This window comes from Delphinapterus leucas, chromosome 5 (assembly GCF_059928025.1).
Source record: "Delphinapterus leucas isolate spDelLeu-1000000601 "Yukka" chromosome 5, BTC_Dleu_Yukka2, whole genome shotgun sequence".
Classification (NCBI taxonomy): domain Eukaryota; kingdom Metazoa; phylum Chordata; class Mammalia; order Artiodactyla; family Monodontidae; genus Delphinapterus; species Delphinapterus leucas.
In genome coordinates this window covers 134,905,204-134,977,292 of record NC_143133.1, presented here as the reverse complement: position 1 = coordinate 134,977,292, position 72,089 = coordinate 134,905,204, and the positions used below count along the sequence as shown (strand labels likewise).

The following is a 72,089-nucleotide window of genomic DNA, read 5'->3' as shown; positions in this document are numbered from 1 at the left end:
CCTATTTTATACAGAGTAGTGTGTATATGTCAATCCCAGACTCACAATTTATTCTTCCCTCCTCCTTTCCCCTTTGGTAACCATAAGTTTGTTTTCTATGTTTGTGAGTCTATTTCTGTTTTGTAAATAAATCCACTTGTATCATATTTTAGATTCCACATATAAGCGATATCATATGGTATTTGTCTTGCTCTGCCTGAGCTACTTCACTTAGTATGATCATCTCCAGGTCCATCCATGTCGCTGCAAATGGCATTATTTCATTCTTTTTATGGCTGAGTAATATTCCATTGTATAAATATACCACATCTTCTTTATCCATTCATCTGTCAATGGACATTTAGGTTGCTTCCATGTCTTGCCTATTGTAAATGGTGCTGGTTTCAATTCACTACTACCCCACGATGCCTGTATAACTCACAAGAATACATGTGGGGTAGTGTTGTCCCAATTTTTGCTCTCCTTTGCTCTCCATCCCTGATTACAGACAGTGTGGAGGAGAGGGCTCCTGATTTTGTCTCCAGGAGAGGAATTCTCCCCTCTGCGTTTCACTCTGAGGACCTAGAGTACATTATGATATGTGAATATGGCAAGCCCTTGCTATTATCACTCTTTACCTAATAAATAATCTGGTAGGAAAAGCCGAAACCTCATTCAGACTCTATACAGCTACTTAAACCATCTCAAAGTCGTCTTTCTTCCCCAAACTCTCCTGATTCTCAGCATTTCAATTCGCTCAGAAGAGCAGGGAAGGGTTTGCCTGGGCAGCTGCTAATGCTGGATCAGCTCTGGATAGAAAAAAGACAGTTACACAAGCAACAATCACATCCTTCATCAAGGGCGTGATTTACGCCCTTGAAACTGGGCAATAAAAATTCAGACTGATTTTTTGTAAGTTATGCCTTCCTGCCTGCAATTCACTCATCCTTTCTCCAAGTTTCATTTTCTATACAATCCGAAATCTCAAGCACCATTGTGGCTTTGCACTTGCAGAAATAAATTTTAAAAGGAAGCGTGATTGATTTTGCCTTGATCCCTTTTTAAAGCCAAAGAGTAAATACGAATTTCAGTGTGCAAGTGTCTTTGCAGCACTAAACGTATTCACTGATTAAGTAAGGTAACCACAGTCCAGAAAAAAGAAAAAAAAAACAAAAACAAAAAGAGAAAAGGGAAGGATTGAGAACCTACAGGGGAGGAAGGAAAAGTCAGTCAAAATTAAAGGTAATTCAGTTAGTTACTGAGCCAAATATCCCTTAAAGTTATTGCCAACCATAATTTTGATAAGAAAAATTAGGCCAATAAATTTGAACAATATAATCAATCTACAAAATTAGCTTGGAGCCCATTACTTGTATCTTTAACAGAGAAACATGGTAAAATTTTTTTCTGGCAATAGTCAGATAATTTTATTTTCAATCTACATAAATTCCACCAAAAGCAACTTTGTAGAGACACAATATAGCATAACATTTAAATCAAGAGCTCTAAAGTTAGGCGCTTCCTTGAGTTGAGGCCAGACATAGCAATTTACTAGCCGTATGACCTGGACAAATTAATTAACCTTCATAAGCCTTCCTCAATTTTCTTTTGTCTGTGAAACAGAGGTAATAAATAGTCCCTGCCTCACAGGAATGTTGTATAGACGTAACGGGATAATGTATGTAAAGTACTTGTAGTAAGTTCTCCATAGATAATTCAGTATTATCTGCCCGAAAAAGCTGTGTCAAATAAGGAATTTGGAGCATAAAATATGGAAAATGACAAATAATGGGTAAACTGCAGCAAGATGTTAACAGTGGTTAACATCAGAGCAGTGCAGCTATGACTGATTTTTTCTTTTTCCACTTCCCCAAAGTTTAAATGCAATTATATTATATTTAAAACGGAATATGATTTTATAAAAGTCATTAGGGCAAATATGTTACAATGGAAAACTTTAAGTTATTCTTTTTTTTTTTTTTTTTTTTTTTTGCCATACACGGGCCTCTCACTGTTGTGGCCTCTCCCGTTGCGGAGCACAGGCTCCGGACGCGCAGGCTCAGTGGCCATGGCTCACGGGCCCAGCCGCTCCGCGGCATCTGGGATCTTCCCGGACCGGGGCATGAACCTGCGTCCCCTGCATCGGCAGGCAGACTCTCAACCACTGCGCCGCCAGGGAAGCCCTAAGTTATTCTTAATATTTTTTCTATGGAAACTTTCAGTCTCTAGAAACCAGAATCTTCCTTACCCCCAAGCCCGTGCAACACACACTTCTCACCCCAAGATGAGGCTTTACCAAAGTCTACACCCCACAGGGCACATGCAGAGAACTCACAGCATGGCATTGATTCAGCAGCCCTTTACCACTGAGTTCAGCTTTAAAACATCTCTAGAATTAGAAACTCATGTTCTTCAGAACTCAAGAAAAATAGAACTGATTCATTTGTATAAAATACATATTGATGTTATCATATCAAAATTCTAGATTTACATCAACCATTTCCTTGCAATATATTGTCCAAATGTGATTTTACTAAAATTAACTGCTATTGATTGAATATTGCATTAAGGAATTGAGAAAATAAATATTTAAGTTGGGGTTAGCTTTTTCAGTGTCAAGATTATTCATGTCAAGTTCAATATTTTGAAGTCTAACTAAAGAATACGTGGTTTTAGGTGGAGAGAAAGGGGGGAAACGTGCTCGTTTATTTTTTAGCAATAAGTAATTCAGAAATAATGTATGGCAGCTTGTAGAAATACATTTAGTACAGCAACTATGTCCACTTAAGAGAAACTTGTTTGGAAAGTCAATTTATAACTTACAGTTAGTGGATTTATGAATAGTTCATTTTAAAAGTACGTAAAAGCCATACATCTTTAATATGTCAAAGCTAGTCATTTGATTTCTTATCCTTTATGAATTTTGAAGCAATATTTTGTTAAAAAGGGGGAAAAGTTATACATAAAAGTGGCTAAGAGGCTTTTCATAAAATTTCCTAATAAAGTTACAAAAGATGAGAATTTGGCCATGACTGGTGAAATTTAATTTGGGTTTATTTTCTATTTTTTTTCTCCTGGTAGCATTCTAAGAAAGGGGCTTATTTGCTCCCCTGGAATTTAAAATCATGAAACATCAGCATGTTGTTTGCATAAGCTTCTCTGGAGATGGGTAAACAGAGAAGACACAGAGGATGCTAGCAAGCATTCAGTGTGTCCCCTGGCAACATTCTCTAGAGGTGAAACGAGGTAAACATAAGCATCCACAATGTCATGAAGCGACAAATAAGACATAAAAGAAATCGAACAACCTGCTGGGACTTTGCTCCAAGCCTCTTCAATCTTTCACAATCTGTGAGAAGAAGGCTTGGCCATAGACACCTCTTGAAAATGTAAGCGGAGTTTTAAGCATTGGCTGCACATGACGTCCTTTTTTTTTCACCTACAAACAGGAGCCACCTCCTTATCTATCTTCCTGAAACTCCCAACAGGACCACATGAGTACAAAGTGTGAGTAACCCTGAAGGCATGTGTACTCAAGAGGTGCATTAGTCATACAGAGTGAAGTAAGTCAGAAAGAGAAAAACAAATACCGTACGCTAACACATATATATGAAATCTAAGAGAAAAAAAAAGGTCATGGAGAACCTAGGGGCAGGACAGGAATAAAGACGCAGACCTACTAGAGAATGGACTTGAGGACACGGGGAGGGGGAAGGGTAAGCTGGGACTAAGTGAGAGAGTGGCATGGACATATATACACTACCAAACGTAAAATAGATAGCTAGTGGGAAGCAGCCACATAGCACAGGGAGATCAGCTCGGTGGTTTGTGACCACCTAGAGGGGTGGGATAGGGAGGGTGGGAGGGAGAAGCAAGAGGGAGGGGATACGGGGATATATGTATATGTATAACTGATTCACTTTGTTATAAAGCAGAAACTAACACACTATTGTAAAGCAATTATACTACAATAAAGATGTTAAAAATAAAATAAAATTAAAATTAAAAAAAATTTAAAAAAAATAAAGTGCTCTTCACTTCCTGCAGAGATTGGTGATAGCAAACTAAATGAAAAAGCATTCTTGAACTGTTATTGTTTTGGCCATCATTCTGAAATTTTTACGAGATCTAATGCAGATACCTCTGAGTAGGGAAGGTGAGACAGTCAGAGATTTATGCCCATCCAAGAAGCAAATGTATGATTTATGAATATTTTTCACCTCCAAAAATACTGAACAAGTTTTCCATTAATTTTTTAAGGGATACTTTCTTTTTTTATTGAAGTATAGTTGGTTTACAAAGTTGTGTTAGTTTTAGGTGTACAGCCAAGTGATCCAATTTTATATGTTTACACACACACATATATATTCTTTTTAAGATTCTTTCCCATTATAGTTATTACAAGATACTGAATATAGTTCCCTGTGCTATACTGCAGGTCCTTGTTGTTTATCTATTTTATACATAGTTGTCTGTATCTGTTAATCCCAAATTCTCAATTTATCCCTCCTCCCCCCTTTCCCCTTTGGTAACCATAAGATTGTTTTCTATGTCTATGAGTCTAAGCCTGTTTTGTAAATAAGTTCATTTGTATCATTTTTTAAGATTCCACATATAAGTGATATCATATGGTATTTAACTGCAAAATATTCTCATTCCCATGAAACCCTTTTCTTTTTTAAGGATTTATTTGCAAAATGTTGAGAAACCTGTCTTCTGTTCTTGGCAAATAACTTTGACGTTAGCAACTGCAGAAGCAGCTGCCTGTCCACCCTGCTGTCCAAAAAGAATAAAAAAGCACGCCAAGGTCAGAGCTATCTGAAAAAATCCAGTCATGACAGATGAAGAAAATTACAGAAAATGGGAGACATACAAGAACGGCAGGAACCAATGATTCTGTTTCTGGGTTACATTGACCTCAGTGGAGAAGGAAAGGCAGCCCACAGTGTTTATTAGGGTTCGTTTTACCATGAGTTCCTCACCTGGAATTGTAAAATTCTAGCAAGCTGATCTCTAATTAGCGCAAAATCACCCCACTTAATTCCAGCTTCGTGAAATGTTGCAGAAGTTTTCCCACTATTCGTTGAGATAAAATATTTTTTTTAACATGAGTAGATCCAAACTCTAATCTGCAAAACAGACTGTTCACCTTGAGTAACAAAAGCAACAGTAGAAATTCATCCAATATCAAACGGCTGGAATTAAATGAGAGACCTTTGCTAACAGACTGTTCACCTTGAGTAACAAGCAACAGTAGAAATTCATCCAATATCAAATGGCTGGAATTAAATGAGAGACCTTTGCTGTTACAAAAGGTATCCCTGAAAGGAAAGGTGACTTGTGTTTCTTCTGGCCACACACATCAAAGGAAATGCCACACAAAGGCTGCTTTTTTGCAAGTTTGTTTAGGTATGTCTTCAAAGGACTTGGATTCAGGCAGTGGGTTAATCCTTAGCAAAAGGAAAAACATGAACATGTGTCAAAGTTACGGAGGATCAAAGCTAAAATTACCAAGTGATTAATTTGTTCTAATGAAAAGTAATTCTGCAGAAGCATTTGGAAATCCAGTGGTCTATAAAAGTGGTAAATAAAATGGGATTTAACTGTGATTTTAGCACTTTACTAATGATCCCTTATGCTGATCTGATATTGCTCATGTCAGGCTGTGAAGTTCCAGGTTGCAGACCCAGCCTCTGTGTTTGGAGATGGGGGAGAGAAAAGCCCACACTGAGACAAGTGAACATGTGGATGAGCCACGACAGAAGCACAACTTGTATTTCCTGCTAGTAAGCTCAGACAGGCAAATATCCTGACCCAGATTTAAGGGTTCTAGGAGGTGGCTGTCACCACTGGTCCCCCAGGCAAGGAGAAGTTCTAGTTTGCACAGGTGGTCTTGTCCCTTCACCTCTGCTCCAGGGTGTGGGGATTGAGGCCGCTGTGAGCACATGCCCAGCAGCAGAGGCGGGAGGGGTGATTGCTTTACTTCTTCATACCCCTACCTCCTCCTCCCTGGACTGAAGGGGAACCTCATTTTCTCCAGTTTGGCTGAGAAATGACTGGAGATATTCCTAAAAACTTAAAGAAAATAAAATATTTAACAAGGAGGCATTTCATAAAGTAAAATTTTGACCCAAATGTAGCTAATATTTTGGCTCGTATGTAATACCTAGTCCCTAATTATGTTTATTAGGGAGTCACTTGATATTTTAGCTCTAGTTTTTAGAGAGACCACCTAGCACTAGATCCTAGACTTCTCAGTGGTGGAGACTTGACTTTATCCATTGCTGTAATCTCTGCAGTGTCCATCCAGAACAGGGCCATAAACAAGGCCTGTTCCTGTCCTCAGCTCTCAGCACCATACTACACTGACATTTCCTCACCTCTTATAATATGGAAAGCAGATCCCATATACATCAAGAGGACATAGTCTATTCCAAGGCTCCCTGTGCAGGATTTACTTATTTTCTTTTAGTCCCCACCTCCATCCATCTTCTCCAGCCCAATTCTTTTCCGGTTATGTTTTTTGTGGTTTTTGTCAATTCTACTGCCATTGAGTGATTAGGTGGGTAACAGAGAAGATGCAGGCATGAAGGGCAGCAATAAATACGTGTCTTTGGGTTGATTGAAAGTCATCAGAGGTGGCAGAACAAGAAAAGTCAAGGAAGGTATGGCATATAGAACATAAACCAAAGTGGTGCCTCAGGGATGTTTGATCATCCACTAAACACAGAACAAGAACCCCTAATATGAAACACAAAAATCTAAAACTTACTGTACAGTTTGGTCTTTATTTTTCTGAGGGCCAGAAACCTACCATCATGTGAGATATTTACAGGCACTAGTTAGAGAGCAGAGCACAGCCTGAGGCTTTCTGCTGGGAACTTCTCTAAAATATCCCCACTAACGTTAAAGGAGCTTTCTCATTAAAACCCCAGGAGTTTCTGTTTTTAAGGCCAGAAATAAAAAAGAAAATTATTTTTCAAGTTTGACTCTTCTCTTTGCCAAATAAGGATATTCTTTCATAGAATACACTGGAAGATTGGTATGTGAGGCTCTGAGGTTCATGAAATCTTCAGTCAAATTCCAGCTAGGAAGGGTCATTAGGAAAATTGCAAATCAATATTGTTTATATTTGAGTTGTTAAATACAACTTCACAGCATTAAAATCTGTACCATGGTGATAGGTATCATCTGAAAATGCATAACTTACCTAATGGATCATTCCATTAACTACGATAGGAGAAGAATTCAAGGCACTCTTGACTTTCCTATTGGTTTGGTCATATACTGCTCAAACAAGTCCAAACGTATTAGTTATTCTTCCTCGTCATGTATAGATCTTACCCCAGGGCTGGGGTGGGGAGAAAAAGAGGGAAAAAAAATCCAAAAGATAAGGTAAGAAAATTAGATTTTCTAGGTAAATTTCAAAATGAATTCATTATGTTAGACCATGTTTCAGTATATACTTGCCATCTCTAAGTTATCTCCACACATTTTTTTAAAACCACTCCAATTGGACTTTTACCCCCACTACTCCAGTGACACTTTGCTTGAAGGTCATTAATAAGTGGTCATTTCTCAGTTCTCAGACACAATTTCTCACCCATTTGCAATGTCTTGTTTTTTTATATTTTTTAATTAAAAATTTTTTTTAATTTTCATTTTTTAACATCTTTATTAGAGTATAATTGCTTTAAAATGGTATGTTAGTTTCTGCTTTCTAACAAAGTGAATCAGCTACACGTATACATATATCCTCATATCCCCTCCCTCTTGTGTCTCCCTCCCACCCTCCCTATCCCACCCCTTAAGGTGGTCACAAAGCACCGAGCTGATCTCCCTGTGCTATGCAGCTGCTTCCCACTAGCTATCCATTTTACAATTGGTAGTGTATATACGTCCATGCCACTCTCTCAGTTCATCCCAGCTTACCCTTCCCCCTCCCCATGTCCTCAAGTCCATTTTCTACATCTGCGCCTTTACTCCTGTCCCATCCATAGGTTCTTCAGAACCAATTTTTTTTTTGATTCCATATATATGTATTAGCATACGGTATTTGTTTTTCTCTTTCTGACTTACTTCACTCTGTATGACAGTCTCTAAGTCTATCCACCTCACTACAAATAACTCAATTTCATTTCTTATCATGGCTGAGTAATATTCCATTGTATATATGTGCTACATCTTCTCTATCCATTCATGTGTCAAAGGACACTTAGGTTGCTTCCATGTCCTGGCTATTGGAAATAGTGCTGCAATGAACATTGTGGTACATGACTCTTTTTGAATTATGGTTTTCTCAGGGTATATGCCCAGTAGTGGGATTGCCGGGTCATATGCCAGTTCTATTTTTAATTTTTTAAGGAACCTCCATGCTGTTCTCCATACTGACTGTATCAATTTACATTCCCACCAAGAGTGCAGGAGGGTTCCCTTTTCTCCACACCCTCTCCAGCATTTATTGTTTGTAGATTTTTTGACAATAGCCATTCTGACTGGTGTGAGGTGATATCTCATTGTAGTTTTGATTTGCACTTCTCTAATGATTAGTGATGCTGAGCACCTTTTAATGTGTTTGTTAGCAATCTGTATACTTTCTTAGGAGAAATGTCGATTTAGATCTCATTTTTGGATCGGGTTGTTTGTATTTTTGATATTGAGCTGCATGAGTTGCTTGTATATTTTGGAGATTAATCCTTTGTCAGTTGCTTCATTTGCAAATATTTTCTCCCATTCTGAGGGTTTCCTTTTCGTCTTGTTTATAGTTTCCTTTGCTGTGCAAGAGCTTTTAAGTTTCATTACGTCCCATTTGTTTATTTTTATTTTATTTCCATTTCTCTAGGAGGTGGGTCAAAAAGTATCTTCCTGTGATGTATGTCATAGAGTGTTGTGCCTATGTTTTCCTCTAAGAGTTTTATAGGGTCTGGCCTTACATTTATTTCTCTAATCCATTTTGAGGTTATTGTTGTGTATGGTGTTAGGGAGTGTTCTAATTTCATTCTTTTACATGTAGCTGTCCACTTGTCCCAGCACCACTTATTGAAGAGGTTGTCTTTTCTCCATTGTATATTCTTGCCTCCTTTATCAAAGATAAGGTGACCATATTTGCATGGGTTTACCTCTCGGCTTTCTATCCTGTTCCATTGACCTATCTTTCTGTTTTTGTGCCAGTACCATACTGTCTTGATTAATGTAGCTTTGTAGTATAGTCTGAAGTCAGGGAGCCTGATTCCTCCAGCTCCATTTTTCTTTCTCAAGATTGCTTTGGCTATTTGGGGTCTTTTGTGATTCCATACAAATTGTGAAATTTTTTGTTCTAGCTCTGTGAAAAATGCCATTGGAAGTTTGATAGAGATTGCATTGAATCTGTAGATTGCTTTGGGTAGTAGAGTCATTTTCACAATGTTGATTCTTCCAATCCAAGAACATGGTATGTCTCTCCATCTGTTTGTATCATCTTTAATTTATTTCATCAATGTCTTATATTTTTCTGCATACAGGTCTTTTGTCTCCTTAGGTAGGTTTACTCCTAGGTATTTTATTCTTTTTGTTGCAATGGTGAATGGGAGTGTTTCCTTAATTTCTCTTTCAGATTTTTCATCATTAGTGTATCAGAATGCAAGAGATTTCTGTGCATTAATTTTGTATCCTGCTACTTTACCAAATTTATTGATTAGCTCTAGTAGTTTCTGGTAGCATCTTTAGGATTCTCTATTTATAGTATCATGTCATCTGCAAACAGTGACAGCCTTACTTCTCTTTTCCAATTTGCATTCCTTTTATTTCTTTTTCTTCTCTGATTGCTGTGGCTAAAACTTCCAAAACTATGTTGAATAATAGTGGTGAGAGTGGACATCCTTGTCTTGTTCCTGATCTTAGTGGAAATGGTTTCAGTTTTTCAGCATTGAGAATGATGTTGGCTGTGGATTTGTTATATATGGCCTTTATTAAGTGTGGGTGGGGTTTGGGCCCAGCACATTGAAGGGTGTCTCCGAGCAGGTCTCTGAGTGTAGAGGTGGGGCCCTTGGTAGGGTGTAGGGGCAGAGCTTGGGCTCTGTGCAGCAGGAGGGAGGCTCCAAGAGCAGAGGATTAGGCTGGGAGCCCAACAGGCTCACCAGTGCCTAAGTGGACAGGGAAAGTGCTGGCCCTGTTCCCTTCCATTTCTTTGAAACCCTCCCCCACCGTCTCCCCCATCTCCCCTGTCCCCACTGGACCCCTAACAGTGGGTGGGTCCCTCTGGGTGTAAGAACTTCTCTTCTCCCCCAGCCGCCCCTCAGGGATGCCAGTCCCATCCCGCCTCCCCTTCTCCTGCCCCCCACTTCCCACCACGCCCCACGCCCCACATCCTACCCGGTTGCTGGGGGTTCCTCCCGTCCCCTTAGGAGTCTGTGGTCACCCACCAGTGCCTGGTTGGTGCCCTAGTTGTGTAGAGGCACAAATTCTGTGTCATCCTAGTCCCCCATCTTGACTCCACCCCTCAAGAGCAGTGATCTTGACAATAAAATTAAATGACCTACATCGGCTTACTTGAAAATAAAGGTTCTCAAACTGAATTATAAAACCATAGTTATTTGCTACTTAGAAAGATTCATCTAAAGTCATATAATATAGAAATGTTAAAAATAAGTATATAGTAAAATAGAACAATGATATTTATGTTACAAACACCAGGGCATAATAAAAAGTACACAAAATAAAGTCTTTGTGAGACTAAAAGAAAAATCAATAATAATATGAAGAGGAAATTTCTAACAAAACACTATTAGCTGATGGTGGGAAACAAAACAAAATTCTGAAAGTCTTTGGTTTTTTTAACTTTAAAAGGTGACATTAAGAGACACATATGAAATTTTCTAGGATTCAGAGAATATACCCATTTCAACTACTCATGCAATATTTACCAAATATTTTGGGATACAAAGAACATTTCAAATAAAAAATAAATGTAAAGGTTATGTTCGATTGTCATAATTTGATAAAATCTGAAAAAAAAATGTTTTCATGCAACAGAGTTGATGCCTTATCAATAAAATAAAAGGGAACTTAAAAAGTCAGACAAGTTACATGTCTTAACACCAAGTGAAAGATTTTGGGTGGAGGCTGAGGATCTTTGATTTGATTTGATTTGAAATAGAGAGAAGGCCCCAAGATCAAATTATATATACGGAAGCAGAAGAGCTTTAGTCCTGGTGTTAGGTGCTCTATGCGCCCAGAAGAAAAATGTTATATTTAGGTGGGTTGCTTTTCCTCTCTTTCCACTTGCAGGTGGTAAATAGCAAAACCACACAGGAACAAATTTATTCAGATATTAATCTCCAAAATATTCTTTTTTATTGAAGTATAGTTGATTTACAATATTGTGCTAGTTTCAGGGGGTACATCCTAGTGATTCGGTTTTTTGCAGATTATATTTCATTAAACGTTATTACAAGATATTGGGTATAATTCCCTGTGCTCTACAGTAAATCTTTGTTGCTTATCTATTTTATGGACTGCAGTTTGAATCTGTTAATCCCAAACTCCTAATTTGTACCTCCCCCTCCCTCTCCCCTTTGGTAGCCATAAATTTGTTTTCTGTGTCTGTGAGTCTGTTTTGCTATATACATTAATTTGTGCCATATTTTAGATTCCACATATCAGTGATATCATATGGAATTTGTCTTTCTCTGTCTGAATTACTTCGCTTAGTATGATAATCTCTAGGTCCATCCATGTTGCTGCAAATGGCATTATTTCACTCTTCTTTATGGCTGAGTAGTATTCCATTGTGCTTGTATATCTCACACCTTCTGAAGCCCATTTTCTGTTACTGGGCACTGGGGTGCTCCCGTGCCTTGGCTGTTCTGATGCCCTTGATCCGCCTTCTCTCACTGTTGGCGCTCACCCAGGATGGGTCTTACTGCCTCTTGCCATCTGTCCCTCTTCCCTTTACTAGATGATATCTCTTTTTAAGATACTTTGTTCATTTCAGCGTTCTGCAGTTTCCCTGCAGAACGCTGTGTGCCTGTGCTGAATGTATTATTTATCTTGCTTGAGATTTATGTTTCGGTTTTTCCCCACTTTGAGAATTTGTGTCTTGAATCGATTTTGGAAATTTGTGAGCATTGCTTCTTCAGTTATTGCCACTTCTCTCTTCTCTCTGTCCTGTCTTTTCGGAATGCCTCACGGATACGTGTGGGTCCTTTCTGTGCTATCTTCCATAAAGATGTCATCTTTCAGCTGTAATCTGTGATATTTCCTCAGCTGTATCTTCCAGTTTCTTCAGTTTCTGTAGAGCAAGAGCCTACTGTCTGATTTCCATTGCGTTTGCAGTCACTTATTATAACTGTCATTTCAAGAATTCCACCCTGTCCTTTTTTTTCCCTGGCCTCTTGTTCTTCTTACATACATGTATGTATATATTTAATATTTTTAATCATTTTCCACATTATTAATTGGCTTCAGGTTATTTATTGTTTCAACTGATTAAAGCAATGATTCTCCTATTTGTTATTCCTGTAAACTTTTCTTTCATGGTAAATAAGTTCTTCATATTTTAATTTAAAATTTTGCACTTCTTTGAGAGGGGCTTGGTTTTGCCCAGGGTCTCATGTGCTGACTTGTTCTGAGAATGACCCTCCAAGGAAGTTTTGCATTACTTCTTCTGTACATCTTAAGAGTACCCCAAGGACCACCTTTTATATTAATTTCTCAGCCCGGCAATTCTGGCCTTCTCCGATGCTGCAAAGTTAGCCTCCATACCAGAAGGGGACGTAGGTTCAAGCTTCAGATTGCTAAAGGGAGACTTTTTCCTGACACCAGACATTAAGAGCTTCCTTGTCAAATGCTGGATGATGGGTAGATATTTCATGTCCACCTTTCACTAAAACTTCAGGTTTCTACAGCCCAGACTTTATGAAAGAATGTTTTTCAAGCAGAATTCTGAATCTTTTCCTTGTACAGCACCTACATATTTGTTAAAATTCAAGTTCCATGTTCTCTTCATGTAGTAACTAACCCCTCCACCTCCAGGGTCAAGGCCATGGCATCAGCAGCTCCATGTTTATTAAGTTCCATCCCTTCTTATTTTCATTATCATATAATAGTCCTATTATATCCTAATAATATAATGAATTATATTATTATAATACTGTTGCCTGGGCATTTTCTTTTTATGTTCTCAGTGACACATTTTGATAGTTAGATCTTATCAAGCATTTCAAACATAGTGGGAGAGTTTCTGCATTTTTTTGATAATTAAAGAAATTTTTTTTCAATTTGCAGGAACTGAAAGCCCCTAGGTGATTTCTTCTGCTTTCTTTGATTTTGAATTTCATCTACACTTCAACAATTCCTGAATTAAATTTCTAAGCCTGTTGTTCTCAATCGGTGGCGGTTTTACCCCCGAGGACATTTGGCAATGTCTGGAGACAGGTTGATTGTCACAGCAAGAAAGAGTGCCACTGGCATCTGGTGGGAAGAGGCCAAAGATGCTGCTAGACATTCTACAGCCTCCAGGACATTACCTTGGTCCAAAATGTCAACGGCACCAGTGTTGAAGGACCTTGCCCATCTCACACCTCTCACCTGTGTTTGATGTCTCCACCTGAATGCACAGTGACTTCTGTCAAACAGAATATTCTTTTTGTCTTCATTCATCAAAGTTGTTTCTCACTTTATCTTTCCCATTTGAGTTAAGGGCACCATAATTAGCCTGATGGCTCAACTTAGAAACCCTGTGGTCATGCCTGAAATCTTTACAGTCAATTAGGTGTATTTCACCCTCTAAATACACTTGAATTGCCATATCCACTCACCGCATCACATCCGTCACCTCTCACTGGAGCTACTTGGTGGCCTTCTGTCCTATCCCCCTCCCTCCAAACTGCCTGTCTCCTGCTTGTATTCCACAGGGACCCCAGGGCGACCTCACTGCATGTGTGATGAAATCCAAACTCCCTAGCAGGCCTTAGGTCCGGTGTGGTGGTCTCACCAATCACCTTCTGTACCTCCCCCTCATTCACTACCTTCTAGACAAATTAGCTTTCCCTTGTTTCCTGGAGGACGCTGTGCACTTCTCCAGCTCCGAGTGGAAATGCTGCACTCCACGTGCTGATGCTTCTGCCTGAGATGCTCTTTCTCCAGTTCGCAGGGTAAGTGCCCCTCAATCCTCTGATCCCACCCACATCCCTCCTATGGGGGCCCTCGTTTCTGCCCTAATCTGTAACATAGCTCCCCTCTCACAACTTTCACTGCAATTGTCATTGTTATTGTATATATTCTGCCCTAAATATAAGCTTCAGAAAATCAAGAACCGTGTCTGTTTAGTTCACTACTTCTTATTGGGCCTGGGATATGGCAGGTATTCAGGAAACATTTATTAAAGGAATTAGTTAATATGTAACAGAAATTACCAGGAGTGATCGCTCACTAACACTGACTGAAGAGCTTCTGCAGATCTTGAATTTCGAAGGACTTCAAGCTTTAGGTGTATGTGACTGAACATATACTATGAAACAAGTTATACACAGTTACTAAATGGTTAATGCATTATGTAATGTAAATACATGTATGCACACTATACATTATACATGCATGTGTGTATACATTATATAAATATTTATGTGTATGCACATATATATTTTTATAATGTATATATTTTATGCACATATGTGTATTAAATATATACATATCTATGTATATAATATATGTAGACAGAAAATATACGTTATATGTATGTATAACCATATATCACATAATGCATTAAGTCTGTATGTGATACAAGGTAAACATATTTTATAATTTGGTTTTAATCTCCAAAGCTAATATGAACATTGGTGAAGATTTTGTGTAGCTGTGACATTGAAGACATTTCTCTCTCACACATTCATCCATCCCCTTACACTTCGACTGTCTTGGTCCTGAATAGCTCACTGATTTTTTTCTGTTTCATGAGGTCCTATATCCAATACCAAACTTTCAGAAGAATCACCTTATTTCTTACTCTCTTGTTTTCTGTGGATCAAAATTCAGCTTCCAAGAGTTCATCATTTGCATTTTTATATCTTGAAATACAGGAGTAGCATTTTGCTACTCCTAGCTTCAACTGGGAGCAAGTGAAACCAGGTGCTTCAAGTCCTTTTTGGAATGTCATAGGGAAAGACATAGGGAAAAATAAATCAATGCTGTACAAATGCATGTCTTTTTTTTTTAAACATCTTTATTGGAGTCTAATTGCTTTACAATATTCTGTTAGTTTCTGCTGTATAACAAAGTGAATCAGCTATACGTATACATATACCCCCATATCTCCCCCCTCTTGTGTCTCCCTCCCACCCTCCCTATCCCACCCCTCTAGGTGGTCACAAAGCACCAAGCTGATCTCCCTGTGCGATGCAGCAGTCTTGATAGAAGGAATTTAAGGAGCTTTACTTTTCAACAGTAGCTTCTTGTAAAATGGGTCCTGTACTAACCAGTTCTTTGGGAATGGCTTCTCATTTTTACATATGGTGATGGAACAGATTTGATAGTCTATCAGCTTCATGAGAAAGAATGTGGTATTCTAAAAAAGCACCTCATCTCCCCCTGAAATACTGGACTGAGCCATGAATTTCATAATACTCTGTGCATCATGCGCTCAGATATCCCACTGGCCATGAGCTTTGATGTTGTTTCATGGTCACAATGACATACATGGCTGCCTGGAGAGTCCAGGTTCTTAAAACACTGTTCATGATGATAAAGGGAGAGACATCTATGTTTACCTCTCAATCTTCCACAATCTAAAGGGAAAGATGTCTATTTTTACCTCTCAATCTTCCACAATCCTCAATGACTTCATATAAGCCAACCAGATAGATACTGGATTGTTGAGTATATATTGGGGACTTAACACCATTTTTAAGAGTGTTGCCACTCATACAACTGGCAACAGGAATGCAAAAAAAAAAATGTTTCAATCAAAGCAATGGTAACAAAAATTTTACAAAGGATCACTTTTTGGTCATGAAAATAAATATTTTTATATGACTCTCAGTGAAAGTAAAAATTCTTTCCCAGCACAGAGCTGATTTTATATGAGTTCAAATCTGTTCATTGTTTTTTCAATCTCTTGCTTCAAAACACACTAACTAATCAGTTGAACAAAGCCCTAAATGGCTATTATATGCACTTGCAAACTAGCAAATTCAATTTTCGACATAACAACACAAAGTAAAATGAAGTGGAAGGCTGTGATTTTAAGGGGGCTTAATCCTCCTTTGTTCTGTGAACTTCAGCAGCTTTCACGCCATAGCGGTCTCACAGCCCTTTGTTCAAGCTCACAACATCGAATGTAAAGAATGGCTTTACATTGTGATTTTCTTACCCGAGGAATCCAAATGCATCAAGAAAAATGTTCATCAAGGCTTGGAACAGAAAGAGGTATTTATTTTACATGTGCCCGAGTTCTGTGTAACTCAGCATCACGGCAAATAGATTGAGATTGCAGTTCTGAGTTGAAATTCTCTTTGTCTCCTATGAATCAGGAAGCCCAAACACATGGCCCCAGATGATAACACTTTTAAAGAGTAGGTAGCCATCTTGGGGAACACTGACAATGACCATTTCACACACATGAGTAGAACCAGACATGTGAGGGCTATTGCAAACTTGAGCGGCTGACGCTCTTCTCGATTAGATGGCTCTTAGTCAATGCTTCCACTTAAACACGTGGCCGTGGTTTCTGCAATTTATCTCGGTGTGTATAAGAGATACGAATTCTCTCAAGGAAGTGAGTCACTGCGACAGAGTGGTGAGAGGCCTTGGATGAACTTGGGAAGGCTGTGTGGCCCGATTGTCTGTCATAAGCACAAGCTGTGAAGTTGGGTGGATTTGGATATGAATACTAGGTTGTCACTTCCTGGTTGTTCTTAGACAAATTATTAACTTCTCCATTCTTTCTTTATCTCATGTGACAGAGTCTAGAGGACTAAAGTGTTTACTATTTTTGAAGCGTATCACACCATGCCATCCTCATAGTGTGAACCTGATATGGGTAGCTATCTTTTTTTTATTTTTTATTTTATACTGGAGTATAGTTGATTTACAATGTTGTGTTAGTTTCAGGTGTAGAGCAAAGTGATTCAGTTATACATATACATATATCCATTCTTTTTCAGGTTCTTTTCCATATAGGTTATTACAGAATATTGAGTAGAGTTCCCTGTGCTATACACTAGGTTCTTGTTAGTTATCTGTTTTATATATAGTAGTGTGTCTATGTTAATCCCAAACTCCTAATTTATCCCCCCACCTCCATTTTCCCTTTGGTAATCATGAGTTTGTTTTCTATGTCTGTGAGTTTGTTTCTGTTTTGTAAATAAGTTTATTTGTATCATTTTTTAGATTCCACATATAAGTGATATATTATGATATTTATCTTTCTCTGTCTGACTTACTTCACTTAGTATGATAATCTCTAGGTCCATCCATGTTGCCACAAATGGCATTATTTCATTCTATTTTATGGATGAGTAATATTCCATTGTATATATGTACCACATCTTCTTTACCCATTCATCTGTCAATGGACACTTAGGTTGCTTCCACATCTTGGCTATTGTAAATAGTACTACTGTGAACATTAGGGTGCATGTATCTTTTTGAATTATAGTTTTGTCTGGGTATATGCCCAGGTATGGGATTCCTAGATCATATGGTAGCTCTATTTTTAGTTTTTTAAGGAACCTCCATACTGTTCTCCATAGTGGCTGCACTGATTTACATTCCCACCAACAGTGTAGGAGGGTTCCTTTTTCTCCACACCCTTTCGAGCATTTACTGTTTGTAGACTTTTTAATGATGGCCATGGTGGGTAGCTATTGTGATTAAATTAGGAGATCTACCATACTGTTTCATGCCACAACCCTCTAGAACTCACAAAATATAAATGAAAAATTTGTACCAAATGAGCCTACATGATGACCAGATCTCCAACTGTATCATTCTCCCATTATTTGTCTTTTGCTTTATCTCATGCTCTTTTCAGTTGATTTAAATGGTGTCCAGTACTTATTCAAGAAACTTTTAAAGAGCTGAAAGATAAGACAACAAACGGTTTGTGGAAGTATTCATAAGGCAAAGCTGATTTAGCTGTCATCAGCCCAGGCAGTAGAAACAAAGTTATAAATTTCTTAAGAGCAACAACGTAGGGGGAGAAAGGATAGAGCTTTGAGGGAAGCAGGAGAATGGACAGAATATCAAAGGCTGTGTCTCTCCATCTCAGAGAAGGAGGATAAATCAATGTTAGTGAGAAAGGGGAAGAACCAATGGAGATTTTACAAAGATGAAATGGCGGTATATGGCAGAAAAGTATTCTGATAGTCAGATATTGCACTGAAGAGGCTTTTAGACAAAATAAAATAGAAGGTTGCAATTCTGCAATTCACTGAAAACAAAATAGAAAGAGAAGAAGACGGCTGATAGTGGAGAAAGAGATCTGAGATGTTGAAGGGAGCTGAAGGGGATTATGCTGCAACAAAGGGAAGTAGGCTTACGGGACTGGCTTCTTGAACTTCACTGTCTGGTTCCCATCACGCTTCCTCTTCAAAAAAAAAAAGTTATCCATTCCTTTCAGGGCAGAACATTTTGCCAAGTATGCTATTTAAATACTGATTTTAGAACATTTCCTTGATCTGAAAGCACACTACCAAGATTGGCAAAAATCCAAGCTCTTTCTTCCTGGAGTCCTTGTCAGGATTTATAGGAGGAGTGTTTTTCTACCAAAGATAAAATTGAAGAAGAACAGAACGTTAAGTGCACAAAACACAATTCCTGATAATAAAATGCATTGGCTGGAGCTATCATGAAGGATATTTGAGAAATTATGTAAGAGATTCTGATTCATAAATATATCTGAAAAAATAATATTTCTTTTTTTAGTAGGAACATTTGAAGAACAGAAAGGAAAGGCTTAAAAAACTCTATATAAAATTAGTTTTTCTTATGTATGAAAAAAATTAGCTAATGCCTCTGATTTCCATTATACCACATATAGACACATATTCACTTTTACAGTTTCATGATCAAAGATTTGAAAATGGAAGCTGCTGAAGAAAAATGTGTTCCCTTATTTTCCTCTGCTGGATCCCAAGATCTAAGGCAGTGCCTGACACACAGTTGGCACTCAAGAAATATTTATTACATGAATAAAACAATAAAACTTTAAAGAAATCAAGTTAAAATAAATTCTGTAGTCACCACCAGCTCAGAGATAATTGGTCCAGAAAGTTCTGAGATGTGGGTTTAATCTCATGGTTTGGGGCATCCCAACCTGAGTTCAAAGTCTCAATTCTGATAATAGTAAATCACTCAGTTTAAAATCAACTGTGAAAAGAAATCAACCTGTTCATTAAGAAACAAAAGAAAGAAAACAATCTAGCTCTTTAACTGGATTTATTGTCCCATGTGTGTGGTGTGTGTGGGGTGTGTGTGTGTGTGTGTGTGTGTGTGTGTGTGTGTGACTGTCAATTGCTCTGAATCTTTCTCAGTGATACAAACACAGGTAACCTTCTCTGGTTGACATAGTTCCCTTTAAAGACTACTACTGGTGTGATGACTACAGGTGCAGAAAACGCATCTAAACCCACAGCAGCCTGTTTTACATACTGTTTCTGGAATATCTTTTCAAGTTATCTCCCATAGTCATGAGTTTTCTCAGAATGGTTAGTCAATACACTTTGAACCTTAAAATATATAATGACCCACAATTATGTATGAAAAACACTTCAAAATTAGACACATCCTGCCTCACTCCTTGATTCCCTTGTGCCTAAGTAACTTCCGGAGCTTTTAGATCACTTCTCCACTTCCTCCCTGACACACTCGCCAGTCTGCCCCAACAGTCTCTTTTCTCACATGGTTCTCCTTCTGAAGAACGAGAAATGGGAGAAAGGCATACAATTATTCTTTGGAAACCACTAAAATGAATAAAGAAGATGGCAAATGAGAAAGAATGACGTCTCTAGTATAAAGCTATAAGATGACCATCACCGAAAGCAGAAAGCAGTGCGTTGATTTCTTTGAAAATAAACAATAGGGCTCTAAGAAACCTAAGAAGGAGAAGATGGGATTATGCCAGCAAAGACACTGCTGTTTTGAAATGAAAGAGACAGAGAAAGCAGGACAGAATGAAGAAATGCTGTCAAACTCACTAACTGCAGATCATGGGATTTCTCAGCCTGCATGATTCTACAAGACAGGACCATAGATCTCTTCAGTTATGAATGTGCACTACTCCTCAAGAAAACAGAAGGATGATGCTGAGGGTGATTCAGAGATCATCAGGGCTGATACTCTCACCACAGTCCCAAGGGACCGAACTAGTTCCTTCAGTTCTCACTTGGCCAGGATACCCCAAACCTGCTGCCATCCCAGACGTCATGTGGGCAGGACCTTTCAGAGAGCCGCAGGGGCAGAGCTGTGGGGATGACGCTGCCACTGTTATGACCCTGAAAGGTGGGACACTGAGCCAGAGAGGATTATTCTCAAGACTTTAGAGCCAATGAGAGTTGCCTTTCTAGGTTTTGGACTTACTTGGGACCTTGTCTCCCCTCCTTTCTTTCCTATTTTTCCCTTTCTGAATGGGGCTGTTTATCCTTGACCTGCCGCATCACAGTATATTGGAAGCCCACAACTTGTGTGGTTTCCCAGGTTCAGAGCTGGAGAGGAATCTTGTTTCAGGATGAATCATACCTCAAGTCTCCTGCATATGTGACTTAGATGGTATTTAAATGAGACTTTGAACTTTAGAGATGATGCTGAAACAGTTTAAGAATTTTGGGGCTGTTTGCATGGAATTTATGTATTTTATATGCAAGAAGGATGTGAACTTTGAAGGGCTAGTGCTATAGGCTGAATTGTGTCACCCCAAAATTCATATGTTGAAGCCCTAACCTCAATGTGATGGTATTTGGAGATGGGGTCTTTGGGAGGTTTAGACAAGGTCGTGAGGGTGGAGCCCTCATGATGGGATTAGTGCCCTTATAAGAAGACACATCCGAGAGCTTGCTTCCTTTCTCTCCACCTGCACACCCCAAAAAGGCCATGTGAAGACACAGTAAGGAGGTAGCTGTCTGGAACCCAAGAAGAGAGCCCTCCCCAGACACTGGCCCTGCTGGCACCTTGGTCTTGAACTTCCCGTCTCCAGTACTGTAAAAGGTAAATTCCTGTTGTTGAAGCCACCTCGTCTGTGACGTTTTGTTACAGCAGCCCAACCTGACTAAGACAGAGACCAAAACCCTAACCTAGATGTGCTGCCTGACAGATGAGGTAGAGGGGGAGAAATCGGGAAACAGCAGCCACTGCTGAGGATGGCACATGAAAATACACAGAGGCGGCCTGTGCTCTACAGCAGCACTGGCCAACAGACCTTCCACAATGATGCAAATGCACTCCATCCGAGCTGATATGATAATAGAGCATCCATTAAACACCTGTGACTACAGAGCATTTGAAATGTTGCTAGTGTGACGAGGAAATAAGCTTTTAACTTTATTTCATTTGAATTTAATTTGAATAGTTTCAGAAACTATTTCCTACAGTCTTGAAGGATATTTTTAAAACCCTTTGAAGAACTAGTTCGACTAAAAAGAATGAAAAAATTAAAAGTCAATAAAGAGTTAATAAAAGCAGCAAAAGATGAAAGCTGAGTTTTCTAAAAAGGAAATTTGAAGATAAATTCGTTAGTGGAATTAACACTGAGAAGTAGTAAGAAGTAGAATAGATGCCCCTGAAATAAAGTCAGAGACGTAAAGAAAACCCTTGAGAAAATAGTATCTTTTTTTTTTTTTTTTTTTTTTTTTGCGGTACGCGGGCCTCATCACTGCTGCGGCCTCTCCCGTTGCGGAGCACAGGCTCCGGACGCGCAGGCTCAGCAGCTATGGCTCATGGGCCCAGCCGCTCCGCGGCATGTGGGATCCTCCCGGACCGGGGCACGAACCCGTGTCCCCTGCATCGGCAGGCGGACTCTCAACCACTGCGCCACCAGGGAAGCCCGAGAAAATAGTATCTTTTGTGAAGGAAAAAAATATAGAAAAGTAAGCAAATAAGGAAAATACAATTGATTCAGAGGCAGATTCCATACACACATCATAAATATCTCCGTACCTGAAAACAGAACAAATAGAACTAAAAGAATATTCAAATATATATTGTAAAAGTATTTCTGAGATGAGGAAAAATATAAATATGTGGATTTCTTGTTGTGTTCCAGGAAAATTTGATATAGAATGACCAACTTTAAGACATGTCCTGAGAATTTATTAAAATTAAAGAATAAAGAAAGAATTCAGTGTGCATCAAAACTGGAAATGCAAATCACCTACAAGTTAGACTGAAAAAAAAAACAAAAACTGCAGGCTGGCCTCTGAAATCTTATCTGTAATGTTCAATGCCAAATGATAGGGTTGCAATGTCTACAGACCTCCAGCGACATTTTGTTTTGGAAAAAAATATATGAAATCCAAATTTCCTAACACCAGGCTGTTGTTTAAACACATCAATAAAACAGAGTGTTATTCACAAATGAGCAGGTCTCTGTGAATATAGAACTCATGAGTAAGTCTGTAAACATCATCTGATGAAGAAACCTGTCAGCAAAGAGAGGAAGGAGGAAAAACAAAGACGTCAGGAATGAGGAAGCTGTAACTGATGGTGGACAGGGGATCCATGCACACAAAGCAATAAAGCACCTGTGACAGATGGAAGCCGGAAGGTAAATAGTAAGAAGATCAACAATGTGAGCACGATGATACATATTTCAGAAGTTGGTTTGGGAAGGAAAGAAGTGGGGGAAGAACACTTGAGAGCACGGACATCTTCATCTGTCATAGGAAGAAATCACGACGTGCTTTCTAAACTTTGTATTAGAAGAAGACCTAACTACCTTAGAAACCAATCGGAGGTTTTCTGTTGGTTGCAAGTATCAGAAAAACAACCAACCCAGATTAAGTTGAAGCAAAAAGGTGAATTAATAAAGGACACTGAGCCATTTCAAGGAGACCAAGAACTGGAAGGCATCTCCATGGCAACTAAGGCAACGGCAGCAACAGGACCACAGGCACCAGCCGCCCCTCCTGTCAGCTGTCAGCTCCTCTGCGGGTTCCCTTCCATCTTTCCTCCTTTCTCTGTAATCAGCTTTCTCCAAGTCATGTAAAGTCTGAGTAAGATCTCCAGAATATTGCCCATTATCACTTTAGTCCTGGTCTTCCTCCTTTTCAGGTCTAAAATTCTGAGGCACGTTTTCTGATTGACCCAGTCGGTCAGGTGTTCAATTCTGAACCAATCAATGATGATAGCAAAGAGAGCTGAATAAAGAGACTGTGTTTGCCCAGTGGAAGTCACACATACATCCCTTAACCTCTCGACTATGGCCTGGGGGCCCAGGCAGAGGGGAAGTGAAATGGGGATGGGAGGGGTCCCCAGCAGAAGAGGGTTATTGAATGGACAATAGTAGACATAGGTTGTATTTGCCTCAAATATAATCTGAGCCACCACTTGTACCTTTCGCCATCCACTCATTCACCAAATAGTTCAAGTTATCACTTTCCAGACTGCTTTTGTCCAATGACTTGTAACTGCATATACCAGCCCTTCAGAACGTCCCTTCATTCGGGCACAGCGATGGATACATCCAGGCTGCTCACCTGCTTGGGTCCCAGGGTTTAGGAAACACAAAGCCTTCCTGCCAAGCCGGGAAGGGCATTTGAAGGAGAAATCGGCCTTTGTGGTTTCAAGCCACGGAGATTCGATGGCACTTTGTTTCTGTGACATTACTTAGTCTATTTTATTGATATTCCATCCTTTTCTCGGATTTCCCATGTGATTCTGCTCTGCCCATTGGCTGCTAACTGCATGCTGGTCCAACAATTCCCTCTAAGGCACTTCATTACTCTTCCCTCCTGCTGTAAGGAAACACCCTCCGCAATACTTGACTTTCTGTCGGGGCAGGGGGGGGGGTGGTCCCCTGGGCTGTTAGAGTCCTGATGAGAGCATGCCTTCTTTACAGACCTGTCTTCTTCTCAAAGGATACAGATACTGGCCTCGGGGGCAGAGGAAGGTAAAGCAATTTTACCACCACTCATTCCAAAATGTTTGCGCTGACGTTTAATTTGTCGTGTGCTCCTAGATTTATTCCTCACCTAAAGTCTGTATTTCAGAGCCCAAGATATCTCTTCCTCCTGACTCTCCTGTGGCTTATTTCAAGATCCCTTCCCCCAAACCATCAAACCTCTTGGGGCTCTGATTGATGTCATACAACATGGCAATCCATTCTAATATGAGGAATTTGACAGATAACATCTTCATGAACTGAACGTAAGAAGACAAAAGAAAATTAAAGGTTTACCTTCTATGGGGGGGCCTTTTAGCAACGGACTAAAGCAGTGGTTTTGAACCAGGGGATGATTTTGCCTTTCAGGGGATAGTTGACAATATCCGGAGACATTTTTGGTTGTCACGACTTGAAGGCATGTTACTACTGGCAACTGGTAGGGACAAAGTCAAGATTTAATTAGGAATCTATGTCCTTAATCAGGAAGTTCCTGCTCTGGATGCTGCCATGTCACTCCTCTTTAAACATAGTTCATCTCTACTTGCAATTAACAATAAAGTAAGGAAATGACACAAATGGTACTGCCACAATTGTCACCAGAAGTCTTGGGAAAGTCTTATATTTTAACTGTCACTTGTTACCTGATGAAGAGAGAGGAAGATTGACTCTCTCCTAGGAGATGCTATAAATTATTTCAAAATTCTCTTATGAAAGACCTGAATCTCGCAAGTTTCATTGTAATGTATTCTCACCAAGTTAGAGCAGATATCTGACTCACAGTTTAATTTTTTAAGTACTAAAAGGCAAAATAATAATGTTGACCTCAATTTGTAATACTCCTGAGGACCTGAAATGAGGATACAGAACAAGATCTCTTGTTCTCCTAAACAGAAGTTGAGCCAATAACATAGAGTACTTTATGAGCCAGATAATGTCTCGTGTCCTGGAGCTAAAGAAAACGTTGGCACGTTTTGCAAAATCACAGCTGTTTCAGTCTCATTTAGTTACTGGTCCACTCCCTGCAGCCCAGTTTGCCTTTTGAAATATAGCTCAGCTAGCTATTCTGCAGCATGTGATAAAAGCCCGTGAAAAGGGAGGGTTTTTCTGTTTGTTTTGTTTTTAGCTCTTTGTCTCAAAAGCCTTAGAAATCTTGACAAGTGCTGCTAAGAAATACACATTACTTCTTTTAGAAAGAAGATGCATAGAGATTTCTGAATGTGTGCAAAATTGTGCATATTTTTATCAACAAATTAAATGCACTTTGGAAACATGAGTGTAAAAGGATACCTTTCTAAGGTGAAAAAAAATGTTGAACCAGTTTAACCATATGAAACGCTGATGTAAGAAAGGATTTCTGTGACTTCATTCACATACCATGTGAATTTTTAGGCTACAAAACAAAGTCTGCCAGTAACCCGACTGAGTCAGACCTTTCAAGTAGATGATCAAGTAATAACTTTTAATAAATTAAAGGATTAAATGAAAATAAACTTAAGCTGTTGATCAAATGGTAGCGTTCAGTTCGTAAAATTATGTGACTCTGTTTTGAAAGTGGTTAAAGTTTCAAAATTTTAAAATCATGACTCTCAAGAAACTACAAATATTTGGTTCTGCAGTCAAAAATTTATTAAAGCAAAATTTTCAAAAAGGTAGAACTGCAACTCCTATGCAGATGTAAAATGAACATATGTCAAAGATTTTATTCAAATAATTAACTAACAAGGGAACCAGTAAGATGGTAAGATCATTTCAAAGAGTATTTCAAAGCTAAATATTTACAGGCTATGTTAGGATAAGATTGTTGGACTAGATAAAAAAACTGGTTAATGTCCAACAGGGTAGTAAACTGTAAAACCATTAGGGTTGTCTCTTCCACCAGACAGAAATGATCTGCATCTCCCTGGGATAAAAATTGACAAGTTAACCTCTGCTTTAGAGCACTGTTAAATAGTCCATTCAATAAAAAATCAAGCCCAGCCTTGCACTGAAAGAACACTTCTGGCTATTTCCAAGTGTCCGGAAACTTCTCTGACAAGTCGAATCATCTTTCATTCATGAAAGTTCTTAATTCTTGATGACACTATTTAGTTTTTAGAGAAAGGTCTTCATCATCTTTATTTGACCCATGTACAATTCCCATATCATATTTTCAGACTAGTGCCCTAAATGGGCATTAGTTGTTCTGTGCTAAGATAAACATTAGAATTTCATAAGACAGTGTGTAGATGAATCTACGACTAAGTTATTTTAGTCATTAGCTGTAATTTAATGTCTATTTAAAAGTACAATGGTATAAACAGGCTATTACACAAGTTCAGGGATTATAAATATTTTGAGCATAAGTCTAAAACACCTTATATTTCAATAAGCTCCCCAGGTGCCTAATAAGCTTAATAAATATGAATACTATAAAGAAAACTTTAAACATAATGGTAAGACTCACCCAAAGCAAAGAAAACCCTAAATTAGTGTTTTCTTCTAGTTTATGATACCTGTTACCTAATTTTCATACCACCTAAAACAATGCTAAATGTACACCAAGAGAAGTCATGAAATCACTGTTAATGATACCAAATACATGCGTACACAAACACAATCCAGTATAATTTTTGACTATTCAGTCGTTTCTTTTATCATGAATGAAGGCAGCAAACATTCTCCTAGACTTCACTTCTGAAAAGCAGCCCATCTACAAAAAAACAAAAACAAAAACAAAACAAAACAACAACAGGAAAACCACCTACAGAATGAAAAGCACACATCTTTCATCTCTAATATTTTTATTATACATTTTTTAGATATTCATTTTCATAATATCAGCTAAAAAAATAATCACAGAAGAATAAGCTTTTGTGTGTCTGCCCAGGCAAACTGCTCTATTCCAAATTTGTCAAGTTACAAATGAAGCCCATAACGTGCGACGCGAAGCAAACCACAGCATAGTGAGCACAACTGAAAGGCACGGAGTGTTCCCTTAGTTCCAGTAAGAGCAGAGTAGTACTTATTAGAATGAAAAGCCTGGCCCTCAGTCATCCGTTATTCAAAAATAATACAGCATGAATTATTCACTGATTCCAAAACAAAATACATTGTTGAAAAGCAAAGGTGCCTAAGATAAACACGTGTTCCTGGACCTTACAATCAGACCCACTAGTGGGAGGACCAAGCTACCCCAATATGGTGTAGCTTGAGATGCAAAATTAAAGCCGCTTCTGAGGACCATGGAATTCCCAGCATCAATTTCACAAATTTGGATAAGATGGTATATTCCATAAAAAGCATTTTAAAATGCAAATATGCCACATGGATAAGACAAGGTATAAGGCAACTTGACAAAGAGTTATTTTAAAGTAGAGTCTGGATCTCCAGACTTCTGTTAGGCCAATTTTTCATTAATGTGCTGATTATTGAGACATAAAGCAATCTTAAAAAGCCCAAATCCAGCAGGCAGAAGTGGAGACTCATGAGGGTCCAAGCGTACACTGAATGTGTAGGACCAGGGGAGGCGCTCAGGGCTACAGAGGGGACACTGAAGAGATAGATCGTCTGAAGACCAGCTCTCCAACGGTCAGCCAGCAAGGGAAGGTGCTGAGAATAGGGCTTGAATGCGACCCTAGAAAAGTTATAATTAGATGATTGAATGATTCCTTTTCCCTTGGTCTGTCTTCTCTTGTGTTCAACATGCTATTTTGACATTCTGCCCCATTCATTGGTGTAAATTATAATCTATAGATATATTAGCCTTTATCAAAATGTCTTCAATAGTTCTAATTTACAGTGATATTGAGTGACCCTCGATCAGAACACAGAAAATGGGGTGCACTTTAGGAATAACACGCAGAACTGAGAAAACAGAGGATAGAATGCATTATAAACATTCTTAAATTGTATTTTTAAACTGAAAGGAGAAGTCAGTAGAGTAGCTTCTTAATAAGGGATGGGGGGAGGGTAATAATGATTTGTTCAGGATTTGAAATCTGTATGTGACCATCTATCAAACACCATTATGTGGACACCTTCAAGGACATGAGGACTCAACACAGGAGTACTATGTGTTCACGTCCTTCTACCTCATTAAAAAGTTGGTAGAGTTTGGAGAGAATTATTTGAGCCTAAATAATTTTGGCTGTTTCAGTTCTAGTCATGTGCTTTCATTGAGGAGAATTGATCAGCGTTGGGTTTTAATTGATGTTGTTCATATTTTTCATATTAGAATAAGCCAAACAATATATTTAAACGCATTCAGTATCCGGTCCTATGGTCAATATCTGGACAATATCAATTAATTCAGCTTAAATATAATTACACAGAACAAATTAGAAGAAACCCACTGTTATTAATGAAATATACAGAAATTATAGTATATCCTCGGTAAAGATGACAAAAGTGTAAAAAAGAGCATCCACTTAACAAAAAGATACTCTATAAGTATAGTTTCACACGTGTAAATACCTTATAACTGCTGAATGTCTAAGCCACTAGACGTAAGTTGGAGCGAAACTGAGAGAGCAAAACTACTTAACGTATAAATCTTCGGATATGGATGGTTTCTATACTGGCAACAAATACCTTTCTAAAAAGGAATGGAAAATGTGATTCTTGAGCTCAGGATCACAGAGCTGGCTGATCATTTGTAGGTACAATAGAATATACACTGGGGGTTTTACAAATAAACCACCATTTCTCCTAAGAATTACTGTAAGCTCTGAGGTTTCTGCAGATCATACGCCTCCAATCTCCAACACAGTGTTGCCCGTGCATAGTGTTGAGACTGCTCTATGTTCTAACACTTAGCAACAGAAGGACACCCAGAACCGTTCCCGTCAGAGCAGCAAATTATTAAAGGAGTCACTACGCCTGATTCACACTAACCGACACGACAGACATTTTAACACGACTAGCTGGGATAATAATTGCAACCACTGTGTGCTCAGATGTTGCGACTCACAGGTCATGGTGTTGAAGGAAAAGGTACACCTTTTGTAGCAGTATAATTGTAAAAGCTTTTAGAGTCTGCTTATAGTGTTCAGGCTCATCATATATACTTGATTAGATTCATTTATTTTGTGTATTCGTCGCTACTGCCTCATCCCTAAAAGGACTTGAGGTTTGTGTACTTGACCCCAAAACAAAAATGCATAAATATATGTAGAACTCTAGCCACAAGACCTTTTGCTACTCATTTGCTACTCATTCATTCATAGGTAACACTTTGGCCCCATGTGCAGTGATGTAGGTGAGCAGGACTTTGGCTCTCTGTTCAACTACATCGATAAGCTTCTCAATTCCTTGTCTACCTCCCTGACTCTCCCAGTAAACTTTATCAAGAAACAGAGACTGAAGGAGTTTCTGCCGTAAGTGCTGGCTCTTCAAAACAGAAACTGCAGATTCAGGAAACCTAAAAAGAGAGAATGATATTTCATTCTTCGTAATTGCTTGGAAATATTATGCCTTACCCAATGGCTCTGCCCTTCATTAATCTGGCAGAAATCACACTATCAGATAATACCTTGAGAATCAAAACGTTTTTTGTCACTGTCAAGCTGACACATCTGTTAATAATTACATACTAGAAGAATAGGTTTCAAGGGAACTGAATTTTCTATATCATTGAGAACTTGACATAAATACCAATGTCTAACTTAAGGTTATAATATGTAGGCAAAGAGAGGCATGGAATGAGAATGGATTCTGATAACCTGGAAAAATACTTTCCTCAATCTTAAGCTCCATTGCACCCATAGAAACCACTTTAATCAGTCAAGTAGAATTGTAACCTTGTAAGTGTCAACATGGGGTTTTATGCAAGGAAATATGAGAAGAAAAATGCTGACAATTTCAGTAGAGTACTCTTCTAGAGGAGAAGATGCATGACTGAACTTAATGAGAAATAATCCAAAATGTATGTAGTAAAAAGAAAGAAATCATTCCAAAATGCCCAATTAAATAAAGAACTGCCTTTGGTTCAGATAATACTTCAGGATTTCTAAGAATCTGGGAACATTCTATTAAACCGGAATACTAAATTGTTTTCAAATAAATTTAGCAAAACTCAAGTTTGAGACCCAGGGCATTCCACAATGAAGCATCTCTCTGGAAAACCTGAGGTCAATTTAGAAGGATCCTTGCTGAATTACCTAAAGAGAGTGCATTGTGATTTCCGCTCTTCATTTAGGAAGAATAAAGCCAGGGGTCTAGCATATACATTATCTGAAGGACTTAGTAAAATTTCTGGTTCAAAATTACCTGCAATGTTTTGCTGAATCTCCAATTTGGCCTCTCTCCAAGCTTTCATTAAAATTCTGATGAAAGCACAGTACAAATTTTGGGGTGTAATAGTAAACTTAGTTGTTCCTTAAAAGCTAAAACAGAACATATAAAAACTAAAACAGAACATATACTTGTTTCAAGAGTACAGTCTGCCAGGAGTTTCAGGCCTCTAAGCACCTTCTCCAAAAGTCAGTGGAGCAAGCTGGGGATAGCACTGAGGGAGCATGAATACAGCAATCCACGCGCTCCAGCATGTCTGATGCTGCAGAGAGACCAAAGGCCACAGAGGTGGACGTGCTTCAAGGATGCTAATTAGATGCTCGGAGCTCCCCGAAGACATGTCCTATATAATTTAGTGACCAGAGTACTAATTAAGTAAGAATTTGTGCTCTATGAAGTACTAATAATCCACGATTTATAAATTCTATGGCCCTTGAACTAATTTAGCTGTGGCAGAATGTACGAGATGAAACTGCTAAAACCACGGATCTCTTTAGCGACTAATCCTTTTCATAAAGGAAAATCAAAAAAATTACCTGACTTTGCATTACACTGATTAATAGAAATATTCTATGCATAAATCTGGCTTAGCAAAATCTTCATTTTTGCTGTTGAATGGGTAAATTACATATTCAAAGAAGATTTAACTTTAAACTCATTACTCCTCATAATGCATTTAAGGTTAAATCCTCTTTGAAAGCATAAATAAAACGTTATTCATATTTTTATGAATGTATAGGATAGATGGATTCTCCAGGCATACACTTAATTCTAAGAGGAAATGCAGGGATTTAAAGAAGACCCCATAATACCAACTCAGTAAGTGATGTCTCTAGTGTGTAAATTTTCCTACACATAAAATTTCCTGAACTTAGACACTTAGAAGAGAGAATCTAAGAGAATCCACTCCACAAAGAGATGTGAAGAATGAATATTAACAGGGAAAGACACAACAAAAACTCATGAAAGTGGGGTTCCTGAAACTCTCATTGTCTCTAGTGTCAAAAGACCATAAAATCCACATTACCTAATTCATGGAGCTAGGAAGAATTGTTGAAATATGCTTCAGAGTTTTATTAACAAGAGAAATAGGAACAGCAGAAACACCAAGAGTCACTGCAGAAAAATTACTGGACTTGGACGTGGAAGACCTGGCTTCTTTTAGGCTCGCTCTTGTGTCCCCAGCAGTCACTCAGTTTCACAAAAGGCCGGTTGACTGTTTCACTGAAGCACCCTTCTATCTTCAAGTTCAGACACACACCCCAGTTTCTTAGTGACCCTGATTTCTCACTAAGGTACAAAGACTATGAAGTGTGCTTTTTGGGGGGAAGCACTGAAATGTAGCCTCAACCTCCATGGTTGGGGGCGAATAGCTCAGACTCTGCAGTGAGGTTCCTGCGACTATGGAGTGTCTTCGTTTCCTATATTTCCAAATACTTCTTGAGTGTAAGCTCAAGATACTTTTCCCCATAATCTATGTCTATGGAAGGATTTTCAAATGCTCCGAGACCCTCCTACTTGAATTAAACAGCCATTGTCTTTGGCTACCATGTCCTACTCAGCCGACTGGCTCTGACTTCCCATGCGCTGATCAAAGTCACTGAGTTTATTCTGCCTTTGGACATCCTGCCTTGTCAATATCAGCTCGTCTGTTAGTTCTCCGGTCCTGTGCCCTGGTAATGGAGCCCCTGTCACCTGCTCACCCCTGCTGTGCTGCTTCCTATTCCACAGACCTCCACATGACTCCAGCCTCACCCACATGGATTTTCACAGTGAGGGTCAAGCCACATGATGGAGGTGAAACTCAGTAGGACCTTTGTAGGTTGCACGGGTCAGTGATGGTAAAACCTGGCGGCACCCTTATTCTGTTCCCCTTGGGTTTGGTTCCCTTCTCTGGGCTTCCATTCCCAGATTCTCTTTAAGGGCTAAATTGATCAGACACAGGATGTGGGTCTTCTCCAGACCTTACTACTTATTCAAGAGAAATGTAATGTCCTGCAGATGTTACTACCTCAAGAAACTTACTCTTTGATGCCTTCTAACAGTTTGAAGTTCAAGTTATCTTCGCTTCTGTCAAAGAAACCCTTGTTGTCTATAAAGACCAAGTGCCTTGGGTCCTGCTTTCGCTGGACAATGTGGGCTAGAGCCACAGCATCCTGGTTGTCGCACTTCGGCCTCCGTCCACTCTGTACACAGGCATCTTCCTTCCGAGGTCGGAACCCACAGCAGTTTATATCCAAGCGATTATAAATCTTAAAAGGGAAAACAAAAACAATTCTGAGATGCTGAGTAAAAACAAAACTTGGGAAAGTCAGAAGATTTCCAAAGAATGAGCGCTTTCTAAATAGCTGACTTGCCAGAATCTAATTGGAGCCAGGCTCATTTAATTAAAGGCAACACTTAAAGTCCAAGGTTCATATCCTTCTGACTCAGCGATGGGTCTAAGCATTGCCAGATCTGCTAACAGCTCCAAAGGCAGGTCATCCAAGCTAAGCATCTCCACCCTTAATATTCAGAGTTCCCACTGACATCGTACACCGACGCGTGGCCAGAAGAATCTCTGCTCTGATGCTACTCGGGACAGAAGATAGAAACCATTGTACTTCGACACATCCAGAAAACCTGAGTGATCTCAGAGGCTCTAAAAAGTTTACTGCATCCCCTAACCTCTCTGGATTTCAGCATTGCAGTGTCTAACGCGAAATAACAGAGAAGAAATCTATTGAAAAGATGCGCGGTCCAGTAATGATAGCCAAGGACACTCTATGTGTGGAGCCCAGAGTTAGATTTTAAATAAGTAAGCAGAGTAAGCAGAACAGTCGGGCCTATCGGCGTTTATTGTGGGTAATAGGGCTCCCACCCTTTAGAAGAGGGCAAGCAGATTAACTAGGAGAGGGAGAGTTGGGTTACTTCCATTTCTTTGGGGCAAGGGAAGAAATAATATTTATTAGTCAGGTTAAAGAAAAGCCTAGGCTCGGGGTTAGATCAATTTAAACTCAAGTCTCTTCTCTCACACTTTTCAGCCCCGCGACCTTGTATAGATCCCTTTACGTTACTGACTGTCAGTTTCGTTATCTGCATAACGGGAATGAAACCATTCACCTTGCGCATTTAGTGGGAAGATTAATGAGAGTGTCTGGATACACACCAGCCCTGACCCAGGCATCTAGAAGATACTCAGAAAAAAAAGAAAACTGTCATTACTCTTGTTGAGACACAACGCACACACTATATGAAGTGATTTACCTCGGAAAAAGCTTCCAAGGCAAAAGGTAATTTCTGCATTTCAGTGAAGGAAAACTGAGCCTCAGAGAGTTTAAATAATCTGCTCTGCTACTTAAATATTAGTAAGTAGCAAATTTAAGATTCAGACACAGTTGTGTTTGTCTTCAAAATGCCACGATTTTCCCCCAATACGTCACGTTGAAGAGTTTAAGGCTAGTCGAAGATGGTACATACGCTCAAAATTCAAAAGATGGCTCAACACAGAGTGTCATTTTTATTCTTTTGTCACTAAACTCCCATCCTTTCTCTTCTTCCTGGGTTTTTGCAGATCCTGTGGGGCTGCGGCCACTTGCTAAGGAACGGATGCAGAAAGAGTAGTACCAAAATTGAGCCCACTTTGAAACAACTCTTCATTCATTCACGCAACAGATGTTTATGTAACATCTTCTACCCTCTAGCAGTGGGCCAGGCACCAAGGCAAATGTCACGCATGGCCAGCACCCCTCCACCAGCACTACTTCCTGAGGAAAATGAAGTGGTTTAATCTTGTCTCACTACCACAGCAAACTTTGAGAACTGGACAAAGGACCCTCCTCTCTGTTTTCTGCAGATAAGTAGACTTGGTATCAAATAGCACACTTTGGGAAGCAGGAATTATAAGAGAAGTTAGCATAGGCCAATTTTCTACGAGGTTTATATAAAAGCAGTTACATGGGATGGGGTGGCCCATGAACCACAAGCACTTGGACAGTTCGGAGGGTACAGTGCTGGTCGAGAAACAGTCTACAGATCAGGGAGGGCTCTGGCAGAACTGGCTCCAGGCAGCCGATCCATAGGGTCATGAACCTAACCAGTGGTTTATCCAAAAACGTCACATCGGCTGACTCCAGGGCATGGTGAGTTCCCGGGGCTGGTTCAAAGTTTCCCAAAGGTGGGCAAGAATGCCCAACCACAGGACTGCAGGTTAAATGAAAAAAAGCATAAGTTGGAAACTATTAGAAAAATGTACTGAGCCCTTTCTTCTCAATTTGATTTATTTTATGTCGCACCCTGACTGCCTTTGACTATAAGAGAAACCAAATGATACAGAGAGATTGTATACGCTCACCAGTTTTTGAGTTACCATTGGGGGGTCAGGGAGAAGGTAAAATTAACTCTTCTAGAGAATGCTTCTCACCCGATGTCCCCCCTTTGGGGGTGGGGTTTTAAAATTTGCTTATTGAACTCGAGAGGATTTTTGAGAGTGGGCTGACTATTTTTGAGGGCTTGTCTATAAAATTATATTGCCAGTCACTTTCCAATGTCTCTTTTTTATATACATTAGCTAATAATTCTCAAAGAATCCTTTTCCCATCATCTTCATATGTTTTTATCCAATTATAACGACATTATATACAGGGGGAAAAACTTAATCCTCTTTCATTTTGGCTACAAAATCAAGGCGTGTTGTGTTGGATATGTGTGTTTAGAACTTAAATTTTAACGACAGATCTACCAGCCAGTTCTTAAATGGTGCTCTGAACCCTAAGCTCTTTCTTCATTTTTGATTTCTAGTAGCAGGAAAGGACCAAGACATATAGCAATATTTCTGTTGTTTCTACAACAAGGGCACGAGTATCATATATGCTATTGCTAAATAACAAGCACTTTAATGTTCAGGCCTAACTTTTAGTACTTCTGTAAATATTACACTTTTCTATTTTTAAGCTAAAAGAAAGCATTAAAAGTTAGAAGTGGGACAGACCGACTTAGGGCACCTTTTTACTATCTTCTAACATTGGACTGTTTCGAACAGTGCACTTTTAAAGTGTTTTGTCTGATCTCATTTTGAATCACTCAACAGTCTGTGATGATTTCACACTTCCCTGTCAGACTGTTGTGCTCTTCAAGTCTCACAGACCTTGTTATTGAAACTGGGTGTGTGCGTTCAGCTTAACTTCTCTTCCAAAAATGTTTATCGTTCCTTTTTTTCAGATCTATGCATGTACCTGGTGGGTATGTTAACACATGTTGAGTGTGTGTGGCGTGTGTGTGTGTACACCTACAGATAGAGAATCAGATTGCAAGGCTTTAAATACTCTGAGCTTTACTTTGTTTTTCTTAGCATCCAACTATAGTAAATTATGTCTTTGTATTAATAACCTTGTCTAGCAAGGGCTTAAGCAGCTCTTAGATCTTGTTCCTAGCTCTTCCCAGAATTCTGTTTATAGTCTCCCTTTCAAATTGACATTCAATATACCCAAAATAATTTGACCACAAAACCATAATCCACTCCCTTAAATTCAGCACCGTTTTGCTTGGCATTTAATTTAGTTATATATTGAATATATTTCCACTTACACTGAGCAGAGTTTACCCACTTTTTAAGGCCCAATAAAGCACATCCTAGACATCTATATATCCATAAATATGGTTTTAATATATGTACTTGTTTAGTCCACACATTAAAACAATCATTTCATTTAAGTGTCGCATGATCAGGCACCATAGTTACCATCTACATGTCTATGTTCTTAGATAATAGTCCTACAGAGAAGCCTGTTTGAGGGTAAATCTTGTCAGTTAAGCAGTTAGGTGTTGATCACCGTTATTGCAACTTGTTCAAATTCACATCTTCTTACTCTTTAAAACAAGGAAAATCTTTTGCAAAATTGATCTTCCGGACATGAAGATTCCTGCCAATGATGAGTTTCTATAAAATGACTCTTTCTTCTTTTAGGAAAATATATCTTTTCAATGTTTACCTAACTAAAATTATACTCAGAAAATTCAGGTGTTCCTGCCAAATATTTTGTTGTTGGGGATATTTTTAGATATCTTGCCTTCTTCTCAAGTTTCTTTTTTTAATCCCATTTTCCTTTTGGTAGTGTGAGTTTTGTCTGTAAGAAAAAGTATCATAAGAGTGACTCAAGTTATGTGCACAGAGCCCAAACCAGGATGTCTCAGCTGCCCTGACTAGCTCTCTAAGGCCCAGTAGAAACCTGCAGAAATCCAATCACTCTCCATACTTCTGCACCCCACCGTTTCTACATGTGTCTTCAAAAAGTGGATCTGTGGGAGTGTCTTCTTATCTCTTTTTCCTCAAAGCAAAGCAATTAAATGATTAATTTTATTGCCTGAACAAAGGCAATAAAAATATTCTAAACATGCTGCTAATATTAATAATGAAAAACATAATAGCAGTCATTTACTGAGTGTTTGGTATGCGCCAGAAATTGTCCACTTAATTCTTTACGTGGATTATTTGATCCTCATAGCAACCCTAAGAGCTAAGTGCTAACAAGAGTCCCATTTGATGAATGAGGACTGACTCAAGGTCCCTCAGCTGACACATGACAAAAGTCAGGCTTCCAACCCAGATGTCCATCACCCTGTGTTTCTCAGGGGCATCCTCCAACACGGTGCTGCAGAGACATGAGTACGTTTGTGCAGAATGTTAACTGACCCTACTTGCACTAAGTACTGGTCACAGGTTTCAGCAGAAACACAAAGAACTTCAGTGCAAGAGTTCAGGGAAAATTCATGAAGGAGAGGATATTATAGTTGGGTTTTAAAAGACAGACAGTATTAGCTAAAAAACATGCAAAGGCATGAAGGTAGCAAATCCAAAGGCATCTTTAGAGAACCTGAGGGTACGTTAGACCAATGCTTCTCAAATGGTCTGCCATGAAAAACCTAGTGGTTTTGCCTTTTCTCTCCCCGGGCCCCATATTCCATGTGGCCTGTTGCTTTGTTAAAAGATGATAAAATAGAGATTATCGTATTAAGCGAAGTAAGACAGAGAAAAACAAATATCAAATGATGCCACTTATATGTGGAATCTAAAAAAAACGATACAAATGAACTTATTTACAAAACAGAAACAGGCTCACAGACACAGAGGACAATCTTATGGTTACCAAAGGGGAAAGGAAGGGAGGGATACATTGGGAATTTGGGATTAAAATATATTATGTTATTATGTATATTATGTATAAAATAGATAAACAACAAGAACCTATTGTAGAGCACCAGGATCTATACTCAATATTTTGTAATAACCTAAATGGGAAAAGAACCTGAAAAAGAACATATATACGTAAAACTGAAGAACCTAGGGGTAAGACAGGACTAAAGACACAGCCCTACTAGAGAATGGACTTGAGGGTATGGGGAGGGGGAAGGGTAAGCTATGACAAAGCGAGAGAGTGGCATGGACATATATACACTACCAAACGTAAAACAGATAGCTAGTGGGAAGCAGCCACATAGCACAGGGAGATCAGCTCGGTGCTTTGTGACCGCCTGGAGGGGTGGGATAGGGAGGATGGGAGGGAGATGCAAGAGGGAAGAGATATGGGAACAGATGTATATGTATAACTGATTCACTTTGTTGTAAAGCAGAAACTAACACACCATTGTAAAGCAATTACACTCCAATAAAGATGTTAAAAAAAAATACTGAATCACTTTGCTGTATACCTGAGTCATTGCAAATCAACTATACTTCAAATAAAAAATAAAGAAAATGTAAAAATGTAAATAAAATTTAAAACATTAAAACTGCCCCTTTACAAAGAAAACTGCGTTTTATAAAGAAAGTTGAAATTACACAATAAAACATGTAATGAGTGGAATTGAACAATTCACTGTAGTAACTCATCCGACGCCTGGTACAGAGCAGGCACTTGACATACGTGTACCATTGACAGAATTCTCCCGAGAGCGTCCACTTTGCATTTGGCTATTTACAAAGCTCCTCCAAAACATTGTCTTCTTTGGGAAGACTCAAATAAACAAAATGATTCCGGCAGAGTAAGACGTGGGTCTTTTTAGAACAGCATCCAGTGGATGGAGTGGGAAAGATGGGCAGGGAGCAAAGAACAGGGCTGCCTGTCCTCCTCGTTTGCTTCTGGTTGGCGTCTTTACGTGGTTCAGTTTCACTAACTGTGGACCATGGAGTCTCACAGCCCACGGGGAGTCCATGGAACACCCTGCATGCAAGAGGCATTTGAAAAACAACACGCACATGTGACAGAAATAACAATAGCATTGTCATTTGCAGTTTTCTGGAAGATTCCTTTGAATTCCAGTGGTCTCACCTGACACCTCATTTGTTTTTAGAAAATGCACGGAGAGAAAACTTTCAGTACATATTTTACCTCAAAAAGGCAAAAAAACAGTGAGAATTGTCAGCCCCACCCTAGGAAGAGAAACACAAGCATATGGACTTACTTACTTGCCAGCTAATAACTCACGTTGGAAAATCCTCGTACTTGGATTTGTCTTGATGTCAATCAACGCACTGTTGCCATGTTATCAGTGGAACCAGATTTGGATCCCTGTGGTCTAGTGGTGTGTGGATCTCTACTAGATCACAGAGAAGGGCGACCTCAGACAAGCACCCTGGCCCCTATGGTACTTGTGATCACAGACGTAGGCCCATACCTTGGGAGCTCAACAAAGCAAAAGTAAAAGCATCCTTCTCACCAGTCTGCACCTGTATAGCTAGGGAACTCTCATCTCATGAAATAATAGGTTTCATTTTTCTTCTGTGCTACCATGGCAGCAGCTAGCCTGTTAGATGAGTATGCATGCAAATGTGACCAGCAGAGTAGCTGGTGAACGGTGAGAAAAATAAAAATCGTTTGCGGTACATATATCTAACTATGGGCATCGGTTCCCCTGTGCCTCGGCCTCTGTAAACAGCAGTCATGGCTCTACACCGCCTATCCTCCAGAATTCCACACTTAAAAATAACTATCCAAGTGTATACCAATTCCATGCAGACTCTCCAGTTTCTGTCCCATTACTGAATCATAAGTAAAGAGTAACAAGTGTTTTTTTCTATATAAGTAAAACTTTTTAATGCTACAATACATTTGGATCTATTTCTACAGATGCAGTATTTGAATTCATGTACCTCTGAATAAATACCAGAAGTCAAACATCATTCTGCCACAGAAAGACTCTGGAAAGAGTCACTTGTCACCAGGCAAGTGACAATCTATTTTTAGAGAAAGAAAATTCACGTTATGTAATTTGCACAAGCAGAGCTGCGTGAAAATAGCCTGTCAAAGGCACACCCACCTTCCTGTAAAGATTTACAAAGAGCACTTGACTAAGAAAAACAGTAAATATTTTATGGAATTCTGATTTATAGAATGGATTTATATGAAGCAAATATTTAAAACAGCAATAAAATAACCTTGATATAAGTACACTTTCTTAAAAATACTTTCAATGAAATGAAACAGCATTTTTAACGATTTAACATTAAACAGGGTTGCCAATAATTTTTAAATGATGCACATTTACATCTCAGGGAACAGTTCATTCAAAGGTTTCCCCTTGTGTGACTCGATGTGTATTCATTTTTAGCATTCTTATGGAATTTCTGTTTTATTTTCCTCTATTATGTAGTATTTTATTATAAGGATAGTGACAAAAATGAGTAAAGATAAACTAAATGACTATAGTAAAACACAATGCTGATTTTGCTGACAAAGATTCTGTGCTTGTCCAAAGTCAGGCTCCTGGACTTTCTCCGAGGCTTTTCACGCCCTTCCTTATAAAATCAAGTTTTAGCAAGAACCCTGCAAAGTCAGTTTAACCAGGAGCCCTCACCCTTACAGCTACCTGATCACGCTCAATACCTAACCTGGGTCCTCAGCTTCTACCATCCCAAAGGTGATGTCTGAGCACCTGTCTTTAGCAAGAATCTGGTTAGGTCACTTTACCTGGAACTCCCCTTCCCCCGGATGTTTGCTCTTAGCCATTTTTCACCCCATGACCCCTACTCGGTCCCCCCGCCCAGCTATACGTTCCCACCTGCACTGCTGTATTCTGAGTTCAGCCCCATCTCTCTCCCCACTGTAAAATCCCACTGCAGTGATCCCTACACCTATTTCGATGATCCTGAACAAAGGCTGATTTACCATCTTTAACAAGCACCATGGAATAGTTTTTCTTTAACAATGATTAACACAACCTAATGTAACATACCCCAAAGTTATTGAAACTTATTTTTTATGGAAATCAGCTCTCTTTATAAGAAAGATAGACTGATTATTTTCTGGTTCTTTAAAAATAAATGCTGCTTGAGAGTAGAATGGAGATTGCCAGGAGCTGGGGAGTCGGGAAGATGGAAGATGCTGGTCAAGGAGAACAAACTTTCAGTTAGAAGATGAATAAGTTCTGAGGATCAGACTGTATTTAATAATACTGTATTGTACACTTGAAATTTGCTAACAGAGTAGATCTTACACATTCTCACCACACACACACACACACACACACACACACACACAGACAGTAACTTTGTGAGGTGACGGAGGTGTTAATTAGCTTGACTGCAGTAAAGATTTCACAACGTATATGTAAATCAAATCATCCCATTGTACACTTTAAGTATATGCATTATATTTGTCAATTATACCTCAATAAAACTAGAAGGGAAAAAAAAGAGAAAATAAATAAATTCTGCTTTAAGTTAGACTTTAAAAACAAAGATTATTTTTACACATATGTATAGAATTTCCTGTTTGAAAATGTATTTGTTTCTATGCTCCCTGGGTTGGCAAATAGCTATAAAGTAAAGCCGTTTATGTAGTTTAGATATGAAATCCCAGGATACTGCAAAAGTATTTTATATCATGCAGTTACTAATTATCAGAATAAACCAAAAGGTTAGGTATCACATTACAAATAAAGAAAAAGCTCAGAGAGGCTAAGTAACCTGCCCAAGGAGACACAGCTAGAGAATGATGTGGATTTCTACCAACTTCCACCTTTTCCACACTGCCTCCCAACATGGAGAAGACAAGATTCCTGCTTTCACAGAGATTCCAATCGAATGCCTCTAAGTATGATTCACTGTGTATCCTCCACATCAACCAACACCACGATTTGCACAATGCAAATACTCAATAAATGTCTGTTGGAAAAAATGAAGGAATGAACGCCAGTTCCTACTGAAATCTGTCTAATGCAGATAGCTAACTACTAAGATACCTCTCTCTAATCAGGCCAGACCTCCACGTTTTCCTGATCCAGTATCTTGTAAAAAGCTCAGAGTGTTAAAATCAAAATCAAAGAATCTTAGAATTACAGAAATGTCATAACGCTGAAGTTACCAGAGACTATACAGGCAAAAATGAGTTTATTTCAGAAAAATTACCCTAGAGCCATAGTTCTCAAACTTTTTTATTTCAGAACATTTTGGCACTCTTAAAAGTATTGAAGCCCCCCAAAATCCTCCTTTATGTGGGTTATTTATCATATAGAAATTAAAATTGAAAAAACTTGAATAGTTACATATTAACTCATTTAAAAATAACACTGATACACCCATTACATGTTAACATAACATATTTTTACAAGAAATTGCTGTATCTCTAAAAAAACAATAAGAGAAATGGAATTGTTCTTGCAAGTTAAAATGGTGTTAAAGGAAAAAACAGCAATGAGTTGAGCTCCTGATTCAAACAATTGTATAAGTGGTTTTCCTCAAGACAACCACTGCACTGTGGGAAGCAATAGAAGTGCTTTATATACTCTTTCCACTTGCTCACCCAAAATATTAAAAAGATGTACACTTACAGGTAGAGACTTAAGAACATTAACAGTTTTTATTGCTTCATCAAGGATTTTCTTAAGTGCATCAGGCATTCATTCCATGGGTCTTTTCACATGAGTCCATTGGCCACGAAAGGAGAACAACTCTTGGTAGAGTCTGGTGCCAGCTTCGATTCATCCCAAGGCACCAACAGATTCACCCATGATTGCAAATTTTGTAAATATTGTAAAAAAAAGAAAAAAGCAAAAACTCTGAGTTTTGTGACCTCACAGACTCCCCTGAAAGGGCCACAGAAAAGCCATCACCCCAAACAGTCCCATTCAATGTGACCATAATCAGTAACAAATGTGAAAAGTCCCGTTTATCTCTTAGTTATCTGTGTCCATAAACATTTTGAATATGGTTGGAAAGAGCTTGTCACTAATAGAATCCTCATGGACCAGCTCTCCCTTAAATCTCGCTGAGTCTACTTCCTTGGGCAAAACAAACCTTGAATCTTTAAAAAAAAATTACATACAAAACATATATATATTGAGCCAGATAAATAGTTGCTTATCCTCTCATTGTTGCTATGGCAATACTGTTGGGTTGCTTTTTCCACGGTTTCCTTATTTACCTCCTGGCAGATTTATCTACATTCAACGCTTAGACCTCCTGTTTTCCCGGAAAACAGCAGAGTCAAGGATGGTTTCAAACTGTCTGTGTTTCCATGGCATACGATCAGTGGCAAAGCCAATCCCAAAAGCTAGCTCAAACAGTGCATTAAACAATCTTTGAGTCTCAAAAGATTATTTATGGAATTACACAGGCTTCCTCTAATCCCTGATCTCTCCAGCCCAGCTATGGATACAACAAGATTTAGGATTGATGTGTACTGACCAGGCACTAATCAATTTCAGCACAGCCTAAAAATTCCATGGCAAGGGTTGACATAAGCAAAGATGACCTGTAATTAAGGAAAATAGACTGTGCTTTGATTAACAATTACATTAGAATTGACCCAGAAATGCTCAGTCGGTTGTCACTTGGCAATGAGGTTTATGAATATAATGTATTTGACCAGACATTTCTCCTTTGATTCCGACAGATACAAGAGCAAAGACCTATGTCAACCCGCCCACATTTTACACAAATGAGGCTTTAGCATAATCCATGCCAGAAAGCTCTGAGAATAAATGCTAGACAGTAGGTGGAAAGGATACATAAAATTCTAAAGGCTTTGAAGTTGGAAGCAGATGTCTGAGCAACTCTGTGCTTCTTCACAGGAAGGAGATGCTTTGAGACACAGAGAACCCTTAACAGGAAGTGGGCCAGGATCCAGAGAAATACCTTCCTGCTGTAGAGGCCAGGTTGCCAGTAAGCTACACCTCTGTCACGGACTAGGGTTGGTGTGGCAGCTCTTTATCTTCAAAGTTGCATCCTTGAAAAATCAAATAAATAGCTTAAATTCTGTGGAGTGAGAGAATGTGGTCTCTAAAAGGTCTCCACCCGAGAAAAGATTTCGAAGCCCAAAAGACAGACTGACAAAGGTCAGGGCCTTTGTATTTACTTTCTCCATCCCGTCATGTTCTTGTAGAGAACTTTTAGCAGCAGAAGTACATTCCATGTAAGGGCCATAAAACGTGAAACTATTTGCCTTTTGAAATAGTGCTGGTTTCCTAATCTCCACGAGGTTTTGAGTTGGCCTAACTTCTTAGTAGGAGGGATGATCTAACGGGTCAATTTCTGCAGGAGAAGACTTTACCAACTTCCTAGATGGAGCTGGGTGTGTGAGTCAACCAAGGGGCCATCTTTTCTGGGAAAGAATCACACTGAGAAATGAGATAACAATAGTTCCCAGGCCTGGAGATGACATTGTGTCAGGTTCGAGAGCCAAGACACAAGATCTGAAATGATACCTGAGGCCCACAGATTGGGTGGGAATTATCTACTAGAACACAGAAATCCCTCAGTCCAAGTTGGTTGAATTTAATCGAACCCTGTAAGCAGTATCCTGTATGCTTATAATTCCTAGTTTTGTTTATAAAGTAAAATGAAAAGTACTAACATATGCTCATAGGAAAAATAGAACAAATGGCTGTGAAGCAAATTATTTAAATACAACACCTATGAAGCCAAACATAGCCTTTCATATAATGTTAAAGAGTCCAAAAGCACTAATGTGGTATCTGTCGCATTAAGTTCAGATGAGGAAACCAAGGCAAAGAGAGGTTAAGTAGCTTCTCAATGTTCAGAAATTAGTTATTGGCAATTGGAATTCAAACTTAGCAGACTGGTTCCAGAATCTCAGTTTCTAACTGTTAAACAGACTATATCTGAGGTCAAAAAGCAAGTTTTATACCTCCTAAATCTTCTTCTGTTATTTTATTTAATCTTTTGAAAGGAATTTGACCAAATCTTGGAAACTCAAATGCTCTCTAGAATACTACCCTTTGTCATCCTAATGGGGGAGAATTTTTATCCACTCAGTTCAGATACCCACGCTTCAAGAATAAAAGGTTACTTGTGCCTCTATCATATTTAACAGACCCAGTAAAATGCCATAGCCTTTGGGAATGTAGATTTTTTAACTGAGTGAAACAGAAAGAATGTTGTGTACAGAAAATTAACAACTGTGTTCTGTATTCCCTTGCCCTTGCCATAGCATCAGAGCAAGTGATTTCAGTTTGCTTCAGGCATAACTTTTCTAAGACTGCTCACAAAATCCACCCAGTATAATCCAACATATTCCCAAACACCATTTAAATAAGGCATATATTTGACTTTAAAATAAAAATTTCAGTGTAATTGATGAGAAGCATTATTGTATAAAAAATAACCACTTATTATGGTACTCATGAAAAATGGCCTAAGCTTGTTCATTTATTCATTTATTTGCTCAGTAAACATTTTCAATAAACATCTCTCTATAAACATTGTATGATGCTAAATATAAGAAGCAAAAAATAAATAAAATAAGATCTTACAAAAAATGTAAAATTTCTCTGGAGTAAAATCTATTAGAAAAGTCAAAAGAGGACTTCCCTGGTGGCGCAGTAGTTAAGAATCCACCTGCCAATGCAGGGGACACGGGTTTGAGCCCTGGTCCGGGAAGATCCCACATGCCGCGGAGCAACTAAACCCATGTGCCATAACTACTGAGCCTGCACTCTAGAGCCCACGAGCCACAACTACTGAGCCTGCATGCCACAACTACTGAATCCCGTGCACCTAGAGCCCATGCTCTGCAACAACAGAAGCCACTGCAATGAGAATCCCACGCACTGCAAGGTAGAGTAGCCCCCGCTCTCCGCAACTAGAGAAAAAGCCCGTGCGCAGCAATGAAGACCCGATGCGGCCAAAAATAAATAAATATTTTAAAAAGTCAAAAGAAAAACAACAAAGTAAGAAAAATTATTCGAGACATTTAGGGTTGGATAATAGCTAACTTTCATCACATAAAAATGTTTTTATAAATCAATAAGAAAAAAGTTATGGAATGCAATAAAAACATCAATGATTTGAACAAGCAATTCACAGGAAAAAACAAATAATCAATGTATGAAAATATGTTATCCTCAACCTCACTTGTAATGAAGGACCCGGAAATATATACAAGACCCCATCATCCTCCATAAAATCAGCAAAAACATTTATTAGTTTTCCACTTCCCAAAGTTGGTAAGAGAGAAGGAAGCAGACACTCTCGCACATTACTTGTAGAATTGTGAAACACTGCAACATCTAGAGAAAAATAGCCTTTGTCTGTGACTTTGGGACAAATAAATTCTGGATGAGTCAAAAATGTAAATCCATTCTCACAGATGCCACCCTTGTATATATAGTTTGATCTACTTTTGTAAATAGTGACCAAATGAACTCTTAACAGTCAGACTAACTTCTGATTTTTACATTCAGTGCTTTAACCAGAGCCAAAACTGGGAACTCCAGTCTTGGTGTCTTACCTTGGACGGTTCCAGGTTAAAGCCTTGCAAAGTTCTCATCCTCATGAATTATGGGGGATGAGAAAGACTCCTCCCTCTATTGCACCCTTACGAGATTATAATATACTATAAACATAATTTTTATATGCACTGGGAGACCTAAAAATTTGTGTGATTCACTTTATTGTGACATTGGCTTTGTTGTAGTGGTCTGACACCAAACCCAAAATCTCTCTGAGGTATGCCTGTATTTAGGATGCACTAAGTATCATAGGAACATTGCCAATCCATGTTCTTTTTCTCATGGTTTCCCCAACCTCTTTATCATTCCCAGCCTACGATCCCACTGGAACTTTCTCCTTCACTATTTTACGGCAAAAGGTTCTTCTTCTTTTGACTGCATAACAGCAAGAACTTATATTATTTTCGGCCAGCCATCCTTACATGGATCTATCTTTTTGTTTTATACAGTATAGTTTCCTACCTAAGTAATGTTTTAAAAATGAAACTTGGCGCGCAGCATTGGGATAACCATCTCATACTACTTCACTGCCCCTGCGGTGGTTTTCTATGGTTTAATGCACAGCAGATGTCGCACAAACACATCTTCATTGGTTGAATGATAGTTGGAGCTTCCCTTAACAGAAAGGAGAACGATAAAGACAGATGGTAGGTTGAGATTTAGTTGAAGGTTCCAAAATTAAAACAAATGTCACCAGAGACAACTTCTAACAGGGTTTGCCATCTAATCATTATAGGTTAGCTCTTCCGTTCATCAGCTACAAACCTCAAGGTCTATCCCTTCTCGTGGCTTCACCACAAGGTTCGTGAATCTCCTCTCCATCCCCCACCCCCACCACGGCCATCATCCTCAGGACCTTCAGCATCTCTGCTGACCACTCCCCATAGTGAATACCCTTACCTATTTCACCCTAGCAATCTTCTTCCATTCTCCACTGTATTGCTACTACATGTTATCATACCAACATCTTCCATTAAACTAAGAAAAACTTGGTAGTTGTTATGTAATAATAGTTAAAAATATGAAAAATACAGTTAGCCAAACTTGCTAAAATCTCTATTTGGGAACTTACTAGCTAAGTAACACCAAACAAGAGAGGTAACTCTTGAGAAACAGCTCTCCATGGCATTTCTGCACATCTTATATCAAGTTTTCTTCTGCACTATCTCCTCAAGGATGTCAGTATAGCAAACAGCCTTGGAAGATACAAAGGGTGTCTCCCTCTGGGGTGGAAGACAGATTTGTCTCCTGACCAGGATAATAAAGATAATGTCTCCTTCTGGGGCAAAGGCTGGACAGTTGTGTCAGCAGCCTCTTATAAGACTGCAGGTTTCCTCAGAAGGTACAAAACCCCACTGGGTGCAGCGTTCAGTGGGGCGACTCCGCATCGCCCCAGTGGGACCTGAGGGCAGAGGAACGTGAGTGATGAAGTCATTTGTCGCTGACCTGGGAGGCTCTTGTCTTCTGCTATAGCATCTATGGCTGGCTAACTTGTTAACTTGCAAGCAGGGTAAGACCTCAGACCCTTCACAGTTCTTGACAGGAACTTCTTTATGCCTTAGTTTCCCTACCTGTGCAATGGAAGAAGGCACGTACCTCAGAGAGATAGTGTGCTAATTAAATGGAATAATGAGCCTATACATATACGGAACCCAGCCTGAGTCTCACATCTGCCCTTTTCATCAGTATTTGGCGACTCCTTGCCAAACCAAGTGGCCTGCTCTCGGCTCAGTTCTCACTGGTGGCTCTGAGGCACAGACACCAGAGATCATCTCTTCTTCTCAAAGTTCCTAAACCCCAACCTTCACTAAACTGGTTTTCTTCCCATGTTTTTGTAGAAAGGCAGTCCTAAATTGCCACAAATATACTAATTAACAATACAAAAACAGAAAACCAGTTTTTCTAAGGTGGAAGAAGGGGAAGGCAGTAATTGGAATGAGGGGGTAGGGAGAGTCATGAGATCTTCATCACAAGGAGGTAAGAGTTATTAAAAAACCTATAAAACATCAAGTCACTCAGTTATGTAGATGGCCAATATTTATTATTCTCCAATGTCTAATCTTAATGACATATTTGCAAAGAATTACTGGAAAAAAAAACAGGGGAAATGGTGGCTGTAAGGTATGTGGCCAAGTGACCACTGAAACAGTGTGGAATAATAGATAAAAAGGCACTTTTACTGTCAACAGATCCCAGGATTTCAAGTCCCAGATTTTAGTAGTTGTGAGAACTTGGGTGAGTTACTTAACCTCAAAAAACTTTGGTTTACTTACCTCCCAAGTGGGGTAAGACTCTCTACCTTGAAGAGCTGTTGATGGGTTATCTCAGTAAATTGTATCTATGATGGGTATGACTATTCCATGAGTAAAATACTGAAGAATTACTTATTCAGAAATTAATATGAGGGCCAAGGGACATTTCTGAATATTTCCCAAAAAGATATAGCATCTTGTGATGTGGTACCAGGCTTGCCAAATACAACCTTATAGAACACCGGGCTTGCCAAATACAGCTTTTATAGAACTTAAACTCTGGCTTCATAAAAACCCAAGGTACAGGAAATCCCTTAGTGGCAGGCTTCTGTAAGTCTGCGTCAGTCTCAGATAACCACTTACTTGATTGAACTTACCTGTAACAAGAAATCAAAGAGAGCCATCTTGGACCATTCATGGTGATGTATTTCGGTACAGCCCCATTCAGGTTTGGGTACGCGGCCATTCTGCCAGCACTTCTGTTTCAGCAACTGTTGATAAGTTCCCCAGGTGAGCTTAACAGAAGAGTGGGTCTCATTACTCGTTGGAGACAAGGATGAGTCCCAGAGAATGAAAGGACATGGGCGGCCATCTATAGAATCCAAAAACACAAAAAAAAACACTTTTAGAATGTTACTGACTCAGTGTGTACTCTTGGATGTCATTCAGTCTTTCACAGCTTCACACTCTCATCTGTCACATGTGAGAGTTTGATTAGATGACATTTATGATCACTTTCCCTTCTGAATATTTACTATTTTTATACCTCAGTGATGCTTCCTGATAGCAGTCTTATAAGATGGAAAGTTATCGTTAGACAAGGAAAGAAAAGTTTTTTTTAAACGAGATACTTTATAGATGTGGCAGGAACAGGCCACTAACCACCAATAACTACGTCCTCTGGTTAATGTGGTTTTATTCCACATCTAAAAGCAGTCACCATGAAAAAAGAAATAATCCAGACATTTATAATTATCTATTCAGTGTCTGAGTGGAGTGGCTCTCTATTTGTAATAACAACCGTCTGATTTTCTGAGGCCATATTATGATGTCAGGAAGAAAAAGAATTTTTAGAAGTTGCAAATTTAAAAGTGAAATTGTATGTTTCGCACCAGTCACTATAATCTCCAAAGAAAGAAAAAGGAAGCAAGAGGGGTTTTTTTTGTTTGTTTTTCTGATAGAAACAACAGCACTTCTGGTAATGGGTCATTTATTCACATAAAACCTCACAAAGTGTATTTAAGCAAATGTCATTTCTTCAACTTCCTGTGCATAGAATATTTTTTCAAAAGAAATCTGTCACTCGAATGTTTTTGTCTCATTCTTGATAGTTTAGAAATTTCATTGGTCAACTGTACATTAAATGACACTGTAAGCTTAAAGCCAAAGCATCCCTCTCAAGCTCCCATGTCTGTCAAATAAAGTCACTGAAAGATGATGAAGAGCAGCTTTGCTTGTAACTTAAAAATCAGAATGATCTCTTGGGGAAAAAAAAAAATGACTAAGTCACAAAGGTCTGAAAAATCCCATTTAACTCATTCTTAACAGGCCTGGGCATTCGAATCCTCTGAAACTATTGCTGGAATGTCAAGACACATCACAGCGATTTTTAAAGCTCTTTCAAATGACCTGAGAGGTTCTCAATCTATAACTGTTTTTTGTTAAAGACTTTTATTTTCCCACCTTGCTTATTTGCCTTCATGTAGAGCTCTAATCTCTGGTCTTTAATGCAAGGACAGTCACTCCTCTAACCGCTCCTGAATGTGGTGTTACAATGACCTTAATAATATTAATAACATTCACTTACTCATTCTAATCACCTACATTCCAGTTTTGTTCAAAAGAAAAATCTTTCTCCTTTTAGCCTTGCAATTTAGGCCAGGGCCAGTAGCAAGTCGTTTAGATTGTGGAAAATAGGCCACAGTCACTGATGTACAATTGAAAGAAAAATAGACAAAGAAACATGAACCATATATAAAGAACTTAATTGTTATCTCTCTCCTTTTTACTTCCTTTTACTGTACTAAATGATTTGGGGCTGCTGGGACCCAATAATCTTCTTAGGTATTAGATAAATATAATGTTAAATGTATATGCTCCAAATACTATGCCAATTTAAAAAATAATAATAATAAATTCTAGGTAAAAACAGGCCATTATGTAGTGGGAGACACACATAAACCAGTGTAACCAAATACATGTAAGAGACACAACACAGTTTTCAAAGATATGGGCACTTCAGACTTCTAAATATCAACACCAAGAGGCTCTATCACTCAGTGTCTTTGGAACAAACTGATACACAGCTAGCACTTTGCATTCTCAGGGCTGGGAAGTATTCAAAGGGAGTTGAAAAACACTGAAGTTCAACAACACAAATCAATACACAAGACAGACAAAGCACCAGTTTCCTCAGTACACAAGGCCCTCAGAGAAATGAGGAAATTATGCACATAAACAATTGAAACAGTTAACTTCTGTGATGTTTTTCCTTCCCTTTAGAAACATTTGTTTCATATTTTAAAAGTAATTAAGAGTAAATCTACTCATTTTAGGAAATATAACATTAAAATGTATAGCTAAAAGATGACATGATAATATATATAGGAAACACTAAAGTCTCCACCAAAAAAACTATTGGACCTAATAAATGAATTCAGTAAAGTTTCAGGATATAAGATTAATATACAGATATCTGTTGCTTTTCTATACACTGAAAATGAACTCTCAGAAAGAAAAATTAAGGAAACAATCACATTTACAATCATATAAAAAAGAATAAAATATCTAGGAATAAACTTAACAAAGGAGGTAAAAGACCTATTTGCTGAAAACTATAAAACATTGATGAAGGAATTTGGAAATTATACAAAGAAATGGAAAGATATCCCATGCTCTTGGATTGGAAGAATTAATATTGTTAAAATGGCCATACTACCCAAAGTCATCTACAGAGTTAATGCAATCTCTATCAAAATACCCATGACACTTTTCACCGAACTAGAACAAATAATCCTAAAATTTATATGAAACCACGAAAGACGCCAAATTGCCAAAGCAATCCTGAGAAAAAAAGAAGGGAGCTGAAGGAATCACACCCCCTGACTTCAAACAATGCTGCAAAGCTACAGTGATCAAAACAGCATGGTACTGGCACAAAAACAGACACATATATCAATGGGAACAGAATAGAGAGCCCAGAAATAAACCCACACACCTTTGGTCAATTAATCTACAGCAAAGGAGGCAAGAAAATACAATGGAGAAAAGACAGTCTCTTCAATAACTGGTGCTGGGAAAACTAGACAGCTACATGTAAAAGAATGAGATTAGACATTTCCTTACATCATGTACAAAAATAAACTCAAAATGCATTAAAGACCTAAATGTAAGACCTGAAACCATAGAACTCCTAGAAGAGAACAAAGGCAGAACACTCTTTGACATAAATTGTAGCAATATTTTTTAAATCTGTCTTCTAAGGCAAAAGAAATAAAAGCAAAAATAAACAAATGGGACCTAATTAAACTTAAAAGATTTTACACAGCAAAGGAAACCATAAAGTAAATGGAAAGACAACCTACTACATGGAAGAAAATACTTGCCAATTATATGTTTGACAAGGGGTAAATATCCAACATATATAAATAGCTCATACAACTCAATATCAAAAAAAAAAACACAGATCGCTTAAAAAATGGGCAGAAGACCTGAATAGACATTTTTCAAAAGAAGACTTACACACAGCCAACAGGTCATGAAATGATGCTCAACCTTGCTAATTTTCAGAGAAATGCAAATCAAACCACAGTGAGATATCAACTCACACCTGTCAGAATGGCCAACATCAAAAAGACTACAAATAACAAATGTTGGTGAGGCTGTAGAGAAAAGGGAACCCTCCTCCACAGTTGGTGGGACTGTAAATCAGTGCAGCCACTATGGAGAACAGTACGGAGTTTCCTTAAGAAGCTAAAAACAGAGCTACTATATGACCCAGCAACTCCACTTCTGGGTATATTCCAAAGAAAACAAAAACACTAATTCTAAAAGATACATGCACCCCAATGTTCATTGTAGCACTATTTACAATAGCCAAGATATGGAAGCAATCTATGTGTTCATCAACAGATGAATGGATAAAGAAGATGTGGTATATGTACACAATGGAATATTACTCAGCCATAAAAAAGAAGGAAATTTTGCCATTTGCAACAACATGGATGGACCTAGAGAGTATGACGCTTAGTGAAATAAGGCAGACAGAGAAAGGCAAATATTCTATGTTACATCACTTATATGTGGAATCTAAAAATATAAAACAAACCAATGTATATAACAAAACAGAAACAGATTCACAGATACAGGTAAAAAAAACTAGTGGTTACCAGTGGGGAGAGGGAAGTGGGGAGGGGTGAGATACCGGCTATTAAGAGTCACAAACTACTGTGTATAAAACAAATAAACAACAAAGATATACAGTACAGGAAAATATATCTGTGATTTTTAATAACTTTAAATGGAATGTAAAACTACAGAAATATTGAATCACTATGTTGTACCTGAAGCTAATAAAATATTGTAATCCACTCTACTTCAATACAAAAAACAAATAAACAAACATAAAAAAATGTCTAGCCTAGAAAACAGCAATCATCTACAATCTCTTACCCTAGTAACCAGTTCTGTTATTCGTATATTTACATCTGGTATTTTCCCATCCCTTTCTTTCACGCATGAAAAAGTAAATTGTTTTTAGAAATTTAAGGAGTAGAGCTTATGGTTAGAGTTGACTCTAGAACCCAACAGACCTTTTGAATTCTGATCCTACTACTTCTTAGCTTTGTAACACTGGACAAGTTATATAACTTTTTCAAACCTCACTTTCATCCTCTGTAAAGTGTGGGCAATACTGTACCTTCCAAAACAAACTTTGTTAAACAGGATCATACGTTTAAAGTTCTCAGCCTGGTGCCTAACATATATGCATATCCTGGAAAGGTTTTGCTATGACTATTTTTATATGCATGCATTATACAATCACATAATTCATCAGCCTTCTAGCCCTTATTTGTTTATTGAACATCTACTATGTCTCAAGCACTATTCTAGGCCTAAAGCATACAGACATACATGCCAGGTTTTCAGTTGTTTGTTGTTCTGTGGGATTTTTTGCTTTCATAGAGTTTACATTTCCAGCAGGGAAAAGAGGCAAAAATTACACAAGGGAAATAAACTATTTGGAATCACCTTATGTATATAGTTTATCATAATTGTTTCACTAAATGTTACATTGCAAACATTTCTCTTACACTTAAATATTCTTAAACAGTCTCACTTTAACTGTGATACAATAATGTAGCCCAGTGGTCAGCAAACTTGGTCAAGGGCAGACGGTGTTTCAGGCTTTGAGGGCCATACAATGTCAACTAGCAAGCACTCAACCCCATTGTGATACGAAAGCTCCAATAAAACTGTGTTACACACCCTGAAATTTACATTTTTTGTAATTTTCAAGTGTCATAGTAGTATTATTGTTATTTGGATATTTTTTTCAACCATTTAAAATTGTGGAAGCCATTGGTAGCTCAGGGACCACACAAAACAGGCTGTGGGCTATCCCTCACCCACAGACTGTAGTGAATCAATCCCTAATCTAGTGTATGGGTTTATTGTGTTTCATTTACCATTTCTCTCCTTTAAATCTTAAATTTTTTTTTGAATGATACATTTTCTATTAAATGGTTCTCAAACTGCCACAGGGAGCTTTCAACGGATAGGAATAATTGGTTTTCAGTTAACATCCTCTGTTTTCCTCCACATGCATCTCCCCTCAGCAAAATATTCTGACTGCCACAGAAACACATTCTGTCCCGCCATGCCTGGCGTCAGTCACCGCAGGGAAAGGGGCTTCCAGAGAGCAGGGTAAGAGGCAGTTCTCAGGCTGAGCCAGGCTGGATGCCCTTCCTTCCAGCCAGCAGGTCTTGCAGAGTATTTGTGCACGTTGCCCAGGCTGGTTCCAGAGCTCAGAGCTGTGAGCAACTACTGTGAGGTGCATTCCACTTTGTATAAAATACGGCTGATAAGAGAATCAAATGAACCTTGATAGATCTGATGGGATGACAGAAAAATACCCTTTGAAAGCAGCAAACAGGTTAAAGCAACTTACCTGAAGTGTTTCAGAGATGAAGGGCGTTCATCTCTTCGCATTTGGATTTGTCAGAATGAGGCAGTACTGGGCTCTCTAGAGAAATCTTAACGGTGAAGAGAGAAAATTCTACCTGTCAGAATGGGGAGGAAGTGGGGTTTTAAAAGAAATGTGGGTGTTCATGTGAATTAACAGTTATATAACTGTCTTTTAAAAAATTGAGACTTGCCAGTAAAACTTATTTTTTCCAAAATCTGAATATCTCCCCTGAATTTTGATGTTCTCCCAAGTCGTTCTTTATTCAAAAGCACAAAGAAGACATTCTTGTGAGAAGACGAACGTGAAAATCCACTAAGAATGAATGCTCTACACAACCTCCTCTGCTCTGGTTTATCAGGTGCCCTTCACCTTGAACCAGTGACCCGTTTTGTTGAACTACAGGGGGAGTTATCAGTGAATGTCTGCATCTATCACTGGGCAAAACCAAGTAGAAACATCCTGAGCTCTGAAATCACAAGCCTATTTTATCACATGGGCCAAGTTCCAAGCTTCTCGTGAACAAGACAAAAAAGAAAGTGACAGTTCAGCTCAGAGCCCTTCATTAAAAATAACTCCAAAACCCTCTAAAGAAAACAAAGACCGGCCAAACCTTGAGGCTCACCTTTGTTATGGGAAACAAATTCTGTCATGTTCCATTGCAACTTCCAATGCATTGAAGGAAAACTTGAATGCTGCAGCTCTCTAATCTAAAAGCAAGTGTTGATGTGGGCGTACCTCCACGGAGAAGGTAGCAGGTGTCTGGTTGTTAATGATCCCTTAAGTTCTATCTGCTCTATTTTTCTACGGTGCCTCTCACAGTAGGGTTCTGGCGATTCAAAGTGGAAAAAGCAGGTAAGATCTCTTGGCTTAGGGATGGCGAATGTGGACAAGTCAGTCAATGTGAGGGCGGGTGAAATAGGATTCTGTGACAGTCTGGCCGGGGAGGAAATGTGGAGGATAAGATGCTCAGGCTTTCAAACATTGTTAATTCACTTATTCCCAAAGCACATATTTACCATTGTCCCCCAATATCTGGACGCATTTGGTTCCTGTGTTTGGGATAGAAAGAATTCAGAGTGAGGCATACCAGAAACAGAGGCCCTGCAAAATCCCAGTCCCAGGCAAGGCCTGGGCCACAGCTGGGAGTTTAGTGGAAACAGACAAGCACGCGTGTAATGACGATCAGGTTGCGTGTCTGCCAGTTGAAGAGTGTTTTAAAGGCACCAAGTGAAGGAAGGACTAAAATAAAGGCTGAGCTCTCAGAGCCAAGCCAAGCAATGAAGAACTGCCGGGCCCCAGCATAGCGAAATGAGCAGCTATGGCCATGAACAAGAAGAGCCATGTCTGAAGAGGAGCTGAGTGCGTGGGTGGAAAACCAAGTCACCAGTGTTGATTCTACACTTGACGCTGCATCTCTGGTCTCCACAGGACTCAAGACCAGTCCTCCAGCCACCCTGACTGAGGCAACGGGCTCCCCAAGGCGTGAAAAGTGTGAGATCCAGAGACACTGAAAATACGGCACTGTCAGATATTAAAAAGAATCAACCTATATTAGGTTTTAAAAGGGGAAGGTGGCAGAGAAGCAGAATTCCATAGATTTTACACGTGTAGATTCCATGCAGCCAACCAAATCCTCAATACAAGGGCTTGTCTTAGGAATCCAATTTCTGGGTGATTTAGGAAACCGTTCTTCCAACAAAAATAGAAATGTATTTAGTTACTTTCTTAACTGTTTCACTAACTGGTTTTCTTGAGGTTGGACTGAGTTAAAATAATCTCCACGTTTCCTCAAGCATTAGCTAAGCATGAAGCACTTGTGACTTCCCTCTGCCACAGAGGATTGAAACAACCCAAACCATCAGCTCTACTTTAAAAGCATACGACCCAGCAATCCCTCTACTGGGCTTACACCATGAGAAAACCATAATTCAGAAAGAGACATGTACCACAATGTTCATTGCAGCACTATTTACAATAGCCAGGACATGGAAGCAACCTAAGTATCCATCAACAAATGAATGGATAAAGATGTGGCACATATATACAATGGAATATTACTCAGCCATAAAAAGAAATGAAATTGAGTTATTTGTAGTGAGGTGGATGGACCTAGAGACTGTCATACAGAGTGAAATAAGTCAGAAAGAGAAAAACAAATACTATATGCTAACACATATATGTGAAATCTAAAAAAAAAAGGTTCTAATGAACCTAGGGGCAAGACAGGAATAAAGACACAGACGTAGAGAATGGACTTGAGGAACGGGGAGGGGGAAGGGTAAGCTGGGACGAAGTGAGAGTGGCATGGACATACATATATACACTATCAAACGTAAAATAGATAGCTAGTGGGAAGCAGCCGCATAGCACAGGGAGGTCAGCTCGGTGCTTTGTGACCATCTAGAAGGGTGGGATAGGGAGGGTGGGGGGAGATGCAAGAGGGAGGCGATATGGAGATATATGTATATGTATAGCTGATTCACTTTGTTATAAAGCAGAAACTAACACACCATTGTAAACCAATTATACTCCAATAAACATGTTAAAAATAAATAAATAAAAACAAAGCGTCCTTCTTTGTTCTGAACCTTTGACTAATGGATGGGAACTTCTGCTTTCTAGGTCTGCCCTGGACTTCCGCTATAAAAATGGGAGCTCCCAGACACTTCCTGTCTCAATATTCCCTTTAGAAAAACAGGAACCGACCTTGACTTCAGAGGGTCGTGATGGTGGAGTCACTGCCAAACTCCACAAACATTTTGCCAGTAAAGTCTTGGTTACATCAGGGGGACCTGGTCCTGGGCCATTTAATGTTGATTAAGGTAGATGAAGAAGCCATGAATTCCTGACTGGAGTGAGCTTCCTACAGTCGAAAGCTCATCACATCACCTCTCTTCTTCAGACCCTTCAATGATTTCTCATTATCTGCGGGATGAAGTCCATGTCCTTCCATAACATAAACCCACCCACTCTCCACTCACCACCGCCAGCCCCTATTCTCCTTTTTCCAGAACGGTTTGCAGTTTCCACGCACACACTCCCTTCACAAACTTCTCACACATGGGTTCTCTCCACCCTTCTGTACCCACCCACAGTGACTTTGAAGAGCTAGTCTGACATTACTGCTTCTAGCACCTTCTGCAGTCCCCCTACCCACCCCCCCTACACACACATCACTCTCTATGCCTGCAGGCTTCCCTAAACATACCTCCTGGAGGTCTTTACCCTACCCGTCTTTGTTGTTTTTTTTTAACATCTTTATTGGAGTATAATTGCTTTACAATCGTGTGTTAGTTTCTGCTGTATAACAAAGTGAATCAGCTATACATACACATATATCCCCATATCCCCTCCCTCTTGTGTCTCCCTCCCACCCTCCCTATCCCACCCCTCTAGGTGGTCACAGAGCACCGAGCTGATCTCCCTGTGCTATGCGGCTGCTCCCCACTAGCTATCTAGTTTACATTTGGTAGTGTATATATGTCCATGCCACTCTCTCACTTCGTCCCAGCTTCCCCTTCCCCCTCCCCGTGTCCTCAAGTCCATTCTCTACATCTGTGTCTTTATTCCTGTCCTGCCCCTAGGTTCTTCAGAACCATTTTTTTTGTTTCTGTTTTAGATTCCATATATATGTTTTAGCATATGGTATTTGTTTCTCTCTTTCTGACTTACTTCACTCTGTATGACAGTCTCTAGGTCCATCCACCTCACTACAAATAACTCAATTTCATTTCTTTTTATGGCTGAGTAATATTCCATTGTATATATGTGCCACATCTTCTTTATCCATTCATCTGTCGATGGACACTTAGCTTGCTTCCATGTCCTGACTATTGTAAATAGAGCTGCAATGAACATTGTGGTACATGACTCTTTTTGAATTATAGTTTTCTCAGGGTATATGCCCAGTAGTGAGATTGCTGGGTCATATGGTAATTCTATTTTTAGTTTTTTAAGGAACCTCCCTACTGTTCCCCATAGTGGCTGTATCAATTTACATTCCCACAAACAGTGCAGCAGAGTTCCCTTTTCTCCATACCCTCTCCAGCATTTACTGTTTGTAGATTTTTCTGATGGCCATTCTGACCAGTGTGAGGTGATACCTCATTGTAGTTTTGACTTGCATTTCTCAAATAATTAGTGATGTCAAGCATCTTTTCATGTGACTCTTGGCCACCTGTATGTCTTCTTTGGAGAAATGTCTATTTAGGTCTTCTGCCCATTTTTTGATTGGGTTGCTTGTTCTTTTTGATACTGAGCTGCATGAGCTGTTTGTATATTTTTGAGATTAATCCTTTGTTAGTTGCTTCATTTGCAAATATTTTCTCCCATTCTGAGGGCTGCGCTTTTGTCTCATTTATGGTTTCCTTTGCTGTGCAAAAGCTTTTAAGTTTAATTAGGTCCCATTTGTTTATTTTTGTTTTTATTTTCATTACCCTAGGAGGCGGGTCAAAAAAGATCTTACTGTGATTTATGTCAAAGAGTGTTCTGCCTATGTTTTCCTCTAAGAGTTTTATAGTGTCTGGCCTTACATTTAGGTCTTTAATCCATTTTCAGTTTATTTTCATCTGTGGTGTTAGGGAGTGTTCTAATTTCATTCTTTTATATGTAGCTGTCCAGTTTTTCCAGCACCACTTATTGGAGAGACTGTCTTTTCTCCATTGTATATTCTTGCCTCCTTTACCAAAGATAAGCTGACCATATGTGCGTGGGTTTATGTCTGGGCTTTCTATATTGTTCCATTGATCTATATTTCTATTTTTGTGCCAATACCATACTGTCTTGATTACTGTTGCTTTGTAATATAGTCTGAAGTCCTGGAGCCTAATTCCTCCATCTCTGTTTTTCTTTCTCAAGATTGCTTTGGCTATTCGGGGTCTTTTGGGTTTCCATACAAATTGTGAAATTTTTTGTTCTAGTTCTGTGAAAAATGCCATTGATTGTTTGATAGGGATTGCATTGAATCTGTAGATTGCTTTGGGTAGTACAGTCATTTTCACAAGGTTGCTTCTTGCAATCCAAGAACATGGTATATCTCTCCATCTGTTGGTATCATCTTTAATTTCTTTTATCAGTGTCTTATAGTTTTCTGCATACAGGTCTTTTGTCTCCTTAGGTACGTTTATTCTAGGTATTTTATTCTTTTTGTTGCAATGGTAAATGGGAGTGTGTCCTTAATTTCTCTTTCAGATCCTACCCTTCTTGTAGGACAGGCTTGGTTAGCTGTCTCTTGCCCTCAAGCTGGGAGCCCTGTGAGAGCAGGGACTGGTTCCCAATCATCTTTCGTTCTCCAGCTCCTGCCATAAGTCCCGATCAAAGGAAGCATTCAACAATGTTGAGGAATGAATGAGTGAATTTTTCAGAACCCCCCAGTTTTCACCTCCAGCCCTTAGGTTCTAAGCAACGGTCAATGGGCCCTGAACAAACGTTTGGTTGGTGTGACCTCCTCGTAAGCGGTGACGCCACTGCCAGTCCTCACTCTAAGTGGTTAAGAAGGGTCGAGACACTTGAGAAGTAGAGGTGGGGGCAGGGGGGCTTCCAGGCCCTCCTTCTGCCATCCACCACCATGTCTCCATAATCCTCTGAGACTCGGGAATGATGAACACGGGGGTGGTGGAGACACCCCTGCCTCACTCCTCCTGACGCCAAATCACCATCATGAGAAGGCGGACATTTAAGGCGTCGTGGCTGCACTCGGGAATCAGACCGAGAGGCTGCGGAGGCAGCGGGTTTCCATGGGGACGCATGATTACGCCGCCACATCCACCGAGGGTCCAGGTGATGTGAGAGAATAATGGTGATGGCACAGACAGTGATGAGGGGAGCCTGGCGGGCCCTGCCACCCACGTATGCATCCCAGCCCCACTGCATACGACCTGGACATATGCTAGTCTCTGAGCCTCACTTTCCCCACAGGAAAGCTGTCCGAGAACAGCTGATGTGCGGGACTGTTGCGCGGTTTGGTGAGATGCTGAATGTAAAGCGATTCGCCCTCCACAAACGGGAGAGACTGGGACCCTCCACCACCCACTCCAGGCACTTTCTTTACATGGCAATTTGAGGTGCCTGTGATTTAGCTCACGTGAACATCAATCTAGAGAAACAAACTAAGGAAATCTAAGGCGATAGATCACCAAGAGCTGAGTCAGCTTAGAAACTGAATGAAAATAACACACAGCAATCACTGCGTGTTCCTGTGCAGGGGGGACTGTTAGGGATATTTTATCTGTATCGGCTCACTGCATTCTCACAAGTCGATGAGGTCAGTACTGTTATCAATACCGTTACACTCGAAGAAATAAGGTAGAAAGAGATTAAGTGAATTCACCCACGTCACACAGTAGAACCAGGATTCAAATTCAGGGCGTCTAGACTGACAGTCATTGTGAAGCTAAACTATATTCCCCCAAATTTATACGTTGAAACCCCACGCCCAGCACCTCAGAACGTGACTGCATTTGGAGAAAGAGCCTTTGAAGGGGCAACTAAGTTAAAATGAGGCTGTTATGGTGGCCCTAATCCAATCTGACTGGTATCCTAATGAGAAGAAGTTTGGACACACTGAGAGACAGGAGGGGGATGGACCACAGAGGAAGGAGTCTATGAGGACACAGTGAGAAGGCGGCCATCGTCAAACCAAGGAGAGAGACCTGGGAAGAGACCAAACCAGCCGACACCTTGACCTTGGACTTCCAGCCTCCAGAACTGTGAGAAATAAATGTCTTCTGTTTAAGCCGCCCATCTGTAGTATTTTGTGATAGCAGCCCTAGCAAGCAGATATGCCAGTCCACAATCTGAACTGCAAAGCTCTTTGAATTAGAAACTATACAGCTCTTTCCCCATGTTTAGAGTCACAAATAGAAACTAAATGCTGTCAGTGACAACCAAATTCGACCGAAACGTCAATATTTGCCCATTAACTGAGGTCAGCACCTGTGTTGTCCTTAAACCCACCCAGAGATGGCAGCAGATTCAGTCCCAATGGAAAGGTCATGACCTTGGGCTCAGGCTGGTGCTGAGTGAATCTTGAAATCAGTGGCTATAAGAAGAGTCCCTCCAGGCCACTGAGCTGTCACACGGTCCAATGGTGCCAGCTCCAAGGGGGACAGGGATTCTTGACTCTTTTGTCCACTGATGTAGCCCCTAATGACTAGAAGAGTGGCTGGCACATAGCAGGTGCTCAACAACTATTTCTTAAAAGAAGAAAAGATAAATATGATGCTGTAGAAGGGAATAGATTGCATGGAGCTGAGGAACATGCATCTTTCAGGCTGTGAGCACCGTGGCAACTACTAGCCACTGTCCCTTCTATCCCAGCCTCGTGTGAGATCTGGGGACACCTTCCAGAGACACAGCAGAGAAGGTTCCCCAGTTCCTCCAGTTTACCGAAGAAGGTATGTAGTGAGCAAACAAGACAACAGTGAAGCCCAGCACTGCTTGCAGCCCATGCTCAGTAAACTTTTGTTCACTTATGAATGTATTTAGTTGACCAGCTCAACTTGATCGCTAAAGAATAATACCCTTAGGGCTTTTCTGATAAAGAACACAATGTGCTCTCCATCCATATTTTCAGAAACAAGACATGATTCCTATACTCCTGAGTCAATATTTTAAGAAAGTTTGCACCCGTGTCCAGGACTTCTAGGATTTTGAAGTCAGTGTGTTTCCAAGTTGTGAGGGCATCTGGGTTATTCTCGTAACTCCCTGCAAAATGCCTCTGTCCTTATCTGAGAGCCTGGGACAACATGAATTGTGCAGCTGCCACTCCCCTGCTCCGGCAGCCATACCGCCAGCGTGCAGCTCACAGCACTGCTCGCATGGACTCGAGAGGAGAGAGGAAAGTACCCGCTGTATTTCTCCTGCTCTATGATGAGACGAGGCAGTACAAGTCAGAGAGCAGTAAGCACATTGGAATCTACACTGAATTTAAATGGAAGTGGGTGAGGGGCCTGCAGTTTGTCATCCAGGCAGCCCTGACACACAGCGTTCCTGGAACGAGGCTACCTGATCCAGTTTGACAGCTCTATGGCCGTAAAGCGGCATCCTAAAAATAAAGCACACATAATGCATCTCCCACGCTGGGCATGAAAAACAGCCCGATGTTTAAGTGCTACCAAAATGGTAGTCCTTGGGGTTCATGTGCATCTCTGTGCAGACTGCTGGGGAGCTTGGCCAAAGTGCTCAGTGGAAGATCACAGGGGGGCTGGGGTTCTTCTGCTCTCTACATAGACAGAGTCTGCTTTGTCTTGTCTTAGATACATATTTTTAAATATTTTGTTTAAAAAAGTATTTAAATGTATCAGTATCACATGGTGACCTCTATCATGACTGATGATTTTTGCAAGGACGGTTTGGCAGAAAACATACTAATACATTCAGTCATATTTGCATATACACGATTGTTTACGGTAAAACAAGAAAATCTGGGAAGCGTTGGCTTGTATTTAAACAACCACAACAGCCCTTGTAGCTGTGCTCAGGGTAGTATGGCCATACTTCCTTTGAGTGAAAATATTAACAATGTTAAGTGGTTGAGTTGAAAAAAGAAGTTAAATAGAAAGATTGGCATAATGGTAAATCAGAAATCACCATGTTAAAATTTGCACATTGTTGTCACTATCCCATGATTATATCAAGTTATATTTGAGAGGTAATGTAGGTTAAGAGAAGCAACATGAGGATACTTTAGTATCAGACAGAACTGGGTACAAATTCCACTTCACTGCTCACTAGCTATGCGTCCTTGAGCAAATTTCACACCTCACCAAGCCTCAGGATTCCCATATATAAAGTATCAATACTATTTGCTGTGTGGAATTGTTAAGTAATGCAAGAGTCAAATGACAACAAATGCAGCATAGACACGCTGTGAGGCATAACACTAGGTTCTTTGTAAGTTTACAACTGAAAAATACATCATTATTGCAAACATGGATTTCTTTACAGGGCCTCTGATGCTATATTTCAATTCACTTCTTTTTTTTTTTTTAAACATCTTTATTGGGGTATAATTGCTTTACAGTGGTGTAAAAATATGGAACGCTTCACGAATTTGCGTGTCATCCTTGCGCAGGGGCCATGCTAATCTTCTCTGTATCGTTCCAATTTTAGTATATGTGCTACCGAAGCGAGCACTCAATTCACTTTTGTATTTCCCACACAGATACGCATAGGATGAGACTCTGGTCTAGTGGTCATGGCTGGATTTTGTAGGGTGGTACCCTCCTGGCCCTCCCTACCTAATTACAACCTTGTCCTTCTCCAAGTACAACCTTCCCATTTTCTGGGATATCTTTGGAGTGACACCTGTCAGAAAATGGTCCAGTATACAGTTCAGGGCCAGTAAACCTGCTAATTTCATATATATATTTTTGGATTCAAGGGGAGTCATCTAGAATTCAAGTTATACAACCAAGAACCTGTCCCAGAGGAACCTGAGCTAGTGGCTCTGGGCCGATAGGATCACCTGTGTCAGTTTTACAAACAAACAAACAAACAAACAAATAAATACCTGAAGATGAGCTTTATCATTGGGACCTTTTGTCTTTGGACTGGATGAACAGAAAGTTCATCTGAGAGGCTGGGGCAGACATATCATTCAGTCTCAGCCTCTGACACTCTTTTACATCTCCCTTTGCATCATATGTCTCCTTTTTACAGCCAGGTAATTCACATGACTTTCAGCAAAGGTATTTAATTACACTGGGCCTCTACTTACACATCCACAAAAGGCCTCTCGTAGAGTACCCACCTTATAAAAGTTTAGGAGGATTTATTGAGATAATAGGTGCATGGTACTTAAAACAGTGCCAGTATATGGTAACATTCAATATTACTCTTGCTATGGTTACAGTTGTTGTCTCCTTGAGACATAAGAGGTCCCCATAGCCCATATCTGTGCAGCAGTACACAAGTCATCAATGTCTAGTTGTGTTAGATAATCAGGTATACAAATAGGTCGTGGTGATAGAGAATGAAGACACACCTTAAGGACCCCCAAAAGGATTTGGTGAGGAAAGCAGATTGATAAAGAGGAAAGTCTTGGAAGTTACAAGACAAGGGCTTGAATTCTTTCTGGACAATTAACTCATTGTATGACCTTGAGCTGCCTTCTTCTTATCTTTCTTTCTTCTCAAAATTGAGGTAAGAAAGTATCTCCTGCATAGGTTTCTTTGAAAGATTAACTGCGATAAGCCAAATATCCATATTCGACTCACAAGAGACTAGCGATGTTCTTGGTACTGAGCATGAATTTATTTTCACAAACATTCATCAAAAGTCAGAGAACAGAAACAACACTTAAGGCAGATTATTTACAGGACTGGCTGACTATCCACTCTCCCAGATATGAAAAGATCTCCTCCCAGACCAAGCCAGATCATCAGAGAAATGCATACCTAAGCTGAGTTCTGTTTTTCCTCCTATAGAAAACTCATTATCAAATTACATTACAGAGTGAAGCCACAGACCATATTATATTGATGGTCCTCACAAGAACAAGCTCCATAAACCTTATTATTTGCATAATACAGAGGCTGCCAAGGATATTTTTCTTTACCTTTTCAATGAGTTATTTATAAGAATCTCAAGGAGAAATCCCAGCCTGGATTTGGGACTAAAATGGTAGCACTTGTCCTGAGTTTTTGAAGCCAGAAGCAAGTACAGATTTACTGTTTGGAGTCAGTGAAACAGACCAAAAATGCATTCTTGCATTCATTCAAAAATATTTATTGAGCAACTACTATGTGCCAGACTCTCCACTGGGATCTGGACATTCAATGATGAACACGACAGGAAACGTCTCTGCCTTCACAGATCTAGAGCGTAGTGGGAAAGAAGAGATGATTAAATAAGCAATTATAATTATACAGCAATGATATAGAATGAGCCAGAAACAGATGCTGAGTAACAAGATAAGATCTATCACCCCCTTAGGTACCTAGGGAGGCGCAAATAAAGCTAAGCTTGGACCAAGAGAAGACTAGGAGGACCCTAGAGGGAAGATCCACACATCTGTGGAAATCAAGGGAAGAAAGACACAAGTCAGGAAAAGACTAGAGGTAGGTGAGTGAAGAGAGATACTGAGAACCTAAGACTGTTAATCCCCTACCATGACCAGAACTGATCTATTTATGTACTTTGCATCAGTACAATGTCTCCATGAGTAGAATTATATTGTGTAGGGTGCTCATAACTATAAATCATGTCCTAGCCTCCTGAGGAAACTGGTCTGATTTTATGACTCTCAATAACTACATTCTAGTAGAAAGTATCAAAGAGAGAATAAAGAAAGTTCTGGTATTACTTGAGATACAGTCTTAGGTATTTAACTCATCATATTGAGAGTCATGTCAATACAACCTTGTTGGTTTCTTTCCATTATCACTTACTTCTGCAAAGAGAGAGGAACACCAATCTACATTGGAATTATAAATGTCTCCTTCAAATTTAATGCAACTGCCTTCTTCATTCCCAAAGATGCTGGATATTCAGAGAACAGAATTAAACACCTAAGAGGTACCCTGACACCAAAACGTTTAAGCCAGCAGGAGAGCTAGGTTTTAGTCCTAGCCCTGTCACATGAAGAAATGGTATGTATCCAGAGAAAATTCTAATTCGAAAAGATACATGCACCCCAGTGTTAATTGCAGCATTATTTACAATAGCCAAGACATGGAAGCAACCTGAATGTCCACTGACAGACGAATGGATAAAGAAGATGTGATACATACACAATGGAATATTAGTCAGCCAAAAAAAGAAGGAAATGATGCCATTTGCAGCAACATGGATGGACCTAGAGATTATTACACTAAGTGAAGTAAGTCAGACAGAGAAAGACAAATACCATATGATGTCACTTACATGTGGAATCTAAAAAAATGGTACAAATGAACTTATTTACAAAACAGAAACAGACTCACAGACATAGAGAACAAACTTGGTTACCAAAGGGGAAGGGGAAGAATTAGGAGTTTGGGGTTAATAGATACACACTACTATATATAAAATAGATAAACAACAAGGACCTACTGTACAGCACAGGGAACCATATTCAATATCTTGTAATAAACCATAATGGAAAAGAATCTGTAAAAGAATATATATATGTATAACTGAATCACTTTGCTGTACACCTGAAACAACACAGCATTGTAAATCAACTAGACTTCAATTTAAAAAAAGAAGTGATAGGTGAGGCTTGGAGGCTATACGAGTAACTCAGTGAACATGGAACCTCATGTGCTTCGTGTAGTAACACCAATAGCAGTATTTATTGAAGATTTACTGTGTGTCAAGCACCAGGTCTACGTGTGTTCCCTGTATTAACTAGCGACAAACTCATGAGGTGGGTACTGTTGTCACTTAGAGCTGAGAACATGAGCGTTTCTGGGTCACAGGTTGGTAAATTCAAACCCAGGGGTCCAGCTCCAGAGCCCAGGCTCCTAACCACTACTTTCCTCTCTCAACTTCCGTCCAGGAGCTCCCAGGGAAGCTGGAAGGACAGATCAGAGTACCATGCCTCAGGATACATTCAAGCACGCATCACCTCTTCTCAGGGCCTTTATGACGTGAATGAACGGCAAGGGAGCCTTCCAGGGGGACCCTCTGCCCTGCTTGGTCCAGGAGAGGCTCCGTGTGTGCCTGCTTCTCCATGCCCACCCGCATACTCCCTCTCTCCAGGGTGCACCTGTCTGGACAGAAGTGGTAGCGTCACCTAAGCCCAATGGCTAAGAGCTGACGTTTTGAAGTTTGCTGGGCCTGGGCGCAAAACCCAGCTTAACTATTAACATGAGGCCAGTTACTTTGCCTAAATAAGCCTCAGCTTTCTCATCTCCCAAGTGGAGATAAGAATCGCACCTACCTCCTAGTACTGCTGCGAGAAACACAGGAGTCAAGATGTATAGAGACTCTATGTCTCAGGCAGCATAGCGCTTAGCAAATAGTGAGCACCCTCTAGAAATGAACTTGTATCACCATTTGATAGCATGCCTGAGAGGCTTTCTCACATCAGCATCATACTGGTGGAAGACTTTGTGAATTTGAGGCATCGAAACACAGCTGTGAATCTGCAGCACTTAGCCACGAACCAAGATGAGTAGGGAATGCCAAGTCTTTCTAAACAAACCAGTAGTACTTCAAGAAGTACCCATTCTAAGACTAAATTATACCCCTGAAGCCATTGAAATGCAGTTTGGCTTTTGGCCACTCCCAAGGCTTTAATCCATTCCAGTCCAGACTCCATGGGAACTGGGCTGAAATGCTACGTTTTGTAAGGAAATAGCCTTTGAGCTTATAATCTCTTTGGGGTCCATTTTAGCCTCTTGGACCAGCCTGGGTTCAGAGTGGCAACTTCTGGAATCACTCTGCTTTCAAACACAGCCAAGGACCCACCCTACTTTGTGTTGGAACGCTGGAATAGCCTTAGGATTCAGAGAAAATCCTTTCTGTGGCATGAGCATTGTCACACACCAGCCCTGACGCCTGCAGCTGAATCGGCAGGCTGCACACCCCAGAACCTGCCACAATGTTTGTCACCTGACGGCATCTCTCGGCACTCAGGCTCAATAAACCATAGTCATGGACTTGGAGAAACCACGTGGCTGGTCGGTATATACACTGAACAAATCACCTCTTTTGGCCTCATTTTCTTTGTAAACTAAAGCGGTTACGTCCATCGTGAAAGATGAAGGAGTCGAATCTAACATGGTCTGGCTCTGGGCCTCTTAAAAAGATTCCATCTGCCGAAGAAAGATAACCCTCTTTGCCTTTATTTTTAAAAACTTCCAGTGCGCAGGATTCTACTTACTTCCATACAAACCCAGTTACTAATATGCCTGACTGTCAGCAAGCTCTTTGCCTCCACCCCGGCTCTCTCTCCTGATCACACAATTGCCACTGGCTTTCATCAGATGTGATAAACCTCCGGGAAGCGCGGCGAGGGAAACGGAAAGCACAGATTGCACAGCGGGGGCTTCTCTCGCGTGTGCAGCACAGCATCGCCCGGGCACTCTCGTGTCCTCCCAAAGCTGAGAAAATCGAGGATGCCAAGCATATGGAAAGACGCGCTGCTGCTGTCCAAATGGGAAAGGCGGGTGGAGAAAATCATTTAGAAAAAGAGGCTGAGGGAAAAGAGAAAATCAAGCCCAATCCAACAGCTGCAAACAAGAAGCCCGGGAAACGGTTACCTTGGATGAACTCGGATTTCCTGCTTACAGAAGGCAGGGTCCGGTTGAGTCCCAGGATCCTGTCCAGGTGGAAGGCAAACACCTCGCTCATGTCCAGAGGCTGCTTGAGCAGCCCGCAGGGGCTGGGGCCGCAGGCGGGCCCCGCGGGCTGGCCGGTCCCCTGCAACACCAGCAGGCGCGCTCTGCTCCTGGGCCAGGCCGGCTGGAGACCCGCCACCGTGCCGTCGGCCAGCAGGCGCATCCGGCCGATGTCTTCTCCGCTCAGCCACGACGGGGCGCTCTCGCTGTAGATCCTGATGTTGCTTCCCTCGGCCCGGGGCAGTTGCACGTCTGCGTCCCCACCTTGCGCTCCCACACCCTGCTTCCACCCCCAGGGTCGCTCCCCAGCCTTGGCCAGGTTTCCGCCCCAGACGTGCCCGGGCACTTCAGCATCAGCTGCTCTTGCAGCTTCCTGAGGCCGAAGGGACGGTCCGACCAAAGCCCGGGGTCCCGGGGCCTGAGAAGCCACCGCATACTTCTTCCTGCGCTTGGGTTTCACGGTGCCGCGGATGCTGGCGGGCTTGCTGCGCTTGGAGCGCAAGGTGATGTACACCACGTTGGGCTGCAGCGTGGTCCCATTGCCCTGGGACTCGGGAGGGGCCAGCGTGCCGTCCAGGGGTATCTCAGGGAAGGGGGCCTCGGCGGTGGCCCGGCTCCAGTGCGGCCCCTTGCGCGCGCGCCCTCCGTGCGGGGCAGAGGCGCGCCCCACCTGGCTCACCAGGAAGCCCAGGTAGATGGCGCAGGCCGTACCCAGCAGGAGGTTCCTCCTGGTCCTGGGGCGCCGGCTGCTCCAGAGTTTCCGCACCCTCGGGACGCACAGGGAGGAGAGGAACCAGTTTATGAGTTGCCCTGGCTTGTCCGGACAGCTCATTTCTGAGCTTCGTCCGCATGCTGCACAGAGTTTAAAGTCTGCCGTTGGCTCCTTCTGGCATGATGCATGGTTTGCTGAACGCAGCTGTCGCCTCCACTCAGGTGTCTACGTGGTCTCCAGTGGGTCGAGGAGGAAGTTAAGGGCTGGTGATGGAGCCGGGCAGGTTTCTGACACTGGCCACAACAAACCTTCTAAACCCCGACAGCCTCCCCGAGGAGAAGTCTGGCTAGTTCCTGGGAATGAATGGAAACAGAGCGAACTGAGTCACAGTCTCAAACTCGGTCAGTTCCTCCAGAAGAGGAAAGAAAAACGCGGAACCTTTTCCTTTCATCACTATCACCACGAAATGATTTTTTAAGTGAGGTTTAAAAAAAAGTAGAAACAAGATAGATGTATAGATTTAATATTCAGTTTCAATTAGTGAAAACCAACCACCAAAATCCAAGACTATTTTATAACTTGTAGTTAGAGTCATTTAATTTGATCCTGAAGGAAAAGCATTAAAATTGGACAAATCCAGGCTTTTCGTTTTGAAATTCAGAAATAATTTAAGAAAAGTAACCACAGGTTTTAGAAATCTGTAGCTATCTTCTATTTATTTTTAAAAGTCCTGCTTTAACTAATCGGACAGAAGCACCAAGTATTAACATTCAAATTCAGAAACATATTCTCTTAATCGTATGGTACAGTCTTTTCTTCATAATATATTCCATTATCTTACTTTAAGGGTTATCGTAATATAAAGGCATACATGCCCATGTATCTTGGAAGCAATTACATTTATTCAGTCACACACACGCACACACACACACAGAAACACACACACACGTAAACACAAAACACACATCTAACTGCTTTTTATTCCTTTTCTTTTCACCAAAGTCAGCTGAAAGAAGAGAACCAAAAGCCCTCTAGCTCTACTTTTTCACATTATTAAAAAGAAGAACTGGTAAAAAGCAACCTTACTTACACAGCTGGCCCCGTGCTTGGCCCCAGGAAGAATGCAATCCCTGACTCTAATGCAAAGAACTATTAAAGGCTGAGGCATGTAAGTAGAACATATTTCATGGTCAAGAGTGTTCCACATTTCAAATATTTCAGCTCTGCTTTCAAAGCTCCCTTGAAAACTCCTGATTGCAAAGCAAAACGGGTACTTGTTCACTGGCTGCTGACAACCCACTTTTAAGATGTGTAATGGTTTCTTTTTTTTTAATATTGTAAAAAATAAACTTTAATTTTAAATTCTGGAGAAAAAAAAAAAAGCAAATGCCGTATTTTTCCACTTATTTTTAACTCCTGGGAGCCCTCTAGTGTCCTGTATGGAAACAGACTCAGAAGTGTCAGTCTTTTTGGTGTTAAAAAGCATTAGAGAGTGTTCGCTTAGCAGCAGTGAAATAAACACCTCATGAGGTGAATGCATTCACCTCTCTGTCCATCCCAGCCACCGGGGATTAGAGCAGCAACGTTGCCAGGGACTTACCTTTCCATCCTGGCTGTGTCCAGAGTAACATTGGCCTCCCACCGCTTCTGAGAAGAGAAGGCCCAGAAGTTCATAAGAAGGCAAGAAAGGGTTAATGCAAATGAGGGAGAAAAAAGAACAGGCCGATAAGAGTACACATCGGTGGGAAGAGACATTTATAGTGTGCCGTTGCTCGGTGCAACAGTTCACAAAAAGAAGTTGTGGATTCTCCCTGATTGGAGGTTTCTTTTAAAAACAGGTTAGTGATTGCTTTAGGTGGCTTGCATGTCCGGGCACAAAGGCAGGGGTTGATGACCTCCGGGTCTCACTTAGACTTATTGTTTTTGCTTCTACAGCAAATAGAGTCTAGAAGGCACGCAGGCAGGCAGGGGCCAGGGAATGTTTTCCCCACAGGAAAAGAAGGTTGTTATAGGGGGGTGGGGGCAAGGAGTGGGAATTAGAGTATGGTGTGTAATTGTAAAAAGACTATATTTAACAATACGGAAAAGATCAAGGCATTGGAATATGTGTAGAAGGAAAGGATAAACTTCCAAGTGATCAAATACCAAAAATTATACTAGAACTGTTCCTGTAGCACTCAAACTCAGACCATTCTTCCTAGAAGCACCCATAGATTCTGGCTAAACTGCATGAGAACTTAAGCATCAAATTGATTTCCTTTGTTCTCCAATACTCTTTTTTTAATTTTATTTTATATTGGAGAATAGATGATTAACAATGTTGTGTTAGTTTCAGGTATACAGCAAAGTGATTGTTATATATATACATGTATCTATTCTTTTTCAAATTATTTTCCCATTTAGGTTATTACAGAATATTGAGCAGAGTTCCCTGGGCTATACAGTAGGTCCTTGTTGGTTGTCTGTTTTATATATCGTGGTGTGTATATGTTAATCCCAAACTCCCAATCTATCCCTCCCTACCACCTTCCTCCCTGGTAACCATAAATTCATTCTCTAAGTCTGTGAGTCCGTTTTGCAAATAAGTTCATTTGTATCATTTTTTTTTTTTTAGATTCCACATATA

General features: G+C 39.9%; 1 protein-coding gene and 1 non-coding gene across 3 annotated transcripts; both read right to left on the bottom strand.

Annotated features, from left to right (window-relative positions):
• Window positions 1-23,968: 23,968 nt before the first annotated feature.
• On the bottom strand, window positions 23,969-70,767 carry GASK1B (golgi associated kinase 1B). 2 transcript variants are annotated; one of them, XM_022582221.2, is made up of 5 exons: window positions 70,554-70,767; window positions 68,674-69,816; window positions 48,675-48,889; window positions 32,345-32,571; window positions 23,969-29,447 (listed from the first exon to the last, which is right to left on the bottom strand). In XM_022582221.2, exons 2-5 carry the CDS (start codon window positions 69,581-69,583, stop codon window positions 29,240-29,242), a joined length of 1,560 nt encoding a protein of 519 aa, XP_022437929.2. In that variant the 5' UTR covers window positions 69,584-69,816; window positions 70,554-70,767; the 3' UTR covers window positions 23,969-29,239. The 2 variants fall into 2 exon arrangements, with proteins under 2 accessions (XP_022437929.2, XP_089768618.1); XM_089912492.1 differs by having other exon boundaries at window positions 68,674-70,767.
• Window positions 63,513-63,619, bottom strand: LOC115802558 (U6 spliceosomal RNA). Its single transcript, XR_004023025.2, has one exon. It is a non-coding gene; the product is annotated as a U6 spliceosomal RNA (small nuclear RNA).
• Window positions 70,768-72,089: the final 1,322 nt, after the last annotated feature.

Coding starts and splice junctions, on each gene's coding strand:
- GASK1B (XM_089912492.1), bottom strand. CDS start 69,583: ATGAGCTGTCCGGACAAGCCAGGGCAACTCATAAACTGGTTCCTCTCC. Junction 48,890..68,673: donor GAAATCCGAGTTCATCCAAG/GTAACCGTTTCC, acceptor TGGATTCTATAG/ATGGCCGCCCATGTCCTTTC. Junction 32,572..48,674: donor TCTTTGATTTCTTGTTACAG/GTAAGTTCAATC, acceptor TTCCCTTTTAAG/ATTTATAATCGCTTGGATAT.